This window comes from Triticum urartu, chromosome 2A, assembly GCF_056163025.1.
Source record: "Triticum urartu cultivar PI428250 chromosome 2A, HENAU_Tu73, whole genome shotgun sequence".
Taxonomy (NCBI): Eukaryota; Viridiplantae; Streptophyta; class Magnoliopsida; order Poales; family Poaceae; genus Triticum; species Triticum urartu.
The window spans coordinates 664,357,573-664,427,588 of NC_141874.1; the positions used below are offsets into that span (position 1 = coordinate 664,357,573).

The 70,016-nt window shown below is 44.1% G+C and overlaps 4 protein-coding genes across 4 annotated transcripts; 1 reads left to right on the forward strand and 3 right to left on the reverse strand.

The window, feature by feature from the left end:
* Positions 1-13,078: 13,078 nt before the first annotated feature.
* LOC125533944 (xyloglucan endotransglucosylase protein 7) lies at positions 13,079-14,541 on the reverse strand. Its single transcript, XM_048697267.2, has 3 exons — positions 14,121-14,541; positions 13,805-14,004; positions 13,079-13,703 (listed from the first exon to the last, which is right to left on the reverse strand). Exons 1-3 carry the CDS (start codon positions 14,409-14,411, stop codon positions 13,304-13,306), a joined length of 891 nt encoding a protein of 296 aa, XP_048553224.2. The 5' UTR covers positions 14,412-14,541; the 3' UTR covers positions 13,079-13,303.
* A 21,177-nt stretch (positions 14,542-35,718) lies between these two features.
* LOC125533945 (xyloglucan endotransglucosylase/hydrolase protein 24-like) lies at positions 35,719-36,993 on the forward strand. Its single transcript, XM_048697268.2, has 3 exons — positions 35,719-36,051; positions 36,150-36,349; positions 36,457-36,993. Exons 1-3 carry the CDS (start codon positions 35,767-35,769, stop codon positions 36,812-36,814), a joined length of 843 nt encoding a protein of 280 aa, XP_048553225.1. The 5' UTR covers positions 35,719-35,766; the 3' UTR covers positions 36,815-36,993.
* A 2,393-nt stretch (positions 36,994-39,386) lies between these two features.
* On the reverse strand, positions 39,387-40,311 carry LOC125533947 (vacuolar iron transporter homolog 5-like). The gene has a single exon (XM_048697269.2). The coding sequence runs from the start codon at positions 40,213-40,215 to the stop codon at positions 39,583-39,585; it is 633 nt and encodes a 210-aa protein (XP_048553226.1). The 5' UTR covers positions 40,216-40,311; the 3' UTR covers positions 39,387-39,582.
* A 2,880-nt stretch (positions 40,312-43,191) lies between these two features.
* Positions 43,192-43,926, reverse strand: LOC125533948 (vacuolar iron transporter homolog 5-like). Its single transcript, XM_087540074.1, has one exon. The coding sequence runs from the start codon at positions 43,837-43,839 to the stop codon at positions 43,207-43,209; it is 633 nt and encodes a 210-aa protein (XP_087396200.1). The 5' UTR covers positions 43,840-43,926; the 3' UTR covers positions 43,192-43,206.
* Positions 43,927-70,016: the final 26,090 nt, after the last annotated feature.

A 70,016-nucleotide genomic window follows, 5' to 3' on the forward strand; every position in this document is an offset into this window, starting at 1 on the left:
CTTTCGAGAGAAACTCCTTCTCTATAAAGGATCCATTCTCAGCAATGAATATCTTGCCTTCGGATCTGTGATAGAAGGTGTACCCAACATTTTCTTTTGGGTATCCTATGAAGATTTACTTCTCCGATTTGGGTTTGAGCTTATCATGTTGAAACTTTTTCACATAAGCATCGCAGTCCCAAACTTTAAGAAATGACAGCTTAGGTTTCTCGCCAAACCACAGTTCATACGGTGTCGTCTCAACGGATTTAGATGGTGCCCTATTTAACGTGAATGTAGCTGTCTCTAATGCATAACCCCAAAACGATAGTGGTAAATCGGTAAGAGACATCATAGATTGCACTATATCAAATAAAGTACGGTTATGACGTTCGGACACACCATTACACTGTGGTGTTCCAGGTGGCATGAGTTTGAGAAACTATTCCACATTGTTTTAATTGAAGACCAAACTCGTAACTCAAATATTCGCCTATGCGATCAGATCATAGAAACTTTATTTTCTTGTTACGTTGATTTTCTATTTCACTCTGAAATTCTTTGAACTTTTCAAATGTTTCAGACTTATGTTTCTTTAAGTAGATATACCCATATCTGCTCAAATCATCTGTGAAGGTCAGAAAATAACGATACTTGCCGTGAGCCTTAACACTCATCGGACCGCATACATCAGTATGTATTATTTCCAATAAGTCAGTTGCTTGCTCCATTGTTCCGGAGAACGGAGTCTTAGTCATCTTGCCCATGAGGCATGGTTCGCAAGCATCAACTGATTCATAATCAAGTGATTCCAAAATCCCATCAGCATGGATTTTCTTCATGCGCTTTACACCAATATGACCTAAACGGCAGTGCCACAAATAAGTTGCACTATCATTATTAACTTTGCATCTTTTGGCTTCAATATTATGAATATGTGTATCACTACGATCGAGATCCAATGAACCATTTTCATTGGGTGTGTAACCATATAAGGTTTTATTCATGTAAACAGAACAACAATTATTCTCTGATTTAAATGAATAACCGTATTGCAATAAACGTGATCAAATCATATTCATGCTCAACGCAAACACCAAATAACGCTTATTTAGGTTCAACACTAATCCCAAAAGTATAGGGAGTGTGCGACGATGATCATATCAATCTTGGAACTACTTCCAACACACATCGTCACTTCACCCTTAAACTAGTTTCAGTTCATTCTGCACTCCCGTTTCAAGTTACTACTCTTAGCAACTGAACCAGTATCAAATACCGAGGGGTTGATACGAACACTAGTAATATACACATCAATAATCTGTATATCAAATATACCTTTGTTCACTTTTCCATCCTTCTTATCCGCCAAATACTTGGGGTAGTTCCGCTTCCAGTGACCAGTTCCTTTGCAGTAGAAGCACTTAGTCTCAGGCTTAGGTCCATACTTGGGTTTCTTCACTTGAGCAGCAACTTGTTTGCCGTTCTTCTTGAAGTTCCCCTTCTTCCCTTTGCCCTTTCTCTTGAAACTAGTAGTCTTGTCAACCATCAACACTTGATGTTTTTCTTGATTTCTACCTTCGCCGATTTTTGCATCACGAAGAGCTTGGGAATCGTTTCCATTATCCCTTGCATATTATAGTTCATCACGAAGTTCTACTAACTTGGTGATGGTGACTAGAGAATTCTGTCAATCACTATCTTATCTGAAAGATTAACTCCCACTTGATTCAAGCGATTGTAGTACCCAGACAATCTGAGTAATAGCTCACTGCTTGAGCTATTCTCCTCCATCTTTTAGCTATAGAACTTGTTGGCGACTTCATATCTCTCAACTCGGGTATTTACTTGAAATATTAACTTCAACTCCTGGAACATCTCATATGGTCCATGACGTTCAAAACGTCTTTGAAGTCCCGATTCTAAGCCGTTTAAGCATGGTGCACTTAACTATCAAGTAGTCATCATATTGAGCTAGCCAAACATTCATAACGTCTGCATCTGCTCCTGCAATAGGTCTGTCACCTAGCGGTGCATCAAGGACATAATTCTTCTGTGCAGCAATGAGGATAAACCTTAGATCACGGATCCAATCCGCATCATTGCTACTAACATCTTTCAACACAATTTTCTCTAGGAACATATCAAAATAAACACAGGGAAGCAACAACGCGAGCTATTGATCTATAACATAATTTGCAAAATACTACCATGACTAAGTTCATGATAAATTTAAGTTCAATTAATCATATTACTTAAGAACTCCCACTTAGATAGACATCCCTCTAATCCTCTAAGTGATCACGTGATCCAAATCAACTAAACCATGTCCGATCATCACGTGAGATGGAGTAGTTTCAATGGTGAACATCACTATGTTGATCATATCTACTATATGATTCACGCTCGACCTTTCGGTCTCCGTGTTCCGAGGCCATATCTGTTATATGCTAGGCTCGTCAAGTTTAACCTGAGTATTCCGCGTGTGCAACTGTTTTGCACCCGTTGTATTTGAACGTAGAGCCTATCACACCCGATCATCACGTGGTGTCTCAGCACGAAGAACTTTCGCAACGGTGCATACTCAGGGAGAACACTTATACTTTGATAATTTAGTGAGGGATCATCTTATAATGCTACCATCAATCAAAGCAAGATAAGATGCATAAAAGATAAACATCACATGCAATCAATATAAGTGATATGATATGGCCATCATCATCATGTGCTTGTGATCTCCATCTCCGAAGCACCGTCATGATCACCATCGTCACCGGCGCGACACCTTGATCTCCATCGTAGCATCGTTGTCGTCTCGCCAATCTTATGCTTCCACGACCATCGCTACCACTTAGTGATAAAGTAAAGCATTCCAGGGCGATTGTATTGCATACAATAAAGCGACAACCATATGGCTCCTGCTAGTTGCCGATAACTCGGTTACAAAACATGATCATCTCATACAATATAGCATCACGTCTTGACCATATCACATCACAACATGCCCTGCAAAAACAAGTTAGACGTCCTCTACTTTGTTGTTGCAAGTTTTACGTGGATGCTATGAGCTTAGCAAGAACCGTTATTACCTACGCATCAAAACCACAACGATAGTTTGTCAAGTTGGTGCTGTTTTAACCTTCGCAAGGACCGGGCGTAGCCACACTTGGTTCAACTAAAGTTGGAGAAACTGACACCCGCCAGCCACCTATGTGCAACGCACGTCGGTAGAACCAGTCTCGCGTAAGCGTACGCGTAATGTCGGTCCGGGCCGCTTCATCCAACAATACCGCCGAACCAAAGTATGACATGCTGGTAAGCAGTATGACTTGTATCGCCCACAACTCACTTGTATTCTACTCGTGCATATGACATCTACACATAAAACCAGGCTCTGATGCCACTTTTGGGGAACGTAGTAATTTCAAAAATTTCCTACGCACACACAGGATCATGGTGATGCATAGAAACGAGAGGGGAGAGTGTTGTCCACGTACCCTCGTAGACCGAAAGCAGAAGTGTTAGCACAACGCGGTTGATGTAGTCATACGTCTTCACGATCCGACCGATCAAGTACTGAACGTACGGGACCTCCGAGTTCAGCACACGTTCAGCCCGATGACGTCCCTTAAACTCTGATCCAGCCGAGTGTTGAGGGAGAGTTTCGTGAGCACGACGGCGTGGTGACGATGTTGATGTTCTACCGATGCAGGGCTTCGCCTAAGCACCACTACAGTATTATCGAGGTGGACTATGGTGGAGGGGGGCACCGCACACGGCTAAGAGACGATCAACTTGATCAACTTGTGTGTCTAGAGGTGTCCCCCTGCCCCTGTATATAAAGGAGCAAGGGGGGAGTCGGCCGACCTAGGAGGAGGGCGTGCCAAGGGGGGAGTCCTACTCCCACCGGGAGTAGGACTCCTCCTTTCCTTGTTGGAGTAGGAGTGAAGGAAAGAGGAGGAGAGGGAGAAGGAAAAGGGGGCTGCACCCCTTGTCTAATTCGGACCAGAGGGGGGGCGCAGGCCTCCTTCCTTTTGGCCTATCTCCTCTATTCCCGTATGGCCCAATAAGGCCCATATACTGCCCGGCGAATTCTCGTAACTCTCCGGTATTCCAAAAAATACCCGAATCACTCGGAACCTTTCCGAAGTCCGAATATAGTCGTCCAATATATCGATCTTTACGTCTCGACCATTTCGAGACTCCTCGTCATGTCCCCGATCTCATCCGGGACTCCGAACTCCTTTGGTACATCAAAACATATAAACTCTTAATATAACTGTCATCGTAGCGTTAAGCGTGCGGACCCTACGGATTCGAGAACTATGTAGACATGACCGAGACACGTCTCCGGTCAATAACCAATAGCGGAACCTGGATGCTCATATTGGCTCCTACATATTCTACGAAGATCTTTATCGGTCAGACCGCATAACAACATACGTTGTTCCCTTTATCATCGGTATGTTACTTGCCCGAGATTCGATCGTCGGTATCTCAATACCTAGTTCAATCTCGTTACCGGCAAGTCTCTTTACTCGTTTCGTAATACATCATCCCGCAACTAACTCATTAGTTGCAATTATTGCAAGGCTTAAGTGATGTGCACTACCGAGAGGGCCCAGAGATACCTCTCCGACAATCGGAGTGACAAATCCTAATCTCGAAATACGCCAACCCAACAAGTACCTTCGGAGACACCTGTAGAGCACCTTTATAATCACCTAGTTCCATTATGACGTTTGGTAGCACACAAAGTGTTCCTCCGGTAAACGGGAGTTGCATAATCTCATAGTCATAGGAACATGTATAAGTCTTGAAGAAAGCAATAGCAACAAACTAAACGATCAAGTGCTAAGCTAACGGAACGGGTCAAGTCAATCACATCATTCTCCTAATGATGTGATCCCGTTAATCAAATGACAACTCATGTCTATGGTTAGGAAACATAACCATCTTTGATCAACGAGCTAGCCAAGTAGAGGCATACTAGTAACACTCTGTTTGTCTATGTATTCACACATGTATTATGTTTCCGGTTAATACAATTCTAGTATGAATAATAAATATTTATCATGATATAAGGAAATAAATAATAACTTTATTATTGCCTCTAGGGCATATTTCCTTCAGTATGCATCTTCATAGTGGTCCTGGGCATGTTCATAGTGCGAAAATATTTTGTTTTCTGTTGCATTGCCCTACAAAGCTCTAGACGATGAAGCGCTATCGGATCCTGACGCCCGTATATGTGAAATCCATAGAGAGGTCATTCTTTAGGTATTTGGTTTGAGGGATCATTCGTGAACAGTTCGAGGTACTTCATTAACGATCTACACCATTTCTTATTCCACTACAACTCGTAGTTGGTAACAATCCGATTTTAACCTCTATGCATTTTCATACTGTTCTTAGAGTTTGATCCGTTGGACGATTTTTTTTCTACTACATTTCCCAATAGTGTCATTGTGAGTAGTTCTATGAGTAGATGGATGTTACAATCTAGATCACATGTCATTGTGATGGTATTGCACAAGAGTTTTTAGTAATGTATTGCTAAAAAGAATTAGTAACTAGATGAGTTGTAGAACTTAATATAATTGTGTGACTAGAAGATACGATCCATTGTATTAGATGCAACATTTTACTAAATGTTTTTGCTTGCTTCGCTCGAGTTTTGCTTCGTTTTGTTTCTCAGCGGCATGATGCAACTTTGTTACAAAGTTCTGGGAATTGGCGATTCTGGTTATCAAAGATCTACTAATAGTTCTTTGGGCTACATAATATTCAAGAAAAGTGAATTGTTTCAAACACAAGAGGGCATGTAGATTACGATCTACAAGGGGTTCATGTGTATTGATGAAGTTTAGTTTGGGGCTAGAGATTTTAATTAAGTATCTTCCCTCACACACCTCGCAAAATTAATCTAGCAACAAGAATAATCATACTTGATGGTGGATGTAGGTAGCAATTCTTCTCCGAAACCCTAGAAGCCATGTAAACTAAAATTTTGCTAAATCGATTAGAGAACGTTTAACTTGGTCTTGCAGGGTGCATGTGATTTGATAGCCTTTGTCATGATAATGAGTTTATGTATGAGATGGTTATATATTTTAATATTTAAGTGACCTACGCGTCATAGTACAACATGATGGCTGGAGACATGGGATTGTCACTTTTATGACCTGTGTGTCAACTTCATAGTAATAGTAAGATTACAAGATGCCGATGAAAAGCTTGCATCAGACAACCCCGAGGCGAGGAGGCCGTACCAGGCGCAGGAGGAATAAAAGCTAAAAGTGCTGCCACGGCGGCAATTTTCATAATTGCTGCCACGACAGCATTTTTGGCTGAAATTTTGTAAAGAACATGAAGACTTCACGACGCCCAGGGCTATACCATATCTTACTATTAGAAATTTCCTGAGATGTTTATCCCTTTTTTGCATTCTTTTGATTATGCACTAGTAATTTTTATTAAGGTGATCTCTCACATAAAAATATTTAAGTTGCTAGTGTTCTCCCAAGTGCAGCACCGTCTAAAACATGTAGCTCTTTGGGGTGCGTCATGTCCACATGTGTAGGAACATTAGTGAGGTGTAAGGCGGGTGATGGTCAGACCTCATTGCATGATCACTTGGTTGTCTTAAACGACCAAGCATGATAGTCATGAGCTCGAAACTCATCAATCAAAATTTGAACAAGAGTCGCATGGAGATGTGATCAGCAAGTTGGCCTACCGATTGAAAGCATCATCATCAGTGATGTCCACATAATTTGCATAGAATTGATTTATGGCTTGAATCACTCACTTTAATTATGGGAGACATTAATTTGAGTGCAAGCATACTTTAAATTAAAATTGTTTAAACACTAGTGAAGTTAATTATAAACTATGTCTAAATGAATCTTGATTTTGTCATCGTATATCAATGGCTTGCAACACCACTTTCAATTGATTCCATATTAGAGAGAGAGAGAGAGAAGTTAGCTGCTAATGGTGGAAACTATGGGGAGTAGATCTGTACCCCCAAGGCTTGTTCTCAGGAGTGCTAAGAAAGAGTATGTGCTAGATGCAACTCTTCCAGAATAGTTAGCGTATATTGCGTTGGAGGATGGAAGAAATGTCTGGGCCACTAAGAAAGATGACAGCCTCACTGTTTAATGCCTCATGATAACTTGCATGGATCCTGCACTATAGAAACATTTTGAACGACTCGGTACATTCACTTTTAAACTCTAGAAGTTAACTTGAAATATTATGAGGATGATGTCTACGTGAGCATTCCTTCTTCCTACTTCATCGGTTTGGGTGGAAGAATGGTGTTCAACAGGGAAGGTTTCAGTGATTTTCTTTTTAGCATCATCTCTGGAAGAAAACACCTTGGTGCTCACAACCTTCAAAGAGTGTGATGGATTGCTAGCAGTTAGTTTTAGCCTCGTGCCGAAGTGATGTGACTTATAGTTGTACTCGTAGTTGCATTTAAGCAACTTTGGTGTTTTTTATATAGTACCTGAGATGTTGTTGGCGATGATCAAATAGAGTTGTGATTGATATATGGTTTTCTATGTGTATCTTGTTCTATATTCTTGTTGAAATCCCAGAGTTGTGCTTTTTGTGGCCGCCTCCCCTTATGTAGGGGTATTTGAACATAAAACTCATAAGCACACCTCGACCTCTCTTGCACATAAATTTGTTGTTGTACAAGAGGGAAAGTTGTGCTTCCCTGGTCACTTTCAATTCAGATGCAAGCATGCTCTTCTGTTGCAAATAGAATTGTGACTCAATTAGAGGCATACTTGTGCTTTTGTGCCCCTTGGCTAGCAATATTCGAACAAATATTGTAGACGCACAACTATACCTCTGATATGCATAGAAATGTTCCTGTACGAGAGGCACAATAATGCCTTTGTCCAAATGAATACTAGAAAAAACAAAAATAAAACATAAAAGCATTGCTAGTGCTTTTGCCATGCACAAAATTGTGCCTCAAACATAGACAAAGCAGTGCCTCTATCAGAAGCACTACTAGTGTTTTTGCTACAACAGAACTATGGCTCAACCACACGCACACCTGTGCCTTTGCCTAAATGTATAAAGAAAAGGAAGAACTACTAGTCCTTTTGCTGCACATAGAACTGTGCCGCAGCCGAAGGCATCACGATGCCTTTGTCCAAATAAATCCTCAAGAAGCATACAAAAACCCCAAAAGCAATAGTAATGCTTTTGCCGAACACAGAACTATGCCGCAGTCATTGGCAAAGCAGTGTCTCAACGAGAACTTTGCCTCAACCAGAAGAACTAATAGTGCTTTTGTTGCACATAGAACTGTGCCTCGTGTAGAGGAACAACTCTGATTTCCTCCCAAGAAATAATTTTTTTTATTATCAGTTGTGCTTTTCTTTCAAATATGAATTTTACTATTGTTTTATTTTTAGTATTTTCTTTTTAATTTTTGTTTTTTAACCATGCTATTTTGTTGAATTTTGTTTGTTGTTGGTAGTTACCAGTGTGTCTTTACTTCTCCTCATTCCACGCCCCACAATGATGTGGCACTAACTACATTTTGGGCACTACCTACACTAGCCCACTAATGCCACGTCGCACATGCCACCACCATCCTGCTCGCTCTTTTTTATATTATCGCAACATTGTTTTCCTTCTGTTCCTGTGCTTTTTTCTTCCACCCATCCATATATATAGTTGATAGTTTTATCTCTAAGGGGCTGTTTGGTTGCCACCTTAGCTTGCCATGCCATAGTGTGGCGTTCCACAGCTCCCTTGGCATGTGTTTGCTTCTGTAGTAATGTTTGGCTCGCCACAGCCCATAGGAGCATCCGCAGTAGAAATTTGTGCCTAAGGTGCGGCGTTTGTTTTGAGCGCCACAGTTTCTGTGGCGAGCCACAGTTGTGGGCGTGTGGCTAGTTTAGGCGTGGCAAATCAAGTCTTCAACCAAACAGGCCCTAAGTACTTACGTATTTCTGTCCTTCAAATTTCTACTCTGCGGCATTCCATCCTCAGTCTATTCAACAATTGGCGAGGAGAAGGTACATTTTTGTTAGTTTGTGTTGAGCCATGATCTTTCCCTTCCTTTTTAGTGTTATGGATGTGCATTTGGTTGTGATCTCCTTCTGTTAGTCCCTTGTCTTTTCGGTTGTCGTCACTAGATGATATGAAATATTTTTGTTTTATATCTTCTCATTTTTATAAGATTAGTTTTTTTGTGTTGCAAAATAATTTAATTATAGTTGGTTTAAATTACCCACTTATAATATATAGATGGATAAGAATGGAGCAATTTCACACAAGTGGAAGGCTGTTGACTCTGAATCATCTTCTAGCAAATCCAAGGTTTTGAAGAGGATGGTATTGTATTTTTTTTAATCTAAGGTTTTTATGCAACTTTTGTTTCTGTCAGTAGTATTCTTGTTACGTTTGTTGTTGATCTTCTCGACATGCTTCTCATTTTGGTCCAGTTGTTAACATTTCTTATGTGTCAAGAGCTCTGCTTGATGTGCCTTTGGGTCCTATCGCTAGTATTGTCATAGTTTCAGTCAGTCAAAACACTCACAATACAGGCTTTGTCGTTTCCCACACTATGTTTGATATCGATGGGAACATGACCTTCAGAATTCTTAACCATTTTGTCAAGGATGTTGTGTTTGTCGCCTTTGACAATGCCTTTGATGTTATGCTTGTTGCCGGTCAGCAATATCAATGTGATTCTCTTACTGTCGTTGTTGAAAAGGTTATTTAACTTATTTTTTCTCGAAAAATTGTATTGCTTTTTCATTTTTCGGTCAACTTTTGATTGATCTTGTTTCTGAAGGTGACTAAGCTCATGGAATGTGTTCCTGACTGGGACTCATATCTAAGGACTATCATAGCTCGTCCTGCTCCTGATGATGGTTTTGGTGATGATGATGGAGGTTCTGCTTGTGGTTTTGATGTGATCAGAGGAGATGGTGCATTGTCTGCCTCTCTTGATGGGTCTTAGGTTGCTCAAGTTCCAGTTAATTGCTTCCAATCCAATGCTATAGCCTGATAGTGTGTTCAAATTTCTTCCAAAAGTGTAATACCAATGCAGTAATTCACTGTTACACTCGCATTTTCCATGTAAATCATGTGCAAATTTTGCCATTATTTTTTCATTTATTTCTTCCTAAAGGGTAATACCAATGCCACTAATTCATTAATCCTTAGAAAACATCGTCATTTTGATATTTTTTAAGAGTAATACCAATGCTACTAATTAATTCTTCTTATGAAACATCTTTTTATGAAAAATCTACTATTATATATTTTTCCTTGCATATGGTGAAAATGTGCAATTTTTAAGTAAATTGTTCGCAAATTTTGTCATTATTTATTTTATTCTTCCATATTCTTTCTTCTTAAAGGATAAAACAAATGCCACTAATTAATTTCTCCTTAGAAACTTTATTATTTTATTTTAGTTTATATTTCATTTTATTCTTTTCTTTAAGGATAATTTACAAATGCCACTAATTTATTCCTTTGTCGGAAGCTTCTTATTATCGAAAATTTCACTATTATATGCTTATTCTTGCATATTATGGAAAGGCACAATTTTTATGTAAATTTTGTCATTATTTGTTTCATTCTTTCTTAAAGAGTAATGCCAATATCACTAATTCATTCTCACTTGAATTTTTTTTATTTTAATTCATTTTGTTTTTTTAAAGGTAATACCAATGTCACTAATCTATTTATTTTTAGGAAACATGTTTTTGCAAAAAATTCACTATTATATGCCTATTCTAGCATATTATTTTCTGAAATACCGACGAGTGTGCATATCATCTATTAAATAAGGAGAGGGGAAAGAACCCATCCACAACAAGTTCTACAAGTACATGTCCAACTCCATCTCCACAACCACAAGCACTAGACTAAGTCTACCCTCTCTCGATAGCCTACCTAGTCAACCCGGCAAGGAAGATATCACTCGATTCCTTTAACAAGCTGGCTTTACTCCACGCACGGCCTTTATGATGAATTGTTGTCATCAATTTGCCTATCGATAGTGTGTAACCATGATAAATAACCCCATTCCGGTGTTTCCATATGGTCCACATTGCCAAGGTGAAGATCGCACGGGAGTCTCTTTGCCATTGGCTCCCCTTGCTTGTGTTTGTGCACAACGGGTTTATGATGGAGCCAGGTGGAGGTGCCCACTCCGGATATCCCAAGGCCGTGCAAACGTGAGTTCAAACCTCTCTCGCAAAAAGCAGTCAATCAGGAGGTGGTTTATCGTTTCCTCACGCTGGTCACACATCGTGTAGGAGGCTTGGTGCGGCAGCCCTCGTCCAGCTAACCTGTCCGAGGTCCAACATTTGTCCCGCAGGGCAAGCCAATCAAAGAAACGACATTGAAGCGGTGCTTTGGACTTCGAGGTGAATAAAAGCGCAATTTCTATGTAAATTGAGTGAAAATTTTGTGATTATTTCTTTAAAAATGTTTTTTTTTCTGGAAGAGTAATACTAGTGCCACAAATTCATTCTTCCTTACAGAACTTCACTATTTTATTTTCTATTTAGTTTATATTTTAGTTTCTTCTTCTTTACTGGAGGGGAGCCTTCGCGCAGCGATAAAGATGTTGCCTTGTGACCATGAGGTCATGGGTTCGAGTCCTCAAAATAGTCTCTTGCATTAATGCAGGCAACATCTCCATACTATAGTCCCGAATTGGTCGGACCCTTTTTCGGACCCTGTGCAATCGGGAGCTATGTGCACCGGGCTGCCCTTCTTTAAGAGTAATTCCAATGCCATCAATCTATTCCTTCTTAGAAAATTTATTTCTTGTGCAAATTATACTATTATGTGTTTTTTTTGTGGAAAATCATCTGATCTATTCATCTTCAATCATGGAAGTACAACTATGATCCAAACATTTTTGAATGTGCATCTGGAATGAGGTGCACCGATAGCACCAATTGCCGCGATGCACTAGATACGCCCTCACCATGTAACACTAGCAGCAAGCTGGCCGTGAGTGCGCTCAAAAGTAATGACTAACCCTAAAACTAGTTTAAGCCATCTGGTAATATAGCCACGCTCCAAACATAATCAATGGATGATACTCCCTCCATCTGGATTTATTTGGCCACTCGTATTTTGAGTAAAAGTTTGAGCATATGTAGAAATAAGAAAATATAAATTATATGATCTTCTTGAATTTGTATTGAAAGAGGTTTTTCATATTATAATTTTTATGAAGTTTGCATATTATTAGTTAAATTTATGATCAAACTTTATCCCAAAATAAAAATGGTTCTAATAGATCTGCCCGGAAGTAGTACTATATATCCAACCCGAACAATGAATCGATCGGTTAATTCCCTCACTAACCAAAACAATGGGAAATGTTTTATATCGCTTATTTCGAGCATTAAACTCTCGATCGCCTACAAATCGTCACGCCGACGGGGCCGGCCCACTAATCGCCTGCCAGCACCGCAAGTGAGCTGATTTTGGAAAAGTTCTTGAAGCTTTCGGGACATTTTTCCCCTATGTTTTTGTATCGGTTTTCCTGGTTTTACTTCTGGTTTTCTCATTTGATATTTCATTTCTTCTTCTTTCTTTACTTTTCATTTGTTTTCCTTCCTTCTAAATTCTTTTGTTTATTTTTTCTTTTCTTCCGAAAATCATGATTTTGAAATCTATTTTGGGATTTCAAAAAATGTTCAAGTTTTAAATCTTTGATCATGCTTTTTTTGAAATACGGTTGGAATTTCAAATTTGTGTGTATAAATTCAAACGAAGTTCACGTTCTTTTAACTGTTCAGAATTTTAAAATAATTCTTGAGATGTTCACAAATTTTGAAATATATTCACATTTTAAAAACTTATTCATGATTTTCAAAACAATTTTAATTCATGAACATTTTTTTCTATTCACACGAAACTTGTTTTGAATCTGCCAACATTTCTTGAATTTCATGATTTTTTTGCTTAACGCACATTTTCTGTATTTGTTTGAACATTTTTTGAAGTCATGAACATTTTTTCCACTTCACGAACATTTTTTTAATTCGTTATTTTTCAAAGATACGGATATTTTTCGAATCCGTGAACATCTTCGGAATTCATTATTTTTTTATTAAATTCGGGAACATATTTGATTTTATGAACATTGTATGAAATATTTAGACAACCCACAAAAAAGGAAATATTTAGACAAAAAACTAACCGAAATTTAAAAAAATCTCCGTGAAAAATCCGGACGAATAAACGACCAGCGGGCGTCGCTCGCTTGCTGTCGCTGCGCCGTGTCGGATGCCCCGACGTGTGACAGGAGCGACTACGGGCGGGGCGGGAGCGAGCACTCCTTGGGCCTGGTGGCGTCGGTGTACCGGTCGCTCCGGTCGAGGCAGTAGTCGTAGATGACGTAGTGGTTGTCGCGCACCCACTGCAGGTCGGCCAGCGCCTTGGGGGAGAGGTTGAAGTGCGTGGACTCGGCGGGCTCGGTGCCGCACCACAGCACGCCGGGCGACGGCTGGCACCAGGTGACGTTGTAGTTGCGGTAGTAGGAGACGAACGGCGCCAGCGACCAGTCCGTCTTGACGCGCCCGCCCTGCGTCGCCCAGTCCTCCGCGCTCCACAGGCTCCCGTACACGCGCTGCCGCTGGTACGACGGGAACGGCACGCCCTGGTCCTCGTTGTTGTCGAACGTCCGGACCGTCACGCCGTCCACCTCGATCCTGCGAAAGGTGATCACATCCATACGTTCAGATCGGTATGATCCACAGTAGGTACGTAAGAAAAGAGATCGAGAAATGTGCTAGTCTACTAGCTCGCTTACGTGATGCGCTTGGGGTTCCAGACGATGGAGTAGGTGTGGTAGTCGGAGCTGGGGTCGAACCAGAGCTTGAACTGCTGCTCCCGGCCGCCGACGCCGTTGGCGAAGATGTTGGTGTGGAGGGTGTAAGGCTCGCCGGTGGAGTTGCCCAGGAACTCCAGGTCGATCTCGTCGTGAACCTCCCACGGCCCTTCCGAGATGGTCTGTACGTACGCGTGCATCCAGAATTATATTCACCCGCGTCAGAAGTCAACTTCAGACGTACACATTGGCACTAACGCAATTCTCACGAAAGAAAACGAACTGTAGAGGTACTTACGTAGACGGTGCAGACGGTGCCGGCGGAGTTGCCTTCGATGAGCTTGATGTCGATGTCCACGCGGACGAAATGGTACATTTCCTTGGACTTGAAGGCGGAGCCCCGGTTATAGTCCAGCGAGAGCGCCAGCGCCTCGCTCTCGCCGTCCATGAAGTAGTAGGTATGGTCGGCGCTCCATATGATCTCGAGGTCCTCGTAGATGTCCGCCCTGCCCATATCGACGGCCAGGAGGAAGGCCAAGGCTACGCACAGGAGCCGCAGCTTTGGCCTACAAGGCAATGCTGGCGCCATGGCTAGCTAGCTATCCCTGCCGGCCGCTTTGTGTAGTGCCGAGGAACTATAGCTAGCCTTTATCTTGCTGCTTCCAACGCGGAGAGAGAGAGAGAGAGAGAGAGAGAGAGAGAGAGAGAGAGAGAGAGAGAGACTTCTGTATATATATATTAATTGGAGACGAGAGTGATGAGGAAATGCGTGAGAGATCGAATGCCAGCCTTGCCCAAGGCCGAAGGGAGGGCGAACCTGCTGCTGGTTTGGGAAGGCAAGCTGATGAAGCTTGCTAGGTTTGGAAGCGCTGTTCGGCCGTCCCGTCACATGCAATGCACGAGAGGTCTGTTTGCTAGATGGAGAGCTCTTTGCAAGTTGCAATGGGAGCCGGCTGGCTAGATCTCAGTGAACTGATATCTTATCAGAGGCACGCTGACCTGACCTCAATCATGCACACAGCACACACACTACATGCGCCTCGACTCAGATTCGCTACTTGTCAACCGAATTAAGTGGAATGCTCATAGTTTAGTCTCTGACACTACTACATGCTAAGCCGTGAGCGGGATACGATCGATCTGGGACTGTTTGACTTTTTTACTATGGAGCTCTCGGCGAGGGACAGATTTGGACGGCTGGCTTGAGAATATGTTCAAGCAATGCCCACCGCACGCCAAGCCAAGTTAATTTCCAATTAGGCATTGCCGCATCGGGGAACCGGGAACGCGCAATTACGACTTCCAGAAACACGCTTCGAGCCGGTAGAAACTTGCTTTCTAAATGAACCGGGCCGGAGTTCAGCAAGGAACACTAATGTACTGGTGAGGCTAGTCGGTCGTGTCACACGGTTTCTGAAGATGCCTCTCCATCAAGCGGAGTGCTAAAGACATAGCAAATTAGGCCGCAATCCTGTTTCAAAGATAAAGCACGAACCAAATAGAATAGTTACGATCCATAATAAGTGTCGCAGTAACCTAAAAAAAAATGTCGCAGTTTTAAACCAAGGTTGAGGAAGTACAAAGTCTTGTTTGGGGGACAGCCAAGATTGAGGGAATACATAGGAGCGGACGGACGAGCTCGCCTGCTCACGGAATCGGTGGGCACTCGTTCGCTTCGCGATATGGGCCACCTTCCGTATTTTCTGGTGTATTGGTTGTGTGTAAATCATATTGTTTCGATCGTATACGGCACAGCTGGGCCCACATCTAACTAACGACGTTTCGTGAAAGACGGCGTTGGGGTTCTGCACACACATGTGCCACAGGACGAACCCCTAAAACAAATGTGCCACAGGACGCACAGGCCTACGTTTACACGCGGCGGCAAAGTACCCCACATTGACCGCTCATTCATTTTAGCCAGCCGAATGGATTACTTCTCCAACATTTCTAGCGTGCAATTCCAATCCCGTGTCCATCTTCATCCCCGGGGCCTGAGTACATTTGAATCCACCAAAGTAGGAGTCTGTTACAACCTGTGATAGTAGGTTTGAACATGCACTTAAAAAACAATTCATGTTTGAAAAACTTACTATTTTTGTTCGCCTCTTTCTGTAGCTTTCGCTCGCCTCCCGGTCAAACAGCAATCGCATGTACTGTTGGACAAACAAAACAAATGCATGGGGCAGTTAGCTGGGACATAGCTTTTTATCATATGGTTGGCACGAAAATGTGTCGGAACACGAAACAATTCCGAGTTCCAACACATACACGAGCGAGTGTTTGCGCATATGTATAAGCGCATGCGTTTGCATTGTATTGAAAAAACACATACACTAGTACATTATGATACATTATTCATTTTTTAAATGCAGAATGAATTTTTTTTACCAACGATGTTTTCTAAAGATATGTCATTTTTTAATAAACGGCGAATATTTTTAATTACATGTTGAATAATTTTTAATACAAAATGAACACTTTTCAATATACCATAAGAGGTTTTTAATTACACTATTAATAATTTTGAAAACCACAATGATTTTTTTAGAAAAATACACGAGGCACAATTTTAAAAAAATTCAATGAATATGTTTTAATACGCGATGAACCTTTTCACGCACTTTAAAATACATGATAATTTTTTTAAATGTGCAATGATTTTTTAACATGATGAATATTTTTAACACATGTATAAAAATACTTTTCAAATACGCAGGAACTTTTTGTATATCCGCGAACCTTTCTTTGATGTAAGTAAATATTTTTTATTTTAACCATGTGTGTTTTAGCCAAAAAAAAATTAAATAACATGTAAAGAAACCAGGAAAAGAAAAGAAAAGAAACAATAATATTACGGTGTTCCCTCCACTTTCAATTCAATTCAATATTAGAGCGCTTTTTTAAAGACAATTCAATTCCAAGCAACGGAAAGCTTGAGGGAAACCAATCAAAAAATTCGTAGGGGCACGTATGTGCAGGAGCACCTGCCCAGCTCTACACGGCCACCCGGTTGTCTCGCAATCCGCAAATTTGTTGGATTTCACACGAGGGAACACAAGTTTTAAGTATCTAAAACTTACGTTTAAGACATTCACTGTTTATGAAAACTTGCGATTTTATTGTTCGCTTGCACTAAATTTTAGATTTCGATGTTCGTCTTTCTAAAACCTACAATTTTATCAGTTCACACTAAGGTTCAATGATTAGAACTTAACATTTTTTTGCGAGTAAAAAAATCATCAAAACATATTCAAAATGGATCTTATTTGAAAGCCCTCATCACAAGCAGTACGAATCTGAAAATGAAACTTGATTTCACCTGCAAAATAAACTTGATTTAAATTTTGGTTGAAATTATTTGAAAGTTTTAAATTTGAAAGCCAACAGAATGTGATAGGGGCAGGCATTTGGGGTGTTCAAAGATGAACATAAAAGAGAAATATTCATTTATCCACCAACTCACTGGACAATGTTTTTAAAGACGTGATGCAAAGTGGCTGAGCCGTAAACATGTTATATTATTGCTTGGGTTGTAGTGTTCACTTTAGTTGTGAAACAATCAAAATTGCTAGCTCATAACAGACTTATAGTTACTTATTTTCTTGTACTTCAGCGGCCAGCAACGGGAACCTGTCCAAATTTCAATGCATTGCAAGCTACAAATTTCAATGCACCCGTCCATCCTAACCGGGGGCTCTCCGTTTAGCTGACAAACGCCGTCAGGGCTCTCCCTAACTCTGTCACGTAGAATCTACGGACCCATGCCCATTCGTGCACTGTTCCCTCCGTGTATACTAGTCAGTATTCTTCATTAGCCATAACTGCAGTCCCCCACGTGACCTTGTCCCATTGGCACACATACCAGGAGCGTGCGAGCCCGTCCGCTACATCCCCCCCCCCCCCCCCCCCCCCCCGGGTACAAGACGACTGCCAAAGCTGAGTCAACGAGCCACGACCTACAGCCGATCCATGATGGAGCAACTGTCGTACGTCACGATCCTTATGGCTCACAAGCAACCACCATAGCTGAAGCAAGTGATCTGTATGGTGCATCAGTAGCATGTTGCAACGGTCCGTGCACAATTACAAGTTTGTTCCGTGCTGTCCACAAGTCCCAAGCAAGTGCCGCAAAGCTAGACAAGAGGACGTGTCGCATTCTACTGGCAAGAGATTCAAGTATAGCGATAAACTTGCCCACATCTGCAGGGTTTCAACTATACCCCATGCCCTCACACATGCAACTCCACGAGAATTGCACCACAATGCATGAGAAAAAGATGTGGGTCTTTCTCATCTTCTCCACACAAAGATACAAGTCGTCGCCCGAGCCGGTCAGATTCCTTACTTTCGTGTCTGAAAGGAGCTGACCAAGAAAAAGTTGTCATGGAAAGGTCCGGATCTTAAAGGGGACACACGCACTTCACATCTCCACAATACAACTGGGCCAGGCTGCCCCATGAGTTTCAAGTAGACCGATTTAGAGGATAAAGTGCCTGAAGGTGATAGTCTCCAAGAGATGGTTTTTAGAGGTTGGGAGAGAGGAGGCATGTTTCAAGAGCCGTAAGAGCTTCCTAGGCAACCCATCATCTGCCCCAAACGATCGGAGGAATGAGAGGTTTCAATGGAAATTACTGAGGACCTCCACAAGAGTTGCATCGGGTTCATTACTAACGAAGAACGGGGGTAAGACCAAGTGTCCGACCAAAAAAAGGTCGACTCACTGTCACCGCCTCATTTCGGGCTCCCTCCTAAATGAGATGCTTAACGCCCTGAATAGTTCTCAAGAATAGGGATCCCTCCTTTGTGGAACACGCCATCAAGGACTATCTTGAAGGTGTTTCAAGGGGATGAGGCGCAACCAGAGACCGGCCCTAATAGTGCATGATTTCCTTAACCCATTTTAGGAGCATGGCCACGTTTATCTTGCAGGATACGATGATCCTGACACCGCCATGGTCCCTGAGGAAACAAATATGCTCCCATTTGACCATGTGGTACTTCTGTTTCTCATCCACACCCCATCCCAAAGAGAAGAGGGATATCTATTTCTCCATGTCCCAATGGACCCCCTCTGCAAGCAAGTACAACCCCACCAAGAACATTGGGAAACTAGAGAGACAAGAGATGACGAGGATCTTCTTGGCTCCCTTGGACAAGAACTTACACCATCACTACTCCATACGAAACCCAACCTGATGTACTAGCAGGTACAGGTCCCACATAAGGATCCTAGCGTTGTTCCTAGGAAGCCAAGATTGGTGATGGGGAAGGTTGAAAATGAATTTCATGATGTTCACAATGCGATGTTGCTGCTTCGAAGTATATTCTAAGAATACCACCTCGCTCTCGGTGGAGTTAATCTTCAACCCAGACATCGACTTGAAGCACATGAGGATGAACTTAAGGTTGATGACGTTCAACTCCAACCTCTCAACCATGACCATTGTATCATCTGCATATTGGAGGTGAGTAATCCCTCCTCCTGTCGTGGTAAATTCTAGAGAATACCCATCTGAGGATAGTAAACGCATAAGAGATCTGGATGGTGCACACGAATACGATTTGCCCAGGTTCAGGCCCTCAGATCGAGGTAATGCCCTACTCCATGTTTGTCTGAGAACTGCTCCCTCCATCCCAAAATAAGTGTCTCAATTTTGTACTAACTTTAGTACACAGTTTTACTAAGCTTGAGACACTTATTTTGGGACGGAGGGAGTAGTATTTTGTATTTACAAGGGGGTTGACCGCTAGATCATCTAGGGGCTAAAGCCTCATATTTCCTGCTATAATAATGTGCCTGTCAGGGTGGGTAGGGGTCCCTGCCATGCCTTATATAGGTGCACAAGGCACTACAAGTCCCGAGTCAATCGAGGAGTTGTCCTATGCTACGTTTGGTAGATAACAGACGTCAATTAAATCATGTTGTATATAGACGATTTGTAGCATAATTCAGAAGGGACTATTTGTCTTGTCCACCAAGGTGGTGATGTGCTCCGGATTGCCGGTGGACGTCGAGCTTTGGCTTGGCCGCCCTACTATCATAGGGGCCCTCCTGTCCTCTATAGATATATCCAGAGGGCATGGCACTATCACCGCCCTCGATCAAGTTCCCTACCACACCGTGGATGTACCTCCATCAAGCGGGGTATTGTAGACATTAATTAGCCCTCCTATGCATTATGGACTTTTCAAGAAAATTTACAGGAATTGGAATATTATAATTTAGCAACTTTTCTATGTATGTCTTTCGAACAAAATACTAGGTTCTATGGAGTAATTTCAGTAGGGACCCTCTAACCTTATCCTTTGGTTTGTTTTGGTGGGGACTTATTTGTTCATCGTATTTTCCTAATGGGATTATGTTGATCCTACTTAAATTACTTCATAGAAACCCATTGCATCCTTAAGAATTTCTAACATGAGCATGCACTTCAAGTAATCCCTTTGTTTTGTTTGTATTGACTTCTTGTCTGTTCAAATTTGTAGCATATGTTGTAACATCCAAATGGCAAGCATTGTCCTAAACAATGTCTTGTTATTTATGTATGATTCAACATGTCATGGCATCCACCTATAGTTTATACACCTTGATCCAACTCCACGGGACTCGATCGACATCTTGGCAAGCTCGACATATAGGTTTCAGTTTGAGGGAGCCACAAATCCTTTCGATGAAGCAAAGTTATGGAGGGCAAGTGCATAACAAAAGCACACATGCATGTTTGGCTTCTCTCCTTCATAGGAAGGCACTTACAGTAGACATATAGGCCACAACGGGTGAGAGCACGAGTAGTTTTTAACTTTGTCCGAATGCATGACATGGAAACTTATCCATTGGCGTTTGGGCATCATTTCTTCCATGCCCATGGCTCAAAACATCCGCCTCGACGAATGATGATTTTTCATATTTGTAAAGCACAATAAGATAAGTTTATTGAGGTGTTGATCACAGACCTTTGGAATGTTTGTTCTAGAAAGTAACTGTCGGATTTTGAGTCGCAATCATTTGAGCTTGACGTGCCTTGTAGGACAATTGAAAAACTCCCCAACACGAGGCTAACTTTTAGTGTGATAATGTAGTTTTTAACTTTGTCTTTTCAACCTTTCGATACATAAACTACTCCCTCCCTTCTGATTTAAAGGGCTCATCTCAAAATTCTCAGCAAGCAAGGTACATGGTGAATGGAGGGCACAAGTTTCGTGGGTTCAAAACTGCCAAATTAAATATCCCCATGTTCAACTTTGAAGCTATAAGTGCATCACCCTCCCTCGAATTGGATTTTCATGGTGCATGCAAGATAAGAGTGCATGCATGGCCACTAATTCACTCTCTCTCATCTCCATTGATTAACTATGGCGTGGGACTCAAAGCAGTTTAACTAGATGTGACTCTAAGAGGGACTAATATAATGGAAATATGCAAATATTGAGATAGGCCTTTTAAACTTGGAAGGGAGGGAGTATGTATTTGTTATTCTTTTCGGTTGTCCCTGCTCTATGTTGGCTCGAGGCCGTGGTTTCAAGCACATCTTAGTAAGATAATTTGCTCAATGTGTGTCGTGACACATATACGACGGGGAGCGATGGGATGTAGGCCTCTCATAATGGTGTGGGAATGGTTCATGTAGCATGAGAGAGATGATCAACATCATCATCATGCTTTCAGTGAACTTCTCCTATGATTCCAGCAAAGACGGCTTTGTTTCTCATGGGGTATCGGTTGGCACATTCTTTATCCTATTCACGCATGGAGCCATCTGATGTAGTGTTCTATGTAGGCATGCATATATTGATCGTGTGGTGTATAGGCATCGAAAGATTCATGTGTTTCTTTGGGTGAAAACTTCTCACATATCATTTACTCACGGGACCAGACAATATCAACGTACGTATGTTGTCTCCTTGCTGAAGGTGTTTGCTCAAGTCTGGCTTCAATTGGTTAGACTATACAAAATCAACATATGGATGGTGATCCCCACTTAATGGTGCTATCTTGGAGTTTCATGTTACCAATGGTTCTCACCAGGGGATGCTGGTGATATTCGTCCCCCAAGAAATATTTTTGGATTATGGAGAAGAAGGCGACCACAAGGCTAGTTGGGAGTTCCAAAGGTGATCATGACATGAGAATTTTGTCAAAATTCTCCTTCTTTTTTTGGTAAGCCGATCCATTTGGTTACCATGTTATTTGCTGCAATAAATTTGGTGATGTACATTCGAAAATGCAGAGAGATGGGGCATGCCCTTCCTTGTCCAAACAAAAGTGAGTGATGAAATATAAACTCTATTAATTGATTTCTTGTTTTTGCATTTTAAGATTCATGCATTCTTGTTGGACGCCGACCGTACTGGTGGTGGCTGCGGAAGGGGATGGAGGCTTTATTGGGGTCCGGGTTGGCCATGGTCGGGGTAGGCGGTCCCATTGGTGGGCTAGGTGAGGTAGTGGATCGTTGGTGGCACTAGTTGTTGGCCTGGTATGGGCTCCATGGCGATGCGATGGTGGCGGCAGCGTCCTCTATCCCGCATAGTTCCAGTTCATTGGTACGTCTGTGAGGCTTGTCGGGGTTGAGATTTTCTGCAGTATTGTATGGTGTTGTAGTGACGATGACACGTGGGGTTGGATCCACACGACATCGATCGTACAATACTACAGAGGATCCCAACCGACTCGTATTGCGGGTTCAGCGGCAAAGATCCCCTCATAATGGCTCGCTAGGTGGAGCTCAAGGCACTAGCGGAAACTTGACCTTCGGCGGGGGTTCATGCCGGCGATGATGGCGCTCAATGGTGTCTTTCTCCTCCTCGAAGGTATGTCGAAGAGTGCTTCCTCTTCATTGGTTTGTGACCGTTCAGTTTTGAGGCTATTGTGGGAGCTGTTTGATGTGGTCAGACCCTTGCTCGAGGTTTGGTAGAGCAGACATGGCGGTTCTGGATGAAAGCTTGAGGCTTTCACGGGAGTCAATGCCGCACAGTGCCCATGAGTGTCACTTTTCCTGCATGAAGACATCTCCGAATAATCCGCTTACTACACTGTATTGGGCCAGCATTTTGTAGCCGTTTTATGCTTCTTCTTTTCTTGTTGTTGCGGTTTTCAGCCTAATTTCTCTTATAAACCTAATAACTCTGTTTTATGTCATTTCATATCTATATGAAATTGCAGGCCTTTGATGTGAAAAAAGAATCATGCATTCCAAAAGGCCCTTGATCTAACCACCTCGGGGGAGGAGGCTTTCTCGATTTGCTGGTAAGACTATAGAATACCGTCAGGCGTGCGAGGCATGGGCAGCGCATGTGCAAACATGAAGCCGGCGTGCAGCACCGCAACCGCGGCCGAACAAACGATGCAAACTGGCAGCGACAAAGGCATCCTTCCATGTTTCCAGAGCTACGGTAACGGGCCCGGGTAACATGGGGTCCGGAATGTTAACGCACGCACGTGCTTGTCGCTTAATTACAGCATCAGACACGTAATTATATAAACCTCTACTTATGGAGTAATTTCTCAAGGAATGGGCAGAAGGTTAAAGGCTTGCATATTACTCCTTTGGTTTCAAAAAAATTAGTGTTAAATATATTCATATTTAGACAAAGCTAAAACAAGAATTTTGGACTAAGGTAATATATTGGAGTACTCACGATCTTACTAGTTGCTGTTGAAAAATTTGGGGTCGACGGCTCGGTAAACCAAGGGGCTTGGTATACGTGTGGTAGAGTAAATTGAGCTGCCGCAAGAAAGTATACAGTATGCTTGGTTGTGTTTGTTTGGGCTTCAATTTCAACAGATTCAGCTGTGGACTTGTTGTGCTGGCAAAACTGTTGTGCCGCGGAAACAACTGTAGTACAGGTTAGCTGTTTGGCAACGCAGCTGTGGAAACGACTCTGAGCTAATGAAAAGCCTGAAATGCCCTTAGAATACTGAGATCAGGGTAACTTGTTGATTTAGTGTTAATAGATTGTTTAAATGGTATCTTAACTGACAGGGAATGATTTGTTCTATGGTAATGCATAAAATCTTTTATAAAAATATTTTTCTCACTTTCTTGCTCATATATACATAAAATATCTTGACTGACGCGTGTAGTTCATGTTGCCTTCATCTGAGGAAGTGGGAACGACGTCGGCAAGCAAAGGTGTTGACCGTGAGACTGCAGGCATGTAATTTTCATCCTCATCACATTTATCAAAGTGGGCGTCGGAGGCCGGCGGTGGATGAAGGTGAGTGGAGGCGGTGGAGGGGACCGGCGAGTAGGGATGACGGCGAGTGGAGGCAGCGTCGGCTCCCGCGGCGGATGACGGCGAGTGGAGGCGGTGGATGACGGCGACGGCGAGGGCTCTTGCGGCGGCGGAGAGTGGAGGCTCCGGAGGCTCTTGCGGCAGCGGCGGCAGAACCCTAGGTTCCTCTCCCTCTCGCTACCCTCTGCGTGCGTGTGTTAGCGATGAAGGAGATGAGACGGGGATCGACTGAAACGGGGCATCGGGGGCATTCCTTTCGTAATTGAGCTGAATTAACAAGGGCATCGGTGGGAATTTCACTGAGGCAAAACAGTTTCCGAGTTGAAGCATGGCTCGGCTCGCTTCAACCAGTATCACGTAAATACGACTGAAACTGTTTTGGACTGTGAGCCCAAAGCAGCTCCGTTTTAGCTGTTTGTTACGGCTTCAGCTTATTTCTACCGGAAACTGGTCTCTAAAACCCAAACAAACACAGCCGCTAGCTTGCAAGTGGGAAATTGAAACTGAGTGTTCCTCTCCACTCTTTCTTTTTTGCGCAGAAGAGACGTGTTCTTGTTTAGAAGCTAGCTAGGTCCGTGTTGGTTTGACCTCACTAGCTAGTGGCCCTGTCTCTGTCGAGTACGCTATTTGGCATACGTAGCCAGCACTTGCTGCGAAACTTGTTTTGGTCCGACTTCGTGCCACTAGAGTATGATGAGTGGTAGATAAAGCTGCCCTGTAGTACCATCGAAGTAACTTACGAAGCCGAAGACGATTTGTGGCACGCAAATTTCCGGCCATTCCATTGCTTTCTGATTTGGAAACTGGTTCGGTCTTGGTGTGTGATTTACTTTTAATTATCTCAGATGAGGTTCATGCAAGCAGTTTTTCTTAGTTTTTGCCTGCTCCACCCATGCTACATTCCACAGTTTTTCTTCTGATTTTTGAATTTGAATCTGTTATATCTTCTGAACCACAAGTCAGATTTATAATTCTTATGCACATTCATGCTTTCAAATAAGATTCATTTAAACATGTTTTGATGAGTTTTTAAAATTTTGTTAAGTTTCAAATGTTGAAACTTGGTACTAGCGAACGAAAAAGTTCGCAAGTTTCGGAAGCTGAATAAAATTTGGTGTGCCCTTGTGTGGAATACAATGACTTTGTGGACCACGAGGCAAATCGGGCGGGCCAGCAAGTTTCAACTATTAAAACTTGGGGAATGATGATAAATTTAGCAAGTTTCAAAAACTAAAACTTAAGCCACAAACCCTAAGCCCTAGCCCAGAACCCTAAAACCATAAAAGCATATGGTACTTGGTAAAATTGGATGTTATTACGACTATCATGTTTAAATATTTGAGACTTTTTTAAAAAAAGTTGTCAGAAAATATTCAAGATTTGTATTGCTCAAAAGTTCTCGTCACGATGAACACAAATATGCTAATGAAACTTAATTTAAACTTTTGGTTTATAATATATAGTGGGTGAAAACTAAAACTGAAATGAAATGACATGGGAGGTGGGATAGATGGCATAGATGCAACTCTGGCAAAAGTTGCATAAAGCATGCATGAATAGACCTCGCCCCGCAGTAATCAAAGGCCTAAGACTAATCAAGTTGATGAATATTAAAGCAATTAGATGACCGACACAACTGGACAGGTTTGTGCCCTCGCACCTGTGTGTCCTTGTGAATTTGACCTTATGGAGCATGTTAAAAATTATCCGCCAAACTAAAAGACCAAGCGGTAATATATATAACACAGTATATACTATTTAATAAAAAAGTAAATAATTCATAAATAATGGCATATATACTCTTGAATATAAAAATAACATATATACTCAATCACATTTTTGCAGTATATACTCTCTTGTAAAAGGAAGACATATTTTTTCTCACAGATGATGTATTATGTACTTCTTTTTAAAAAGTAGCGTATACTAGTGTAAAAAATGAAGTATATTACCCACAAGCCATGTAGTATATGATCCCTCATAAAATTGAAAAGTGTACTTCCTCACAAACAATGTGTTGCATACTCTCCCATAAGATATTAAGAATGTATTTCCTAATAAATGAAGCTGTACAAAATCACTGGGTGTAGTATATACTTCCTCACAAAAGATGAGGTCTATACACTTCAATAAAAAAGAAGCATATACTTCTTCAAAAAGAAATGTAGTATATACTATTCCGTAGGAAAATTGAGTATATACCATCTCACGACAGTAGCATACACTCCCATATCTATAAAAATAGAAAAGGTGTAATACTCAATACGATAAGATCAAAGTAGTATAGCCTCGTCCAACAATTAACAACTGGATTAGACAAATAGATTAGCATGCAGTGTTCCTTCTTTCTAGGGAGTAGCTACGCATGCAAAATAAATTAGTTACTCTTTTCTAATAATTAGCACGTCCACACCTTTAAACCTTATCCATTAAGGGTGGGAGTACATACTCTTAGGATATATATATATATATATATATATATATATATATATATATATATATATAGATACACTACTACTACTACTACTACTACTACTACTACATAGTGTACCAGTTTTGAAGTTTTGAATCTCAATGTTAGGAAATAATGTGAACCGTTGATATAGTCCATCGAATGGTCCAAAATGCTGGGATTCGCATCTACAGTACCAGCTACAATGCATCTGCAGTATAGTGAAGATTCTGCTATTTTCCAGAACCATCTACAAACAAGGAAAGTTCACCTGCTTGCTACTGTTGTGCATTTGTGTGTGTAGCAGGCCGAACCGAGCATACAAATAGACAGGCAGTCTGCGGCAGCGTGCACGCTAATCACGTTGGCAAGGAATGAGGTGATGTTTTGGCCTTTTGGGACAGTTCTTAGAGTTGGCTGTACTATAAGATACTGACTGACTTGGGGATGGCGTGAGAAGTATTCAATGGTGGTTAGCACATATGCATATGTGATGGGATGACTAGAGAGTTTTTGGATGGAGAAAAAGAAGCGAGATCGTCTCAACCATGGAACACAGCGATGAACATTTCCTTTCTGAAAAATATTGAAGGGGGCTGGAAATAAAAAAAGAAACTTTTGTTGTACCTCGCAAAAAAACTTTGGTTGTATATGAGAAAATATACTGGAATAAAACAAATATGGAAATTGATCTGTCCAGACTTATTATATGCAGACCCGTTTATGTTTCATTTTTCATTTTTAAATAAAATTTATAGTTTGAGAATTGTTCTTCTCACATTGTAATAACTCATATATATCTCAATGGACGACTTATAGAATTACTTTATTGCTTGCTGTAGGGGGCAAAAAGTAGATAAGTTTTCAACATTGTGATAATCAATAATGAAATTTTGAAATGTCCTGAAATTAACATTTGTATGGAATTAAGTGTAAGCATGCAAAGCATGTGCTACTTACTACTAGTAGTAGTAGTAGTAGTAGTAGAACCCAGACGTGAAATATCTGCTCACAAGCTTGAGTGCTCCCTAATAAACAGTAAAATCAAAAAAATAGTAAACAAAATCGGCAAATTTGTTTTACACGTACAAATATTTGTGACGAAAAAACATTCCTAAATGCTCTGCGCTAAAAATCCAAAATCAATGATCCAAACAGACTATTTTGAGTCTAAATGTTCTGGACTCTAATTTTGCTTCTTTTGTCAAGAGCATTGGAAATGTTCCCTTTTCATGAAATTTACAAGTATGTAAAACATTCAACATTGTTTAGTGCCAAAAAATAGATTTTTTTAATTTTTTTTTACTATTTTTAATTATTTTCTTGTTCACATCCGGTGTGTTTGAGATCTTGAGAAGAAGATTACTTTCAGTAGAATCCCTTTCATTTCCTTGAGTGTTATAGTAATAGTATGTTCTTTTAGAAACAACAATAGTATGTAGATGGTGAAATTATCGATAGATCCGGATACCCATGGGCCATGGATACCTAGCCCATTGAGAATACATTGATTTGGATGATGCTTTGTACCTATGGATTTCAGCGAACGGATGCCCAAGATTTCACTGATTGGTCATGTATTTAGGAATCACCCCATGGTTACCCCTTCTGGCAGGTGGATCCCACATGACAAGCTATATAGTTCCCAAATCCAAGTTCCAAAGCCCAACGAGAATTAAAGAAAAAGGTGATTTCAAAATATATGCCCAAAAGTCCAAAGGTGAAAAACCTAAAACTTGTGTCTAAGAGTGGCTAACCCTAATCAACTAACTCTGTTTCACCTAGACTGTGCAAAATCCATGGATATGGATATAGTACTCGTTGATTTCCTCATAGTAGCTATCTCCAAGTCCTCAAAGAACCGATTGACAAAACGCATGGTCAATAGTGGGATTTGAAATTTGTTATCATGTATGGGATTCCTCCTTGCCCACCAAATAGCCCAGATTGTGATGAGAACCCTTGCAAGATCATGTTGATTCATGGATTCAAAAGCCAGAATAGCCATAAGCATGCAACGTCACTTGGTTAGAGAGCAAACACTTGAGAACCTCCTCATCACCCAAAGCCCAAAGGCATCGTGCCAATCGACATTCGAAGAGAGATTGGTGCCATGTGTCAATAGCTGAATTAAATATGGAGCGGGTCGGTGAAGTTGCCATCATCCTTTCATGGTGAGTTGTCCTCATAGGCAGAGACATATGAGACAATCTCCACACAAAATCCCAAACTTTTGATGGTATCTTGACCTTCCACAAGTGTGTCCAAGATTTTCTCTCCTCAGCTTGGTTCGAGTGTCCCGACCCGTGCTCTAACCAATCCTCTGGTTGATGCTTGATCCCACTGATCATCCTATAGGCTAATCAAACAGATACGATTTCCTTTTTGTCATAATGTGAAGCAAAAAAATCTTGTTGCACACGGGAACTCAATGGGATGTTCATGCTAACATCCACATTCAGAATAATAAAGTATTCCATGAGAGGTTGTTTGTCCCAAGTTCTTGTCACCGGGACAATAAGTTCTGAAACAAACTGAGATGGACTTACTGAAATAGCACAAATTGGTCTCAATTTATAGTCCCACGACAGCCAATTATCTTGCCAAATTTGTGTATTCATACTTGATACAATTCTTTTGATTAGTCCCAAAGCTAGAATGTCTCACAACTCAAGTAGGGAGCGCCAAACCTGGGAAGGGTGGAATCCCTAGGTCGCCTCTAGAAGATCAGCATGAAGGTAGTACCTACCCTTCAGGACTCGGGCACTTAGAGAATTTGGATCTTGTAACAAGCGCCATGCTTGTTTGGCTAGCAAAGCAAGGTTGAAAAGTTTGACATCACTGAAACCCATTCCACCCATGAACTTGGGCTTGCACATTGTTTTCATGACACCCACACATGTTTCCTCTGCCCTTCCTTACTTTCTTACCAAAATTTCCGCAGGAGACCATTGATATGCCCACATAGGTCCCGGGTTAGTTTAAAACAAGCCATGGAATGTGTCGGGATCAATTGTGCAACAGACGTAATTAGAACTTTTTTCCCTCCCGCTGACAGATATTTTTCCATCCACCCTAGATATGCTTCTAGATCCTGTCCTTCAGATACCTGAAACGTCCTTCCTTGGAATTCCCAACATTGGTTAGGAACCCCAAATATTTCTTTGATAACGCCTCATTTTGCACATCAAGAATGTTTTTAATCTCATTCCATACTGGCCCTTGGACCCCTTTGCTGAAGTAAATAGATGATTTATCGTTGTTTATGCGCTGGCCGGAAGCATTACAATACTTATGCATGGAGGTCCCGCACCTTAATTGCACTTCCCCTTGTAGCTTCCAAAAACAAGAGGTTGTCATCGGTGAACAAGAAATGGTTAATAGCTGGTGCCGTGGCCGCCACTGTCAAAACCAGAACACCAACACCTTGGGATTTCAGTATGCAGAATAGACCTTCTGCTACCAACAGAAACTGGTAGGGGAGATAAGGTCCACCTGACGCACTCCCCGCGAAGCCCTGAAATCATCCAAGCTACGACCTTAAAAAATGGAGAAAGAAACTCATGACACGCACCTCATGACAGTCCCGTAAAGTGTGGGCTAATACCCAGTTTGAGCATTACCGCCTTCAAATAAGGTCACCCCCCCCCCCCCTCTAGGCCTTCATCATAACCAGTTATCTTTAACCCTCCTTGTTAACATATAATGTAAGCATTCATATGTTGCTATCAAATTGTCTGAAGTGGGGGCCCAGTGGTGTTAATTTGCGTTTGTTTGTTAGGTTTTTTTACTTTTGTTTATATTTTGGAGTATTGTAAATACATATTCACAAATTTAATTTACTCCAGTTTTAAAATATTGTTCATCGCACATTAAGAAAAATGTTCATGCAGTATAAATACAAATGTTCACACAACTTTTAGGAAATGTTGATACCATTCAAAAATTATTAGTGACATTTTAAAAATGTTCTAGCGTTTCAAGAAATCTTCATGAAATTATGGAAAAAATTATATGGTATAATGTTTTTTTGTAAAATTCAAAAAATATGTGTCTAACATTTCAACAATCTTCATCCTTTCAAAAAAAATCATGAAATTTTTGAAAAAGAATATCCAATATAAAAAATTTCCCACGTAATTTAGCAAAAATCTTTCGTACCACTATAAAAATATAAGTACATCTTTGAAAAATGGTCAGACATTTCAAAAATAGTTTCATGACATTTTAAAAAGTATTTGTAAAAATTTAAGAAAATGTTTCATAGTATTAAAAAATCTTCAACTTCTATTCAAACATATGTTCAAATAGTGTTTTTTTATTTATCGTCTTCTTTTATTAAAAAAATCTAAAATGATAAAAAGCTAAAACAAAATTCTAGTACTAAAACATATTATTGTTTTCAAAAAATCTTCACTTTTTTTAAAAAAATGTTCTAGTTTAAAACAATCAAAATGGGAAAATAATCATATTCTCATGAAATGTTCCACAAATTGAATTTTTTTTTATTTTTCGCGTTTCCAAAAAATAACTGCACATTCGAATTGTATTTTCGTATTTATAAATTTTTCAATTTTTGAAAAAAGAATCCTGTTTGAAAAAATGTTCACCTTCTTCAAAAAATGTTTGCGTCTACAAAAATGTTCCTATTTTCCAAAATATACAAATCCAAAAATATTCATGTTTTAAAGAAAATATTAAAGTTTAAAAAATATTAATGTTTTTTACGAAAATGTATGTCTTTTCAAACAATGTTCAAGTATTTCTTAATATATATTTTCTATGTTCAAAAAATACTATAGAAAAACCAGCCACTACATTAAATCGTGTTGTTACACTGGTGTCTTGTTAGTCGCTAGTTGAGCCAGGCCGAGTAAGAGGGCACTGTCTGAAGCAGCGCCAATTCGATCTAGAGAATGTCATACAGTAGGTCTCATAGAGTGTGATAGTGTTCTCAACCAGATTAAGTCCTTCTGCTATATGTTTTCTTGACCCAATTTGAAGTGCACCAAGGGCAAATTTGTGCTTGTTCACGGTCAGCGCCTTGAGGGATGGGTGCAAATTGTTCGGTCGGTGCCTTGCAGCTAGTCTTCCTAATCGGTGCCTTCAAGAAGCTAAATTGGCGCTCGCGTGGGACGCCAACTGGGGCGCAGCCCAACAACCCCGGCTGCTCGCTCCCTCGGTCGTCTCTAAACCGATTTGACTGTTGGTCAATTAACTGTTGACCATTGATCAGTACAGCTTTGTCTTTGAAAAAAAATCAAGATTTTTCAAAAAAGTTATGTATTTGAAAAAATATTAATTTGAGAGAAGTTCAAGAAGTTTAACAAAAAAACATGAATATGAAAAAATGACAGATTTGAATAAAAATTTGTGAATTTAACACTGTTTGGTAAAAAAACTTCATGGATTTGGAAAAAAAATCATGTATTCGAAAAACTTCACAATTTTGAGAAAGTTCGTGAAATTTAAGAATTTAAAATTTATAATTGTTCGCGAATTTGCAGAAGTTAAAGAATATGAAAAAATCACAGATTAAAAAAATCATGAATTTGAAATAAATTAGGGTCCGTTTGTCAGCTGTTGGAAGCTTAGTGTTTTTTTTCTTTCTTTTTTTGAGGAATGTTGGAAGCTTAGTAAAACCATGCGAGCAGAAGGTAGCCGAATGGGCTGGTCCGCGATCCTCCTAGCGTGGGCGCTCGCTAAACGTGAGTACTATTGGACGCAGTGAGCGTTCAATAAAAGCTGCCGACAATACTAACTGGCGCGTTAAGAGACGAAAAAAGGATTGGCCCTCTCGGTGGTGCAGGGTTTCCTTTTTCGAATCGAAAGAGCTTTATTGATTACTCCATAGGATTACAAATCATGCTGAAGACAATCAGCAAGGAGGAGTGCACAGTTTAGCCCATGGGCGGAGCTACAGTACAGCCGTTGGCTAAATTATACAGTGAATCCATTGGCTAAATTTTTTTGCCTCCGCCCCTGGTTTAGCCTTAAACATCAGAAGGTCATTTTCCTGGTAAAAATTGTCGCCCTACCTACAAGGTTTATGATGTGTTCTAACATCGCGCCAACACACACCACGAAAACCAGTGGCCTCAACAAGCCGTCTGTCGTCTACCTGGGAACACCAACCGGTCTAGCAGACCACCATCGTGCATCGCATATACACGTTGTAGAATCAGTCGTCGCCATCTTTCGTTGTCCCATCTTCAGAAGTAAGCAATGCATTGACCTTGTCAGACCAATCTGTCGTCGACGCCACCACAACGCTAGACGGCGCCACCTTCCTATGTGTGCCCATCAAACAGTATCCAGCGGTGAGACCTCGTTGAACCATGCCTCCAAGACTCGCTGTTGTTGATATCGTAGATGTGACGCCGCTCCACCTTGGTCACCGCACGAGAAACATAAATATTAAACTAATTTTAAAAGTTCTTAATTTTTGTGTAGAAGTTCATAGTAGTGTAACAAGCGGACCTGAGATTTTTCATGTGAAATTGAATAGCAGTGCTTCGTCGGTTAAAAATAATAATTAAATATAACATTTGGAGCTAACATTTGACATTTGACTTGTTTTTTTTCACAGGTCAAAATGGTTAACTTCCCCCCTAAAAATTTGCTGGCAGCATTTGAGTGTGACAATGAACAGATCTATTTTTTCAGATTTTTTTGACATTTGCAAAATACATTTTTGTTGCCTAGGAGCATATGCTCCCTAGAGCCAAACTGGATTTCGGAATCATACATCATTTAAAACCAATGTCACATGTGAGTATACACATATTTGTGAACCATGCAAAATAAATCACGCAGAAATTGTTGCTATGTTCTTGCCCCCTTTTTGGGGAAATTCATATAGTTGACGCCAGTTTTTCGGCCCTACCAGCGAACACACTCCCTGCCATTAGATGCATTGCACATATCTGAGAGCATGTCTAACAGAGCCCTCAAAAACTCAACCTTCAAAACCAGTTTGAGGACTAAGAAAATGTCGTTTTGAAGGCCAAAAATCCCTGGCGCAGATCAGTGCCCTCAAACCAACCCTCAAAACAGAATTCTGTTTTGAGGGTTGGTTTGAGGGCACTGATATGCGCCCCGGCCTTCAAACCTTCAAAACGGGACAACAACTATTTCAACAAAATTCCATACAACAAACATAACAATAATCAACAACAAAAAATTATTCTAGTTATGATTACAACATCAAATAATTGTTTCAAGCTCACAACAATCATTCTACTTAGTACAACAATGTTTGAATCAAATAGTACATAGAAACGTAAAACAAAGATCCCTTACAACAATGTTTGTATCACAAATAGGACATGGAATCAAATAGGACATGTTTGAATCAAATAGGCCATCATTGGCGACGGCCAAGCAGCTGCTAGTGGTGCTCGACCAGATCATTGCGGAGCTGGGTATGAGTGTTGGCATTTTCAATTTCCCGACGTGTTTGAAGGAAAGCTTGAATGCGATCGGGGTTCCTCTCCGGTTGCACTCGGGTACCAACATTGTCATAGAAACATGGCAAGTTTAACCCCCTCTCATCCTCGAGTATCATGTTGTGTAGAATGACACAATACTTCATGATGTTCATAAGGGTTTTCTTGTCCCAAAACGAGCTGGACCCCGAACAATGGCAAATCTTGCTTGCAAAACACCGAAAGCTCTCTCAATGTCTTTGCAGGCTGATTCTTGTGCCATCGTGAAATTAGCTTCTTTTTGGGATAAGGGCATCCCTCTCTTCTCTTTAATGGACTTCACAAGTGTTGCCCATTCAGAATAAATGCCTTCGGTGAGATAGTATCCCATTGTGTACTCATTGTCCATGACCTTGTAATTGCAAGTTGGAGCATCACCTGAAGCTAGTCTTGCAAATAAAGGGGACCTTTGAAGCACATTGATGTCATTGAGTGTTCCCCGCAAACCAAATTATGCATGCCAAATCCATAAGTCTTGCGATGCCACGGCCTCAAGCCCAATGGTAGGATCATAGCTTTTACCGCAATACATTCCATGCCATGCCTTTGGGCAATTTTTCCATTTCCAGTGCATGCAATATATGATAATAGTACCTCACCATATTCAACCTAGAGGTAAATGGAGGATGAATGCATGCTATATTGTCTTGTGACATTCAAGCACAATTATTTATTGTTGAAAAATAAAAATAAAACTACTAATGTGGAGTGTTGTCATGATTTTTGATGATGTGGACATCTTGCAGGTGGTAGAAATTGGAAAGTGAAAAGTTGAATGGTTGCATCAACGCTTGATGATGTGGAGGACGTGTATGTGATGTAAAGTGGGAAGTTAATTATTACACGCGCTTGATGATGCGAATAGCTTGCATGGGCATTTAAATGGATGATGACATGTGTGGGACATATATGATGAGGTGGATAGATTGCATGTTAAGACGAATAAGATAGTGGGGATGAATTTTTTATGTATAATATAGGATACCATAAATTCAAAAAAGAATTATCCCATTTTATTAAACAATCATATCAATTCCAGTTTTAGTAGAAAAAATAATTTCAAAATCAAGTGCCAAATGTTTAACAAAAACCATATCTATTTTCATTACAAACATGAAAACAAACTTCAGTGTCCATCCCATCACAATCAGCACTCAATTATTCATCAACTAATTCATCTTAATGTGTAATATCACCTTTAAGTAATTTCAGCAATCCAACTACAACTCCTTAGTAGAGATCCACTTGAACACATATCCATTCCATTTACTAGATCGCTTGCATTTCAATACCTATTCATTTCAGTCCAACTCTATATTGATTTGCATATCCATTTCAGTTCATATTCATTTCAGCAAAAAAAAGATATATTGAAATGTAGGGAGGGAGGGAACTGTACACGCGGCACAACTCCAGTTCGGGCCCCTCATAAAAAAGAAAGACGTGCGTACGCGGCCACGCGGGCTACGCCCATAGGTGCCCGGCCGACGTCGCACGAGGCGACGACGAGCCTCGCGTGCCCGCTGCCCGGCCGACCTCCGCGGCGTCGCCAGCCCACATGCGCCTCCGCCGTCGCGCGCACGGCGCGCCTGCTGTGTCCGGGCTGTCATTCTCCTCCGCCTCGATCGATTCCTTCCTTCTTCATTCCCCCAACCTCCTCGTGATCAAAATTCTATATAAGCCTCGAAACAGGTGCACACCGACCCATCACTGCACCACCGGCCGTCCCTCCTTTCATTTCATCGCGCGACTCCTTGTACGAGCTAGTGATGGCGGTGAGCTCGAAGCAGGCCTATGCCTGCGTAGTGCTCGTGGTGCTCTGCATTGCCGCGCGGACGGCGGCGGCCTGGGGGAGAATCGATGACCGCCTGGAGGTGAACTGGGGCCATGGCAGCCACGGAACGGTCTCGGCCGACGGCCAGGTCGTCTCGCTGTCGCTCGACCGCAACTCCGGCTCCGGCTTCCGGTCCAAGGATACGTACCTCTACGCGCGCATCGACCTGCAGATCAAGCTCGCCCCCGGCAACTCCGCCGGCACAGTCACCACGTGCTACGTAAGATAGCTGGCCATATCCTTTCTGAGACTGGATCAATGTGCATTTTTTTGTTTGATCGCGAGCTCAGCTCATACATATCAGTGTAAATACTGCAGTTCCTGTCTGAGGGGTCATGGGCGAACCACGACGAGATCGACCTGGAGTTCCTGGGCAACTCCACCGGCGAGCCCTACACGCTCCACACCAACGTCTACATCAACGGCACCGGCAGCAAGGAGCAGCAGTTCCACCTCTGGTTCGACCCCGCCGCCGACTTCCACACCTACTCCATCGTCTGGACTCCCCTGCACATCCTGTGAGCAGACCGAGTACCCATCCCATACAAATCGTGCATTCATCCCATCCATGGGTGACCAAAATTAACTGACAGTCGACGCGAATTGGTCGCTTGATGCTCTGCAGCGTGCTGGTAGACGGCACGCCGATCCGGGAGCTGAGGAACCACGCGGACAAGGGCGTGGCGTACCCGTCGTGGCAGCGGATGCGGCTGTACGGGAGCCTGTGGAACGCCGAGGACTGGGCGACGCAGGGCGGCCGCGTCAAGACGGACTGGTCGCTGGCGCCCTTCGTCGCGCAGTACCGCAACTTCACCGCCACCACCTCGTCGCCGGGCGCCGGCGGCGGGTACTACGACCAGGAGATGGACGCGACGGCGCAGCAGGCCATGAAGTGGGCGCGGGACACGCACATGGTGTACAACTACTGCGCGGACAGCGCGCGGTTCCCCTACGGCTCGCCGCCCGAGTGCTACATGCCGTAGAGATCTGGTGATGCCTCCATCGGTTGTAGTACAACTACTTTGAGTGCAGAGTCGGTTACACTTACACATGCGTACGTAGAGCAGAGTTGACCTCATTTTTTGTCAAGATTTGTTCATTCTTTTTTGTAAAAAATAAAGAAATATTAGCTATATATACATGCGCAGACATGTTCATGCTACTGTCCATCTTATATTTAGGGCATGTTTGGTTGGTGAATACCTTTGTCATATGTTGCCACAGCCTTACCACGTCCTTTTTTTTTTTGAGAAAACCACTCCTGTTTGGAGCGTAGGTTTTTTTTCGGAACGCGGTGACGTAAGCTTACGGGCTGGGATAGGTTAATGGGCTAGAAGTGGCCCAGTTTACAAAATAACTCGGTTTTTTCTTTCGGAGCAGCTGAACCTAACAGTTAGCCCACGCGTGGAAGTGCACACAAATCTAACGGCATAGGACGACCGGGCCAGAAGGTCGAACGGCTAAAAATACACATGACGTCAGAACGCTTGGTTTAGGCTCAGTTTTACTGTCCTAAAAATGATCAATTATACCCCTCGTGATTACGACAATGGCTTCAGTAGTCCTTGATGTGCTTTCATTTCATTTAACTCTTTACACCAGATTTATCTTAAGACAAACTTTATGAACTTTAATCAATTTAATACTAAAAATATCAACATATACAATATCAAATAAATAAAATAAGACAATATATTCCACAATAAATGTAATGATAGTGATTTGGTATGTATTGCGAACGTTCATTCTTTTTCTATAAACTTAGCCAAACCCTACAATATTTAACTTACGATAAGCTAATATGCGAATTAAAAATAAACGAAGAAAGTAAAGTACGAGAGTAAGTTGCAAATTTGTACCACAAAAGCATTAGTGCCGTGCACACCATGTGCAAGTAACGTATCCGACACCCACGTATTCACGCTGCTTTGAGATTCGATTCATATTTTTCTTGGCCTTGTGCATATTGTATTTCTTTGCATTCATTCCTTCTGCATACCTTGTAACTAAATTTTGTGGGAACCACAATTAAAATAATAATTATATTTAAATTCTTGTAAAATTACAAATTTGGTAAAAAAATATAGTTAGAAAGATTTTCAAATGTTTGATTTTAAAACTTCTCAAAGTACATATTTCAATTATTTTTAAGATGTGTTTCTCGGAATAGGCATTTGTTCTATTCTATAAATAAAGCCAAATGATCAAACTGATACAAATTGATGAGCAAATCTTGGTCAAACAAAAAAAAAGATAACCGAGAAAGTAGCAAACACCACCAACTCATAGTCGAGCATGAGTACAGAAGTGGCTACACCCCACCAAGAAGCACCTGAAACTACCGACTAGAAATGAGACAACGCCTCCTGGGAACCACGAGACACCGTTGCACCGCACACACCAATCTATGAGCGAAAAGAAACATATGCCCTCTCGCTTCAGACCGTGGAGCACCGATCTTGCATGCGGACGTCAAGGTGACAACGGGACGTGTAAAAGGTAGGACACAAGCGAGGTCGCCCCATGCCTGAGTCGAAAAGGTTTCGTGTTAGGATCAAAGCTTGCCCGAAGACACTGACGAGCGACCGGAGGTACCAGAGCTCCACGAAGATGCCCTCCCAAGAAGGTGACTTATGCTATGAGTCATCGTTAATAGGATCTTATGGACTAGGGGTTTCACCAAATCCGTGGCATGACGAGGGGGGCCACAATGATGCCTTCATGAGGGATGGGATACCCACAGGCATCATCGTCGCTGGAACGCAGAGCTTTTGCTCGGAGGTTCATCCGCGCCACGCCGAGGTACCAAGGTCGCCACCCCACCCCAAGAGAACAACCGCCTTCGCCAGACCTAAGCCTTCAGATGAAGACTACGGATCTACCACCGCCGAAGCCACGACAACACCAGGACCACCCACCGGACCTCCCCTCGCTATTGATGCACCTGAAGAGAAGGCCACCACCGATGCAACGTTGCTCGCTATAGAGCCAAGTGGGCAACATCATCTTTTGGGGCCATCGCCCCGTCATCCAAGACTGGCTGACCACCCCACTAGGACATAAGATCGCCACCAAGCATGCACCTGGCACAGATAGCGCTTGTCTGGACCAGCACACCGCAATGCAGTAGTTGTCAGGACATGCATCACTATCATCGGTCAACGCACAGAGAAGATTCCGGGCTCCTGGGGCGAGACCCCACTAGATCTCCCCATCAACCCCCGTCTCTCTCGATCTACCAAGCCCCGCAATTTGAAATCCGGTGGCGTGTTAAGATCGAAGCCCAACCTGAACTCTATCAATATAGATCCCTTTTATTTGACGGGACTATCGATCGATCTCCCTTTAGTGTGCTCCGAGTTGTATTGGTATTGGAATCAGTAGTGGCGCGAGGGGGAGAGGTGTGCAGGGTGCGGAGGAGGCGGCGCGGGCTACGGTCTAAAGCAGCGATGAGCCCGACAATGAAAAAAGACAAGCCGTTTTTACTTACCGGTGGCTACGGGGTAAATATCATGAACTCCGAGCCCAATTTGGATGATGGACGACAAAACCGAAGAAATTCAAACGCTTCGGACTTTATTAGCATGCAGGATATATATAGATTGCAAAAACGAAAATAAGTCAGCCGTTGGTACAAGTACGGTGGCTAGTACTGTGTATTTTTTTTATTCCGAGAAGTGCATGGACGATGCCCGTACTCGACGTACGTACGGGAGGACGGCGATGAAGGCATTTGTCAATTTTCAATCTCTCATACGCCGCTGGCTCGGAAGAGCCTCATGAATCCAAAGGTGACGGCCATGGCGGCCAGCCCGCCCACCACCACCCGCGCGCACGACCTCGCCACGGGGGCCCGCCCGAGCACGGCGCCCACGCACCCGAACGCTGCTAGCGCCAACGTCGCCACGACGGCCACCACGGCAACCCGCAGGTTGTAGCCCACGATGAACCCGGCGGCCAGCAGCGGCACTAGCGCCCCAACGGAGAAAGCCAGCGCGGAGGCGGCCGCGGCCTGGGCCGGGCTGGGCAGCGCCTTCTCCTCGTCGCCGCCGCGCTTGCCGTCCAGGTCCAGCTGCGCGATCTCCACGTCGCGCTGGGAGCAGACGGACACGTACTCTCCGATGGCCATGCTGCAGGCCCCGGCCAGTAGTCCCGCGAACCCGGACACGACCATTGCGCGCGCGTCGGGCTTGACGGCGCTGACGCCGAGCATGAGGGACGCCGTGGAGACCAGCCCGTCGTTGGCGCCCAGCACCGCCGCGCGGAGCCAATTGGCGCGCCCAGCCAAGTCGAAGGACGACTCGGAGTGGTCGACGTCGCCGCACAGCACGGCCGGGTTCTCGGCGTCCGCCACGGCGGCCAGCTTGGTGTCGTTCACGGCCATGGCGGCTGGGAGCTTGTGAGATGGATGGAGATGGTTGGGTTCGCGGTGGTAGTAGCCGTATGCAGTGGCAGGCAGCAGCAGCGTGGCGAACACACGCTCCCCTGGCGTGGTTTTATAGTGAATTTGAGGGTCGTGCCTTGTGTTCGTGTGATGCTGTGGGCATTGCCGGTCTTCTTTTTCTCCTCTGGTGTTGGGATTTCCAGCTTTCATGCCGCTATGGCCAGTGCGTACATGCAGCCACACATCCTTTCCCTTCGGTATTGCGCGCCCGTGGCCACCACGAGCACACACCTATATTAATCGATGCATCGTGCTTGCTGAGTGTACATCATATCCAAGGCGTTTACAAATTTTTTTGCGGGTCATATCGAAGGCGTTTACAGTGACTATTTGGTCGCCTGCTTGCTCGTACATAAAAATGGTTTTAAATTTCAGTTTCAGAATATTTTTTTAGCCACACTCGAAATCACTGAATTTCATTGAATTTTAGCGATATTTCATTATCATTTCGGTCATGGGACTAAATTTTCCATTTGAATTTTATTGACACCTAGCCAAATAATTTGTGTGTAGTACTACCGCAATTGCGGAAATATTTTGAGAAACGCAATAATCGTTCAATGAACATTAGTTCATTCAATTAAACTTGCATGAATCTTAACGCAAAGATTGGATGGTTCTTATAACGGAGTCAAAAATATACCCCCTTCGATTCAAAATAAGTGTCGCAGTTTTGAACTAAGGTTGAAGGAGTATTTACTTTTCAGATGCATGAGAAATAGTGAAGCCGTTTCCTAAGAAAACAATTGACATTGTTAAAAAGAAACTCCTTTGGAGAGACTTGGAGATTATGGGACTGTTTGGATTGGATCCCTTGCACGCCCAGCCAATTTTTTGGCCTTGACCGAAGCACTGCAGCTTGTTTGGATGGGATCTGAAATTTTGGCTCGCCAACTCACCCTGCCTTTTCCTCTGTACTTTCATGCCAATTCATTGCCGAAACTGGGGGCGGCCAAATCGGCCACCAATATTTTGGTGCGCCCGCGACGCCCACAATTTGGTGTGGCGCTCCTGGGCAACAACTAAGCAGCCCCTACTTCTTCACATGTAAAATGTGGACTCCAGACTCGCTATATGCTGATCCTTTTCTATGTTTCTTACACATTATAGCCATAAAAAAATGCATGGGAAAGAAGGTTGGATTAACCCAAAAACGTGTTCTAAAAATGATCTGGCCTAAAGTTTCAGGATATGTCCCATGAAATTTTTTATCCACCCAATAGTAAAATCCAGTGATTATATCAAAACCAGCTTTCATCAAAATATGTAATGGAAATGTGCATGTATTGTCCACACTAATGTTGTGGGTGGTTTCTTTCATGAAAATCGATGAGAATGTTCGTTGCTTCAAGAAAATTTACACCGATGGCCAGGATCGAGGCAGGCACACCTATACGGCATCATGAGTAATCCGCAACACTCGACGGCCTTATATACTAAGGCCGCTACGACAACACCACACAAAGGAGGTAGATACAGCCTTCTGCGTCTGAACGAGTAGACACATGCTAGGCATACTACGAAATATGATGCCAATTGGATAATCATTAATGTACTTATGGAAACATGGAGGGCGGGAGCCAAGGAGAGAGGCGCAATGGCGGCGCATGGGCATATACTTGGAGGGATGATAGACCGTGAGGGCGATCGTCAAGATTTGGGCTGATTTTCACTAGTTATACATGTCATCCATTAAAGGTAGTCAAATAAAATCTCCTAGGGCTCGGGGCGGCCTCCCAGATTAGGCCTCGCTATGCAGTAAGAGTAACTCTAGCAGATGCTTCATATGTGGCCGATCGCTATAATAACCGCTAGCATGTCGATCAGCACACAAAATGGCACTCTAGAAAGTCGTCATGTGTGCCGCGATAGCCGTATGTTATGGACCTCACTCCAAAAACGACCACATATCCTCCAAATATGAAGGTTGTGGAAGCCATGTTTGCAGCTCGCTCCAAATCCAACTATCAGCACAGGAGTGAAGTTTCATCTTCCTCCTCCTCACGCTATATGCAGGATTTGAAGCAACATGACCAACGTCCGGGAGAAGGGGGGGGGGGGGGGGCATGACCGTCAACCACATGGCAAAAAAATGATGCGGGTGCTTCCTCAGATTCCAATGGTAGCCCACCACCCATCATCATCATCTCCTAGCTTGTTTGTGAGGCTAGGAGGTGTGTGAGCAGGCCAGCAATCGCATATAAAAGCACCCCTTGATGGCCGCTTACCGCCTTTCCAACTACCCATTTAATGAAGCCCGCGGTGTCCTATACATGTGCCTCTTCTATCTTCCTCATTTGTTCCTCCCTCGAGTGCCTCTCAATCCCATCACGCACGTCTCCAATACACCACTTCATCGTCCACGACGTAGTGGAAGGAGCTCCACGTCATCTTCAATTTCGAGGATGAGAAGGAGAAACAGCCGGACACATCGGTCCCCTTTTAGGACTTGTGCGATGTAGTGGTGGGGGACGGTCGAGGGAGGGGGGGGGGGGGGGGGGGGGGGGGGGAGGGAGCGGCGAATTTAGGACCGCGCGACCGCCCCTGTCGCCGATGCATGGTGGGTGTGGGACGAACACGCCAAGGTCCTTCCGAGCCATCGAGGCCCGCAAATGCCTCCGTCCATGCATGGACGTCCTTGGTCTTTCCCACAGAAATGTTGTGTCGCATCTTTTCAAACAATAGGGCATGCATGCACGGAGAAGAATTAAAATCACTTGGTACTACAGTATATAGTAGCAATACGGTGCAAGAGTTTAAACGTTTTCATTTGCCGTTTGATTACAATTACAAGGAAGAAAATTAGTGAGCCCAGGTACAAGTACGGTGGCTAGTACTGTGTATTTTATTCCGAGAAGAATATGGACGATGGCCGTACACGACGTACGTGCGCGAGGACGGCGATGAAGGCCTTGACGCCTTGTCAGTCTCTCATACGCCCCTGGCTCGGAAGAGCCTCATGAACCCAAAGGTGACGGCCATGGCGGCCAGCCCGCCCACCACCACCCGCGCGCACGACCTCGCCACGGGGGCCCGCCCCAGCACGGCGCCCACGCATCCGAACGCGGCCAGCGCCAACGTCGCGACGACCACCACCACGGCGACCCGCAGGTTGTAGCCCACGATGAACCCGGCGGCCAGCAGCGGTAGGAGCGCCCCGACGGAGAAAGCCAGCGCTGAGGCCGCAGCGGCATGTGCTGGGCTTGGCAGCGCCTTCTCGTCGTCGCCGCCTCGCTTTCCGGCCTGGTCCAGCTCCGCGATCTCCACGTCGCGCTGGGAGCAGACGGACACGTACTCTCCGATGGCCATGCTGCATGCCCCGGCCAGTAGTCCCGCGAACCCGGACACGACCATGGCCCGCGTGTCGGGCTTGACGGCGCTGACGCCGAGCATGAGGGAGGCCGTGGAGACAAGCCCGTCGTTGGCGCCCAGCACCGCCGCGCGCAGCCAGTTGGCGCGCCCGGCAAAGTCGATGGACGACTCGGAGTTGTCGACGTAGCCGCACATCACGGCCGGGTTCTCGGCGTCGACCACGGCGGCCAGCTTGGCGTTGTTCACGGCCATGGCGACTGGGAGCTAGCGAGATGGATGGAGATGGTTGGGTTCGGGGTGGTAGTAGTAGTGGTAGCGGTAGTGTGGCGAACACACGCTCCCCTGGCGTGGTTTTATAGTGAATTTGAGGAGCCATGAGGGTCGTGCCTTGTGTTCGTGTGTTGCTGTGGGCATTGCCGGTCTTCTTTTTGACCTTTCATGCCGCTATGGCTAGTGCATACACGCCGCCACATCTTTTTCCTCTGGTATTGCGCGCCCGTGGCCACCACGAGCACACACCTACATAAATCGATGCATTGTGCTTGCTGAGTGTACATCATATGCAAGGCGTTTACAATGACTAGCGATAATTTGGTCATTGGTTCCTTATAGTCATTAACTCGCATGTGATATAGACCACGAAAAATCAGCTAAAATAGAAAGGAACGGAAAATATCCATATTAAGAAAAAGTAAGCATATACATATAACAATAATAATTACAAGAATTCAAATAATAGAAATTATGAAAAGAAAATGAAACATTTCATCCGTAGACAGAGATGGAATCCGAGCAGTTTGGGGGTTTAGGGTACTCTCCGCGAAATTGGCTCCGACACTTTTGTCAAAAGTGAAAGGACTACTTGTTGGGGAACGTTGCAGAAAACAGAAATTTTCCTACGGTTTCACCAAGATCCATCTATGAGTTCATCTAGCAACGAGTGATCGGATGCATCTACATACCTTTGTAGATCGCGAGCGGAAGCGTTCAAAGAACGGGGATGAGGGAGTCGTACTCGACGTGATCCAAATCACCGGAGATCCTAGCGCCGAACGGACGGCACCTCCGCGTTCAACACACGTACGGTCAGCGTGACGTCTCCTCCTTCTTGATCCAGCAAGGGGGAAGGAGAGGTTGATGAAGATCCAGCAGCACGACGGCGTGGTGGTGGATGCAGGGCGTCACAGTAGCAGGGCTTCGCCGTATACTACGCGAGAGAGAGAGGTGCAGCAGGGGAGAGGGAGGCGCCAAAGGCTCAAGGTGTGGCTGCCCCCTCCCTCCCCCCCTTTTATATAGGCTCCCCTAGGGGGGGCGCCGGCCCTAGGAGATGGGATCTCCAAGGGGGGGCGGCGGCCAGGGCTGGAGTAGCCCCCAAGGCAAGGTGGGGCGCCCCCCACCCCTAGGGTTCCAACCCTAGGCGCATGGGGTGGGCCTAGGGGGGCGCACCAGCCCACTATGGGCTGGTTCCCCTCCCCACTTTGGCCCATGGGGCCCTCCGGGATGGGTGGCCCCACCCGGTGGACCCCCGGGACCCTTCCGGCGGTCCCGGTACAATACCGGTAACCCCGAAACTTGTCCCGATGGCCGAAACAGCACTTCCTATATATAATTCTTTACCTCCGGACCATTCCGAAACTCCTCGTGACGTCCGGGATCTCATCCGGGACTCCGAACAACATTCGGGTTACTGCATATACATATCTTTACTACCCTAGCGCCACCGAACCTTAAGTGTGTAGACCCTACGGGTTCGGGAGACATGTAGACATGACCGAGACGACTCTCCGGTCAATAACCAACAGCGGGATCTGGATACCCATGTTGGCTCCCACATGCTCCTCGATGATCTCATCGGATGAACCACGATGTCGAGGATTCAAGCAACCCCGTATTCAATTCCCTTTGTCAATCGGTATGTTACTTGCCCGAGATTTGATTGTCGGTATCCCAATACCTTGTTCAATCTCGTTACCGGCAAGTCACTTTACTCGTACCGTAATGCATGATCCCGTGACCAGACACTTGGTCACTTTGAGCTCATAATGATGATGCATTACCGAGTGGGCCCAGTGATACCTCTCCGTCATACGGAGTGACAAATCCCAGTCTTGATCCGTGTCAACCCAACAGACACTTTCGGAGATACCCGTAGTCTACCTTTATAGTCAGCCAGTTACGTTGTGACGTTTGGTATACCCAGAGCACTCCTACGGTATCCGGGAGTTACATGATCTCATGGTCTAAGGAAATGATACTTGACATTGGAAAACTCTAGCAAACGAACTATACGATCTTAATGCTATGTTTAGGATTGGGTCTTGTCCATCACATCATTCTCCTAATGATGTGATCTCGTTATCAATGACATCCAATGTCCATAGTCAGGAAACCATGACTATCTATTGATCAACGAGCTAGTCAACTAGAGGCTTACTAGGGACATGTTGGTGTCTATTATTCACACATGTATTACGATTTCCGGATAACACAATTATAGCATGAATAAAGACAATTATCATGAACAAGGAAATATAATAATAATGCTTTTATTATTGCCTCTAGGGCATATTTCCAACAGTCTCCCACTTGCACTAGAGTCAATAATCTAGTTACATTGTGATGAATCGAACACCCATGGAATTCTGGTGTTGATCATGTTTTGCTCTAGGGAGAGGTTTAGTCAACGGATCTGCTACATTCAGGTCCGTATGTACTTTACAAATATCTATGTCTCCATCTTGAACATTTTCACGAATGGAGTTGAAGCGACGCTTGATGTGCCTGGTCTTCTTGTGAAACCTGGGCTCCTTAGCAAGTGCAATAACTCCAGTGTTGTCACAGAAGCGTTTGATTGGCCCTGACGCATTGGGTATGACTCCTAGGTCGGTGATGAACTCCTTCACCCAAATTGCTTCATGCGCTGCCTCCGAGGCTGCCATGTACTTCGCTTCACATGTAGATCCCGCCACGACGCTCTGCTTGCAACTGCACCAGCTTACTGCCCCACCATTCAAAATATACACGTATCCGGTTTGTGACTTAGAGTCATCCAGATCTGTGTCGAAGCTAGCGTCGACGTAACTCTTTACGACGAGCTCTTCGTCACCTCCATAAACGAGAAACATTTCCTTAGTCCTTTTCAGGTACTTCAGGATATTCTTGACCGCTGTCTAGTGTTCCTTCCCGGGATTACTTTGGTACCTTCCTACCAAACTTACGGCAAGGTTTACATCAGGTCTGGTACACAGCATGGCATACATAATAGAACCTATGGCTGAGGCATAGGGGATGACACTCATCTCTTCTATATCTTCTGCCGTGGTCGGACATTGAGCTGAGGTCAATTTCACACCTTGTAACACAGGTAAGAACCCCTTCTTAGACTGATCCATATTGAACTTCTTCAATATCTTATCAAGGTATGTGCTTTGTGAAAGACCTATGAGGCGTCTCGATTTATCTCTATGGATCTTGATGCCTAATATATAAGCAGCTTCTCCAAGGTCCTTCATTGAAAAACTCTTATTCAAGTAGGCCTTAATGCTGTCCAAGAGTTCTATATCATTTCCCATCAAAAGTATGTCATCTACATATAGTATGAGAAATGCTACAGAGCTCCCACTCACTTTCTTGTAAACACAGGCTTCTCCATAAGTCTGCGTAAACCCAAACGCTTTGATCATCTCATCAAAGCGAATGTTCCAACTCCGAGATGTTTGCACCAGCCCATAAATCGAGCGTCGGAGCTTGCACACCTTGTCAGCATTCTTAGGATCGACAAAACCTTCCGGTTGCATCATATACAATTCTTCCTTAAGGAAACCATTAAGGAATGCCGTTTTGACGTCCATTTGCCATATCTCATAATCATAGTATGCGGCAATTGCTAACATAATTCGGACGGACTTCAGCTTCGCTACTGGTGAGAAAGTCTCATCGTAGTCAACCCCTTGAACTTGTCGATAACCCTTAGCGACAAGCCGAGCTTTATGGATGGTCACATTACCATCCGCGTCTGTCTTCTTCTTAAAGATTCATTTATTTTCTATGGCTCGCCGATCATCGGGCAAGTCAGTCAAAGTCCATACTTTGTTTTCATACATGGATCCTATCTCGAATTTCATGGCTTCTAGCCATTTGTCGGAATCCGGGCCCGCCATCGCTTCTTCATAGTTCGAAGGTTCACCGTTGTCTAACAACATGATTTCCAAGACAGGGTTGCCGTACCACTCTGGTGCGGAACGTGTCCTTGTGGACCTACGAAGTTCAGTAGCAACTTGATCTGAAGTTTCATGATCATCATCATTAACTTCCTCTCTAGTCGGTGCAGGCACCTCAGGAACATTTTCTTGAGTTGCGCCATTTTCCGGTTCAAGAGGTAATACTTCATCAAGTTCTACTTTCCTCCCACTTACTTCTTTCGAGAGAAACTCCTTCTCTAGAAAGGATCCATTCTTGGCAACAAAGATCTTGCCTTCGGATCTGAGGTAGAAGGTATACCCAATAGTTTCTTTAGGGTATCCTATGAAGACGCATTTTTCCGAATTGGGTTCGAGCTTTTTAGGTTGAAGTTTCTTGACATAAGCATCGCATCCCCAAACTTTTAGAAATGACAGCTTAGGTTTCTTCCCAAACCATAATTCATACGGTGTCGTCTCAACGGATTTCGACGGAGCCCTATTTAAAGTGAATGCGGCAGTCTCTCAAGCATAGCCCCAAAAAGATAGCGGTAAATCGGTAAGAGACATCATAGATCGCACCATATCTAATAGAGTGCGATTACGACGTTCGGACACACCATTACACTGAGGTGTTCCAGGCGGCGTGAGTTGTGAAACTATTCCACATTTTCTTAAGTGTGTGCCAAATTCGTGACTCAAGTATTCTCCTCCACGATCTGATCGTAGAAACTTGATTTTTCTGTCACGTTGATTTTCAACTTCACTCTGAAATTCCTTGAACTTTTCAAAGGTCTCAGACTTGTGTTTCATTAAGTAGATATACCCATATCTACTCAAGTCATCAGTGAGGGTGAGAACATAACGATAGCCACCGCGAGCCTCAACACTCATTGGACCGCACACATCAGTATGTATGATTTCCAATAAGTTCGTTGCTCGCTCCATTGTTCCTGAGAACGGAGTCTTGGTCATTTTACCCATGAGGCATGGTTCGCACATGTCAAATGATTCATAATCAAGAGACTCTAAAAGTCCATCTGCATGGAGCTTCTTCATGCGTTTGACACCTATGTGACCAAGGCGGCAGTGCCACAAGTATGTGGGACTATCATTATCAACCTTACATCTTTTGGTATTCACACTATGAACATGTGTAGCATTACGCTCGAGATTCATTAAGAATAAACCATTCACCATCGGAGCATGACCATAAAACATATCTCTCATATAAATAGAACAACCATTATTCTCGGATTTAAATGAGTAGCCATCTCGAATTAAACGAGATCCCGATACAATGTTCATGCTCAATGCTGGCACTAAATAACAATTATTGAGGTTTAAAACTAATCCCGTAGGTAAATGTAGAGGTAGTGTGCCGACGGTGATCACATTGACCTTGGAACCATTCCCGACGCGCATCGTCACCTCGTCCTTCGCTAGTCTCCGCTTATTCCGCAGCTCCTACTTTGAGTTACAAATGTGAGCAACTGCACCGGTATCAAATACCCAGGAGCTACTACGAGTACTGGTAAGGTACACATCAATTACATGTATATCACATATACCTTTTGTTTTGCCGGCCTTCTTGTCCGCTAAGTATTTGGGGCAGTTCCGCTTCCAGTGACCACTTCCCTTGCAATAAAAGCACTCAGTCTCGGGCTTGGGTCCATTCTTTGGCTTCTTCCCGGCAGCTTGCTTGCCGGGCGCGGCAACTTCCTTGCCGTCCTTCTTGAAGTTCTTTTTACCCTTGCCCTTCTTGAACTTAGTGGTTTTATCAACACTTGATGTTCCTTCTTGACTTCTACCTCTGCTAATTTCAGCATTGAAAATAACTCAGGAATGGTCTTTTCCATCCCCTGCATATTGAAGTTCATCACAAAGCTCTTGTAGCTTGGTGGAAGCGACTGGAGGATTCTGTCAATGACCGCATCATCCGGGAGATTAACTCCCAGCTGAGTCAAGCGGTTATGTAACCCAGACATAGTGAGTATGTGCTCACTGACAGAACTATTTTCCTCCATCTTACAGCTGAAGTATTTATCGGAGACTTCATATCTCTCGACCCGTGCATGAGCTTGAAAAACCATTTTCAGCTCTTCGAACATCTCATATGCTCCATGTCTCTCAAAACACTTTTGGAGCCCCGGCTCTAAGCTGTAAAGCATGCCGCACTGAACGAGGGAGTAGTCATCAGCACGTGTCTGCCAAGCGTTCATAACGTCTTGGTTCTGTGGGACGGGTGCGTCACCTAGCAGTGCTAGTAGGACATATTCTTTCTTGGCAGCTATGAGGATGATCCTCAGGTTCCGGACCCAGTCCGTATAGTTGCTACCATCGTCTTTCAGCTTGGTTTTCTCTAGGAACGCGTTGAAGTTGAGGACAACGTTGGCCATTTGATCTACAAGACATATTGCAAAGATTTTAGACTAAGTTCATGATAATTAAGTTCATCTAATCAAATTATTCAATGAACTCCCACTTAGATAGACATCCCTCTTCTAGTCATCTAAGTATAACATGATCCGAGTCAACTAGGCCGTGTCCGATCATCACGTGAGACGGACTAATCAACGTCGGTGAACATCTTCATGTTGATCGTATCTTCTATACGACTCATGCTCGACCTTTCGGTCTTCTGTGTTCCGAGGCCATGTCTGTACATGCTAGACTCGTCAAGTCAACCTAAGTGTTTGCATGTGTAAATCTGTCTTACACCCGTTGTATGTGAACGTTAGAATCTATCACACCCGATCATCACGTGGTGCTTCGAAACAATGAACTGTCGCAATGGTGCACAGTTAGGGGGAACACTTTCTTGAAATTATTATGAGGGATCATCTTATTTACTACCATCGTTCTAAGTAAACAAGATGCAAAACATGATAAACATCACATGCAATCAAATAATAATAGTGACATGATATGGCCAATATCACATAGCTCCTTTGATCTCCATCTTGGGGCTCCATGATCATCCTGTCACCGGCTTGACACCATGATCTCCATCATCATGATCTCCATCATCGTGTCTCCATGAAGTTGCTCGCCAACTATTACCTCTACTACTATGGCTAACGCGTTCAGCAATAAAGTAAAGTAATTTACATGGCGTTTCTCAATGACACGCAGGTCATACAAAAAATAAAGACAACTCCTATGGCTCCTGCCGGTTGTCATACTCATCGACATGCAAGTCGTGATTCCTATTACAATAGCATGAACATCTCATACATCACATATATATCATTCATCATTCATCACAACTTTGGCCATATCATATCACAAAGCACTTGCTGCAAAAACAAGTTAGACGTCCTCTAATTGTTGTTGCAAGTTTTACGTGGCTGAAATAGGGTTCTAGCAAGAACGTTTTCTTACCTACGTGAAAGCCACAACGTGATTTGTCAACTTCTATTTACCCTTCATAAGGACCCTTTTCATGGAATCCGCTCCAACTAAAGTGGGAGAGACAGACACCCGCCAGCCACCTTATGCAACTAGTGCATGTCAGTCGGTGGAACCGGTCTCACGTAAGCGTACGTGTAAGGTTGGTCCGGGCCGCTTCATCCCACAATACCGTTGAAGCAAGATAAGACTAGTAGCGGCAAGAAAGTTGACAACATCTACGCCCACAACAAATTGTGTTCTACTCGCGCAAGAAGAACTACGCATAGACCTAGCTCATGATGCCACTGTTGGGGAACGTTGCAGAAAACAAAAATTTTCCTAAGGTTTCACCAAGATCCATCTATGAGTTCATCTAGCAACGAGTGATCGGATGCATCTACATACCTTTGTAGATCGCGAGCGGAAGCGTTCAAAGAACGGGGATGAGGGAGTCGTACTCGACGTGATCCAAATCACCGGAGATCCTAGCGCCGAACGGACGACACCTCCGCGTTCAACACACGTACGGTCAGCGTGACGTCTCCTCCTTATTGATCCAGCAAGGGGGAAGGAGAGGTTGATGAAGATCCAGCAGCACGACGGCGTGGTGGTGGATGCAGGGCGTCACAGTAGCAGGGCTTCGCCGTATACTACGCGAGAGAGAGGTGCAGCATGGGAGAGGGAGGCGCCAAAGGCTCAAGGTGTGGCTGCCCCCTCCCTCCCCCCTTTTATATAGGCTCCCCTAGGGGGGGGGGCGCCGGCCCTAGGAGATGGGATCTCCTAGGGGAGGCGGCGGCCAGGGCTGGAGTAGCCCCCAAGGCAAGGTGGGGCGCCCCCCCACCCCTAGGGTTCCAACCCTAGGCGCATGGGGTGGGCCTAGGGGGGCGCACCAGCCCACTATGGGCTAGTTCCCCTCCCCACTTTGGCCCATGGGGCCCTCCGGGATGGATGGCCCCACCCGGTGGACCCCCGGACCCTTCCGGCGGTCCCGGTACAATACCGGTAACCCCGAAACTTGTCCCGATGGCCGAAACAACACTTCCTATATATAATTCTTTACCTCCGGACCATTCCGAAACTCCTCGTGACGTCCGGGATCTCATCCGGGACTCCGAACAACATTCGGGTTACTGCATATACATATCTTTACAACCCTAGCGTCACCGAACCTTAAGTGTGTAGACCCTACGGGTTCGGGAGACATGTAGACATGATCGAGACGACTCTCCGGTCAATAACCAACAGCGGGATCTGGATACCCATGTTGGCTCCGACATGCTCCTCGATGATCTCATCGGATGAACCACGATGTCGAGGATTCAAGCAACCCCGTATTCAATTCCCTTTGTCAATCGGTATGTTACTTGCCCGAGATTCGATCGTCGGTATCCCAATACATTGTTCAATCTCGTTACCGGCAAGTCACTTTACTTGTACCGTAATGCATGATCCCGTGACCAGACACTTGGTCACTTTGAGCTCATAATGATGATGCATTACCGAGTGGGCCCAGTGATACCTCTCCGTCATACGGAGTGACAAATCCCAGTCTTGATCCGTGTCAACCCAACAGACACTTTCGGAGATACCCGTAGTCTACCTTTATAGTCACCCAGTTACGTTGTGATGTTTGGTATACCCAAAGCACTCCTACGGTATCCGGGAGTTACATGATCTCATGGTCTAAGGAAAGGATACTTGACATTGGAAAACTCTAGCAAACGAACTATACGATCTTAATGCTATGTTTAGGATTGGGTCTTGTCCATCACATCATTCTCCTAATGATGTGATCTCGTTATCAATGACATCCAATGTCCATAGTCAGGAAACCATGACTATCTATTGATCAACGAGCTAGTCAACTAGAGGCTTACTAGGGACATGTTGGTGTCTATTATTCACACATGTATTACGATTTCCGGATAACACAATTATAGCATGAATAAAAGACAATTATCATGAACAAGGAAATATAATAATAATGCTTTTATTATTGCCTCTAGGGCATATTTCCAACAGTCTCCCACTTGCACTAGAGTCAATAATCTAGTTACATTGTGATGAATCGAACACCCATGGAATTCTGGTGTTGATCATGTTTTGCTCTAGGGAGAGGTTTAGTTAACGGATCTGCTACATTCAGGTCTGTATGTACTTTACAAATATCTATGTCTCCATCTTGAACATTTTCACGAATGGAGTTGAAGCGACGCTTGATGTGCCTGGTCTTCTTGTGAAACCTGGGCTCCTTAGCAAGTGCAATAGCTCCAGTGTTGTCACAGAAGAGTTTGATTGGCCCCGACGCATTGGGTATGACTCCTAGGTCGGTGATGAACTCCTTCACCCAAATTGCTTCATGCGCTGCCTCCGAGGCTGCCATGTACTCCGCTTCACATGTAGATCCCACCACGACGCTCTGCTTGCAACTGCACCAGCTTACTCGGCTGCGATCATAAATGAAGAACACGCACACTCTGATCATCGACCCCTCATACTAGATACATATTACTTTGATGTGAATATGTTCAATCGCCCAAGGGGTCGAGCAAAACAATTTGAAGCTCGATGGCTCAAAGAAGAGACAGTTGTAGAAATTGTACGTACAGCATGGGATAAAGCAAAGATGCTGGGCATTGGGCCATCTCTCGCTGAGCGTACACGAGCGGTGCAGGCGGATCTGCATATTTGGGACCGCGATATTCTGAAGGGACCGAAAAAAAGAATTAACAAACTAAAAAAAGAACTAGAAAGGCTACGGAGGGGACCCATGTGTGCGGAGTCTCAAGCGTGACAAAAGGAGATTCTTGTCCTCATTGAAAATCTGTCAGAACAAGAGGAGATCTACTGGCTACAACGTGGTCGCGCAAACTGGCTTTTGCATGGGGACCGTAACACCTCCTTTTTTCATAATGCGGCAATGGCTAGAAAGAAAAGAAATTAGATTAAAAAATTGCTTGATGATAATGGTGTTTGGGTGCATGGTACAGAGATGAAGAATCATATTATGGGGTATTTCTCAAACCTTTTCACATGAGAAGTTTCCCATCCTATCCTGGAGGTTCTATCTCTTGTTCAATGAAAAGTGACCGATGAAATGAATGATGCTCTTCTCGCCCCCTATACGGCCGAGGAGGTTAGAAAGGCCCTTTTTGATATTGGTGATTTAAAAGCGCCAGGTCCTGACGGTCTCCATGCTATTTTTTACAAAAGATTTTGGTCTATGTTGGGAGATGACCTGACCGAAGAGGTTCTCCAAGCGGTAAATACCTGTTCTATACCAACTGGATGGAATGATACTGCAATTGTAATGATCCCAAAGATTAACTCTCCTGAAAAGGTAACCCAATTTAGACCAATTAGCTTGTGCACTGTGGTGTATAAGGTTATTTCAAAAATGGTTGCTGCTCGTCTAAAGATATTCCTATCAGATATTATTAGCCCAACTCAGAGTGCCTTTGTGTCCGGAAGATTGATTACAGACAATATCTTGGTGGCATATGAATGTTTCCATACAATTAAAAAGAAAAGGGCGGGTGAAGAGGGTTTGTGTGCCATCAAATTAGATATGCACAAAGCATACGACCGAGTGGAGTGGTGTTTCTTAAAGGAAATTATGCTAAAATTGGGTTTTAAAGAGAGTTGGGTGAATTTAATTATGAAATGTGTATCCTCTATGGAGTACCGGGTCCGTATTAATGACGATGAGACGGAGAGCTTTAAACCAACTAGAGGATTGAGGCAGGGAGATCCCCTTTCTCCCTACTTATTCTTGTTATGTACAGAGGGTTTGACTGCCCTTTTAGCTAATGCGGAGGAGAATGGAAACATTTCCGGTATAAAGGTTTCCAGAGATGCCCTATCAATTTCTAATCTCCTTTTTGCTGATGACTCTTTGATCCTTATGCGAGCCAATCCAAGGAGTGCGGAGGCGCTGAAATCACTTTTGGATTTGTATTGTGCCGCCTCGGGGCAAATGGTTAGTGCTAAAAAATCTAGTATATTCTTTAGTCCCAATACTAAAGTGGAAGACAAGGCACAAATATGTACAATTTTAAATATTATGACTGAAGCCCTCAATAACAAATACCTGGGTTTGCCGGCAAATGTGGGCATGGACAAAAGTGATTGTTTCCAGTTCCTGATCGATCGAATCATTATGAAAATTAGTGGATGGAAGGAAAAATTGTTATCTTCTGGAGGGAAGGAAATTCTGCTCAAATCTGTTGTACAAGCCATCCCCACCTATGCCATGTCCGTCTTTAAAATTCCTAAAATTTTTTGCAAAGGAATTATTGACGCGATGTCGCAGTTTTGGTGGGGTGACGAGGACAATCAGAAGAGGATGCATTGGATGGCATGGTGGAAAATGTGTGTTCCAAAAGATCAAGGAGGTATGGGCTTCCGAGATATACACTGTTTCAACCTGGCGCTTTTAGCTAAACAAGCGTGGCGTCTTCTCGAGAATCCGGAATCTTTATGTGCAACCATCTTGATAGCTAAATATTTCCCTGAGGGAGATTTGATGAACGCAAGTTTAAAGAAGGGATCCTCTTTTACTTGGCAAAGCATTATGGCGGGAGTGAACTCTTTGAGAAATGGTTATATCCGGCGAGTTGGAAATGGACAAAACATCGATATTTGGAGAGATGCGTGGATTCCGAATTGTGCGAATAGGAAAATTATTACTCCTAGAGGTGGGCAACTTCTGTCAAAGGTGGCTGATCTTATTGATCCAATCACGAATTTCTGGGATGAAGATTTGGTGAGACAAACTTTGTGGCCAATTGATGTGAAAAGGGTCCTCGCGATTCCCCTCCCTATGCAGAATATGTCGGATTTCATCGCCTGGAGCTATACAAAAAATGGTGTATTCACTGTTCGATCAGCTTATTTGGAGGAATGGAACCAACAACACGGGAGGAAATTGCAATATACTAATGGTATGGGTCGTACCAATGTCAATCCTATTTGGGGTAAGATTTGGAAATTATCGTGTCCGGCAAAGGTAAAGATATTTATTTGACGAACGTTGCATGGAACTCTACCGTGTCATGTTACACTTTCCAATAGACATATGAAAGTTTCGCCCCTTTTCCCATCTTGCTCGAATGGGCAAGAAGATAAAAAGCACATCTTATTTCTGTGTCAGAAGGCAAAAGAGGTTTGGGAAAAGCTGGGGATGTACGAGGTAATTAAGAAAGCTTGTATTATTGATCGTGCGGGTGAGGCTGTTCTTGAATTTTTACTTCTTATGCCACACCAAGAACTATCTATATTAGGTTTCCAAAATACAAGTGAATTAATCGCGATAACCGCCTGGTATTTATGGTGGGAGAGACACATGTTGGTTCATGAAGGGAAATCTCAAGAAGTGAATCAGATTTCGATGGGGATTCGTGCTATAACTGCAAACTATGTGAATGCCCACTCCCCTAGTGCGACTAGTAGAAAATAAGGATGGAGCCGACTGTTGGAAATATGCCCTAGAGGCAATAATAAATTAGTTATTATTATATTTCCTTGTTCATGATAATTGTTTATTATCCATGCTAGAATTGTATTGATAGGAAACTCAGATACATGTGTGGATACATAGACAACACCATGTCCCTAGTAAGCCTCTAGTTGACTAGCTCGTTGATCAATAGATGGTTACGGTTTCCTGACCATGGACATTGGATGTCATTGATAACGGTATCACATCATTAGGAGAATGATGTGATGGACAAGACCCAATCCTAAGCATAGCACTAGATCGTGTAGTTCGTATGCTAAAGCTTTTCTAATGTCAAGTATCATTTCCTTAGACCATGAGATTGTGCAACTCCCGGATACCGTAGGAGTGCTTTGGGTGTGCCAAACGTCACAACGTAACTGGGTGGCTATAAAGGTACACTACGGGTATCTCCGAAAGTGTCTGTTGGGTTGGCACGAATCGAGACTGGGATTTGTCACTCCGTGTGACGGAGAGGTATCTCTGGGCCCACTCGGTAGGACATCATCATAATGTGCACAATGTGACCAAGGAGTTGATCACGGGATGATGTGTTACGGAACGAGTAAAGAGACTTGCCGGTAACGAGATTGAACAAGGTATCGGGATACCGACGATCGAATCTCGGGCAAGTATCGTACCGCTAGACGAAGGGAATTGTATACGGGATTGATTAAGTCCTTGACATCGTGGTTCATCCGATGAGATCATCGTGGAACATGTGGGAGCCAACATGGGTATCCAGATCCCGCTGTTGGTTATTGACCGGAGATCGTCTCGGTCATGTCTGCATGTCTCCCGAACCCGTAGGGTCTACACACTTAAGGTTCGATGACGCTAGGGTTATAAAGGAAGTTTGTATGTGGTAACCGAATGTTGTTCGGAGTCCCGGATGAGATCCCGGACGTCACGAGGAGTTCCGGAATGGTCCGGAGGTAAAGATTTATATATGGGAAGTCCTGTTTTGGTCACTGGAAGAGTTTCGGGGTTTATCGGTAACGTACCGGGACCACCGGGAGGGTCCCGGGGGTCCACCAAGTGGGGCCACCAGCCCCGGGGGGCCACATGGGCTGTAGGGAGTGTTCCTTGGCCTACATGGGCCAAGGACACCAGCCCCACTAAGGCCCATGCGCCTAAGAGATGGAGAGGGGGCAAACCCTAATGGGATATGGGCCTTAGGGCCCATATTGGTGCGCCTCCCTCTCCCATCCCCTCTTGGCCGCCACCCTTGTTCCCCATCTAGGGCTGCCGCCCCCCTAGGGGTGGGAACCCTAGAGGGGGCGCACCCTCCTCCCTCTCCCCTATATATAGTGAGGCATGGGGCTGCCCATAACACACGTGATTCGATCTCTCGTTGGTGCAGCCCTGCATCTCTCTCTCCCTCCTCTTCTGTGGTGCTTGGCGAAGCCCTGCAGGATTGCCACGCTCCTCCATCACCACCACGCCATTGTGCTGCTGCTGGATGGAGTCTTCCTCAACCTCTCCCTCTCTCCTTGCTGGATCAAGGCGTGGGAGACGTCACCGGGATGCACATGTGTTGAACGCGGAGGTGCCGTGCGTTCGGCACTTGGTCATCGGTGATTTGAATCACGACGAGTACGACTCCATCAACCCCGTTCACTTGAACGCTTCCGCTTAGCGATCTACAAGGGTATGTAGATGCACTCTCCTTCCCCTCGTTGTTGGTCTCTCCATAGATAGATCTTGGTGACACGTAGGAAAATTTTGAATTTCTGCTACGTTCCCCAACAGTGGCATCATGAGCTAGGTCTATGCGTAGTTTCTATGCACGAGTAGAACACAAAATAGTTGTGGGCGTTGATTTTGTTCAATATGCTTGCCGTTACTAGTCTTATCTTGATTCGGCGGCATCGTGGGATGAAGCGGCCCGGACCGACCTTACACGTACTCTTATGTGAGACAGGTTCTACCGACTGACATGCACTAGTTGCATAAGGTGGCTAGCGGGTGTCTGTCTCTCCTACTTTAGTCGGATCGGATTCGATGAAAAGGGTCCTTATGAAGGGTAAATAGCAATTGGCATATCACGTTGTGGTCTTTGCGTAGGTAAGAAACGTTCTTGCTAGAAACCCATAGCAGCCACGTAAAACATGCAAACAACAATTAGAGGACGTCTAACTTGTTTTTGCAGGGTATGCTATGTGATGTGATATGGCCAAAGGATGTGATGAATGATATATGTGATGTATGAGATTGATCATGTTCTTGTAATAGGAATCACGACTTGCATGTCGATGAGTATGACAACCGGCAGGAGCCATAGGAGTTGTCTTAATTTATTTATGACCTGTGTGTCAACTTAAACGTCATGTAATTACTTTACTTTATTGCTAAAGCATTAGCCATAGTAGTAGAAGTAATAGATGACGTGACAACTTCATGGAGACACGATGATGGAGATCATGATGATGGAGATCATGGTGTCATGCCGGTGACAAGATGATCATGGAGCCCCAAGATGGAGATCAAAGGAGCTATATGATATTGGCCATATCATGTCACTATTATTTGATTGCATGTGATGTTTATCATGTTTATACATCTTATTTGCTTAGAACGACGGTAGTAAATAAGATGATCCCTCATTAAAATTTCAAGAAGTGTTCTCCCCTAACTGTGCACCGTTGCTACAGTTCGTCGTTTCTAAGCACGCCGTGATGATCGGGTGTGATGGATCCTTACGTTCACATACAACGGGTGTAAGATAGTTTTACACATGCAAAACACTTAGGGTTAACTTGACGAGCCTAGCATGTGTATAGACATGGCCTCGGAACACAGAAGACCGAAAGGTCGAGCATGAGTCGTATAGAAGATACGATCAACATGAAGATGTTCACCGACGTTGACTAGTCCGTCTCACGTGATGATCGGACACGGCCTAGTTGACTCGGATCATGTAATCACTTAGATGACTAGAGGGATGTCTATCTGAGTGGGAGTTCATAAGATGAACTTAATTATCCTGAACATAGTCAAAAGGATTTTGCAAATTATGTCGTAGCTCGCGCTTTAGTTCTACTGTTTAGATATGATCCTAGAGAAAAATTAGTTGAAAGTTGATAGCAGCTATTATGCGGACTAGGTCCGTAAACTGAGGATTGTCCTCATTGCTTCATAGAAGGCTTATGTCCTTAATGCACCGCTCAGTGTGCTGAACCTCGAACGTCGTCTGTGGATGTTGCGAACATCTGACATACGCATTTGATAACTACGTGATAGTTCAGTTAAACGGTTTAGAGTTGAGGCACCGAAGATGTTTTGGAACGTCGCGAAACATATGAGATGTTTCGAGGGCTGAAATTGGGATTTCAGGCTCGTGCCCACGTCAAGAGGTATAAGACCTCCGACGATTTTCTTAGCCTGCAAACTAGGGAGAAAAGCTCAATTGTTGAGCTTGTGCTCAGATTGTCTGAGTACAACAATCATTTGAATCGAGTGGGAGTTAATCTTCCAGATGAGATAGTGATGTTTCTCCGAAGTCATTACCACCGAGCTGCTAGAGCTTCGTGATGAACTATAATATATCAGGAACATATATGATGATCCTTGAGATATTCGCGATGTTTGACACCACAAAAGTAGAAATCAAGAAGGAGCATCAATTGTTGATGGTTGGTGAAACCACTAGTTTCAAGAAGGGCAAGGGCACGAAGGGATACTTCATGAAACGGCAATTCAGCTGCTGCTCTAGTGAAGAAACCCAAGGTTGAACCCAAACCCGAGACTAAGTGCTTCTGTAATAAGGGGAACAGCCACTGGAGCAGAATTACCCTAGATACTTGGTAGATGAGAAGGCTGGCAAGGTCGATAGAAGTATATTGGATATACGTTGTGTTGATGTGTACTTTACTAGTACTCCTAGTAGCACCAGGGTATTAGATACCGGTTCAGTTGCTAAGTGTTAGTAACTCGAAATAAAAGCTACGGAATAAACGGAGACTAGCTAAAGGTGAGCTGACGATATGTGTTGGAAGTGTTTCCAGTGTTGATATGATCAAGCATCGCACGTTCCCTCTACCATCAAGATTGGTGTTAAACCTAAATAATTGTTATTTGGTGTTTGTGTTGAGCATAGACATGATTGGATTATGTCTATCGCAATACGGTTATTCATTTAAGGAGAATAATCGTTACTCTATTTATTTGAATAATACCTTCAATGGTCTTACACCTGAAATGAATGGTTTATTGAATCTCGATCGTAGTGATACACATGTTCATGCCAAAAGATAGTAATGATAGTACCACCTACTTGTGGCACTGCCACGTAAGTCATATCGGTATAAAACGCATGAAGAAGCTCCATGTTGATGGATCTTTGGGCTCACTCGTTTTTGAAAGGATTGAGACATGCGAACCATGTTTGTTGGTAGATATGCATGAAGAAACTCTATACAGATGGATCGTTTGGCTCACTTGATTTTGAATCACTTGAGACATGCAAATCATACCACATGGGCAAGATGACTGAAAGCCTCGTTTTCAGTAAAATGGAAATAGAAAGCAACTTGTTGGAAGTAATACATTTTGATGTGTGCAGTCCAATGAGTGCTGAGGCGTGTAGTGGATATCGTTATGTTCTTACTTCACAGATGATTTGAGTAGATGTTGAGTATATTTACTTGATGAATCACGAGTCTGAATTATTGAAAGGTTCAAGTAATTTCAGTGTGAAGTTGAAAGATCGTCGTGACAAGAGGATAAAGGTCTATGATATGATCATAGAGATGAATATCTGAATTACGAGTTTGGCACAAAATTAAGACATTGTGGAAATCGTTTCACAACTGATACAGCCTGGAACACCATAGTGTGATGGTGTGTCCGAACATCATAACTGCACCCTATTGGATATGATGCATACCATGATGTCTCTTATCAAATTACCACAATAGTTTATGGGTTAGGCATTAGAGACAACCACATTCACTTTAAATAGGGCACCACGTAATTCCGATGAGATGACACCGTATGAACTATGGTTTAGAGAAACCTAAGCTGTCATTTATTAAAAGTTTGGGGCTGCGACGCTTATGTGAAAAAGTTTCAGGCTGATAAGCTCGAACCCAAAGCGGATAAATGCATCTTCATAGGACACCCAAAACAGTTGGGTATACCTCCTGTCTCAGATCCGAAAGCAATAAGGGATTGTTTCTAGAATCGGGTCCTTTCTCGAGGAAAAGTTTCTCTCGAAAGAATTGAGTGGGAGGATGGTGGAGACTTGATGAGGTTATTGAACCATCTCTTCAACTAGTGTGTGGCAGGGCACAGGAAGTTGTTCCTGTGGCACCTACACCAATTGAAGTGGAAGCTTATGATAGTGATCATGAAACTTCAGATCAAGTCACTACCAAACCTCGTGGGATGACAAGGGTGCGTACTACTTCAGAGTGGTACGTAATCCTGTCTTGGAAGTCATCTTGCTAGACAACAATGAATCTACGAGCTATGGAGAAGCGATGGTGGGCCTGGATTCCGATAAATGGCTCGAGGCCATAAAATCCAAGAGAGGATCCATGTATGAAAACAAAGTGTAGACTTTGGAAGAACTACTTGATGGTCGTAAGGCTGTTGAGTGTAGATGGATTTTTAAAGGAAGACGGACAATGATGGTAAATGTCACCATTAAGAAAGTTCGACTTGTCGTTAAGATGTTTTCTGACAAGTTCAAGGAGTTGACTACGGTGAGATTTTCTCACTCGTAGCGATGCTAAGAGTCTGTTGGAATTATATTAGCAGTCACTGCATTATTTATGAAATCTTGCAGATAGGATGTCAAAACATTGTTTCCTCGACGATTTTCCTGAGGAAAGGTTGTATGTGATACAACCGAAAGGTTTTGTCAATCCTGAAAAGATGCTAATAAGGATGCAAAGCTCCAGCAATCCTTCTGAGGACTGGAGTAAGAATCTCGGAGTTGGAATGTACACTTTGATGAGATGATCAAAGATTTTGGGTTTATACAAAGTTTATGAGAAACTTGTATTTCCGAAGAAGTGAGTGGGAGCACTATAGAATTTCTGATGAGTATATGTTTTAACATATTGTTGATCAGAAATGACGTAGAATTTCTGGAAAGCATATAGGGTTATTTGGAAAGTGTTTTTCAATGGAAAACCTGGATTAAGCTACTTGAGCATTGAGCATCAAGATCTATAAGGATAGATCAAAACGCTTAATGGTACTTTCAAATGAGCACATACCTTGATATGATCATGAAGGTGTTCAAGATGGATCAGTCAAAGAAGGAGTTCTTGCCTGAGTTGTAAGGTATGAAGTTAAGACTTAAATCTCGACCACGGCAGAATAGAGAGAAAGGACGAAGGTCGTCCCCTATGCTTAAGACGTAGGCTCTACAGTATGCTATGCTGTGTACCGCACCTGAAGTGTGCCTTGCCATGAGTCAGTCAAGGGGTACAAGAGTGATCCAAGAATGGATCACAGGACAGCGGTCAAAGTTATCCTTAGTAACTAGTGGACTAAGGAATTTTCTCGATTATGGAGGTGGTAAAAGAGTTCGTCGTAAAGGGTTACGTCGATGCAAGCTTAACACCTATCCGGATAGCTCTTAGTAGAGATACCGGATACGTATAATGGAGCAACAATTTAGAATAGCTCCAAGTAGAACAGTTATTTGGAATAGCTCCAAATAGAATGTGGTAGCTACATCTAGGAGATGACATAGAGATTTGTAAAGCACACACGGATCTGAAAGGTTCAGACCCGTTGACTAAAACCTCTCTCACAAGAAACATGATCAAACCCAGAACTCATTGAGTGTTAATCACATAGTGATGTTAACTAGATTATTGACTCTAGTAAACTCTTTGGATGTTGGTCACATGGCGATGTGACCTGTGAGTGTTAATCACATGGCGATGTGAACTAGATTATTGACTCTAGTGCAAGTGGGAGACTGTTGGAAATATGCCCTAGAGGCAATAATAAATTAGTTATTATATATTTCCTTGTTCATGATAATTGTTTATTATCCATGCTAGAATTGTATTGATAGGAAACTCAGATACATGTGTGGATACATAGACAACACCATGTCCCTAGTAAGCCTCTAGTTGACTAGCTCGTTGATCAATAGATGGTTACGGTTTCCTGACCATGGACATTGGATGTCATTGATAACGGGATCACATCATTAGGAGAATGATGTGATGGACAAGAGCCAATCCTAAGCATAGCACTAGATCGTGTAGTTCGTATGCTAAAGCTTTTCTAATGTCAAGTATCATTTCCTTAGACCATGAGATTGTGCAACTCCCGGATACCGTAGGAGTGCTTTGGGTGTGCCAAACGTCACAACTTAACTGGGTGGCTATAAAGGTACACTACGGGTATCTCCGAAAGTGTCTGTTGGGTTGGCACGAATCGAGACTGGGATTTGTCACTCCGTGTGACGGAGAGGTATCTCTGGGCCCACTCGGTAGGACATCATCATAATGTGCACAATGTGACCAAGGAGTTGATCACGGGATGATGTGTTACGGAACGAGTAAAGAGACTTGCCGGTAACGAGATTGAACAAGGTATCGGGATACCGACGATCGAATCTCGGGCAAGTGTACCGCTAGACGAAGGGAATTGTATACGGGATTGATTAAGTCCTTGACATCGTGGTTCATCCGATGAGATCATCGTGGAACATGTGGGAGCCAACATGGGTATCCAGATCCCGCTGTTAGTTATTGACCGGAGATCGTCTCGGTCATGTCTGCATGTCTCCCGAACCCGTAGGGTCTACACACTTAAGGTTCGATGACGCTAGGGTTATAAAGGAAGTTTGTATGTGGTAACCGAATGTTGTTCGGAGTCCCGGATGAGATCCCGGACGTCACGAGGAGTTCCGGAATGGTCCGGAGGTAAAGATTTATATATGGGAAGTCCTGTTTTGGTCACCGGAAGAGTTTCGGGGTTTATCGGTAACGTACCGGGACCACCGGGAGGGTCCCGGGGGTCCACCAAGTGGGGCCACCAGCCCCGGGGGGGCCACATGGGCTGTAGGGAGTGTTCCTTGGCCTACATGGGCCAAGGACACCAGCCCCACTAAGGCCCATGCGCCTAAGAGATGGAGAGGGGGCAAACCCTAATGGGATATGGGCCTTAGGGCCCATATTGGTGCGCCTCCCTCTCCCATCCCCTCTTGGACGCCACCCTTGTTCCCCATCTAGGGCTGCCGCCCCCCCTAGGGGTGGGAACCCTAGAGGGGGCGCACCCTCCTCCCTCTCCCCTATATATAGTGAGGCATGGGGCTGCCCATAACACACGTGATTCGATCTCTCGTTGGTGCAGCCCTGCATCTCTCTCTCCCTCCTCTTCTGTGGTGCTTGGCGAAGCCCTGCAGGATTGCCACGCTCCTCCATCACCACCACACTGTTGTGCTGCTGCTGGATGGAGTCTTCCTCAACCTCTCCCTCTCTCCTTGCTGGATCAAGGCGTGGGAGACGTCACCGGGCTGCACGTGTGTTGAACGCGGAGGTGTCGTGCGTTCGGCACTTGGTCATCGGTGATTTGAATCACGACGAGTACGACTCCATCAACCCCGTTCACTTGAACGCTTCCGCTTAGCGATCTACAAGGGTATGTAGATGCACTCTCCTTCCCCTCGTTACTGGTCTCTCCATAGATAGATCTTGGTGACACGTAGGAAAATTTTGAATTTCTGCTACGTTCCCCAACACCGACCTCCTATGGGTTTTGTTAAACTAAATGTTGATGCTTCTTTTGACCATGATATGCTCAGGGGCACGGTAGGTGCGGTGCTCAGAGATGACAGAGGAAACTTCATTGCTGGCAGAAATTGGAAGATCAATTGGTGTGCTGATGTACTGTAACACCCCGGATGTAATTTACCTTATATGTATCCCAACTCTTGCCGTTTCCGGCGCTAAGTTATTTTATTTCCTCGGGTTCGGGTTTTTGTCTTCGTGTGTTGTTGCCTTTGTCATGCATCTCATATCATGTCATCATGTGCATTGCATTTGCATACGTGTTCGTCTCATGCATCCGAGCATTTTCCCCGTTTTCCGTTTTGCATTCCGGCGCTCCTATCTCCTCCGGTGGTCCTTTCTACCTCTTTTCGTGTGTGGGGGTTAAACATTTCCGGATTGGACCGAGACTTGCCATGGGGCCTTGGTTTACTACTGGTAGACCGCCTGTCAAGTTTCGTGCCATTTGGACTTCGTTTGATACTCCTGTGGTTAACCGAGGAACCGAAAAGGCCTCGTGTGTGTTGCAGCCCAACACCTCTCCAAAGTGGCCGAAAACCCACCTAAACCCTCTTCATAGTCTCGGTCGTTCGATCACGATCGCGTGGCCGCAAACCGTGCTCAATTTGGAGCCTCCTAGCTCCTCCTATGTATAAATAGGTCCTCCCACTCCAAATCCCGAGTCATTTCAACCCTAAACCTAGTCTCCTTCCACCTCCAGCCGCCGGACGCGTCCGACCAGGCCGGACACGTCCGCCCCGCTTCCCCCGTCCAACCACCGCTCTCCACGTGTCCCGCGGGAGCCCCACATCGCCGCCCGACCGCGCCGGCCCGCCAGGCCCAGCGCCGGCCCCCGCAGCCCGCTTCGCGCCTGCCGCCGCCCGCTTCCCCGGCTCGCCCGCGCGCCGCCCAGCCGACTCCGCCCCGTCGCCGCACTGTTCACCGCGCCGCCTCGCTCCGCCTCGACGACGGCGGCTGCCGACTCGCCGTACCGCCGACTGTCGCGCGCCGCCCGGAGTTCCCCTCGTCGCCCCGCCGCCTCCTCTCGCCGGCGCCGCCCGGATCCGGCCGGCTTCGCCCACCCCGGCCTCCTCTGGTCACTTCTCCGGCGGAGATCCGGCGAGACCCGCCGCCGCCTCGAAGTCCGTGCCCGATCTGGATCCGGTGCTACAGTAAACCCTAGGGTTGACTTTTGCCTCTCTGTAAGTCCCCAGTTTTTCCATATTTTTAGCATTGTTCATCGCATCGTAACTCCGCATCCGTAGCTCCGATTTGCGCGCGTAGCATATCAAAATGTTCGTCTCAGAGAGTATATCATTTCATCTCATTGCATCATTTTCATTTGAGCTCATCTTGTTTCCCGAAATGCTATTGTAAGAGGGCTATGTGATATATTTGTCAGCTCTGTTTCATCAAATAGCTATTTGTCATTTTTGCCATGATTAATATGTGCATGATATGCTCCTGAGCTCTACATGAGTTTTGTTACATGGCATGCCATCTTTACAGAGGTTCTTACCATGTATTTTTGTGATATGTGTGGTGACTAGCACAAGCTTGCAAAGTAGTGCATTCGTTAATGCTGATTTCAGGGACTTAGAATTTCACCAAGTCCTTGTCCTGATTTTGTCATTATGCCATATGTTCATGTTGTTTCCTAGTGATCCGTGCCTCTTTTCAGGATGATCAGTAAGGATGATTTGTTAACATTGTGGTGCTCTATCCATCCATGCCTTTGTTTGCATTTATGGAGCACCCTAGCTTGAGTCAATCGAGCTCTACTTTTGCTATTTCGTGAATCCTGGTAGATTGTTGACTTGTTAGCGATTTTGCCGAGGATGTTGTTATTGATCCGCGCATGATATGTTGTTGTTCTTGCTATGTCTGGCTTCTATGATATGTATTCTTGATGGGCGTATGCTTAGTTTGTCATGCCATGCTCTGTAGTGAGTGCATCGAGCTCGTAAACATGCCTACTCGTTAACAGATTTGCATGCTCCAGTTTTTCACTAAGTCTGTAATCTGATTATGTTTTTGCCATGTTCACATGCTTGCAATTGTATTTTCTGATCCCTTTTGGCTCAAGGTCACTAAGGGACTTTTGTTAAGTGCTTTGAGTAGCTTCATGCCATGCCTTGATTTGCCATGTAAAGTTCCTGTAGCATATAGTTTTCATGCTCCAAAGTGTGCTACCTGATGTTAAATTCCAGACTTGTGTTAATTTCACTAAGTCTGAAACCTGTTATCGTTTGCACTTTTGCCATGCTTGTTTGAACCTGTTAATGGATGAATTGGCCGTAGCTCAGTGTTCATCTTTTGTCAAGCATCATGAGTGGATCCCTGCCCTGTATTTTGTTGTCATGTTTGAGTGCTGTAGCATAATTGTCTTGATGCATTTAGATGGCTACTTGCTGATTATCGTAGATCGGTGCCATATTTGTTTTGCTTGCCATTTCCAAACCGTGCATCTGATTCCGGTGATCTTTATATCGTTTTCAACCGAAATCACATCACCTTTCCAGTGGCACTCTTGGCTTTCCAAGTTGAGGCCAGGTTCAATCATTCCTTGTCAAATCTTGCATATGCATCACATACCGCATCCCGCATAGCATACCATGTTTGCATCATGTTGTTCGAGCTTTGCACGTGGTTGATTGTGCTCCTTTTGCTTGTTTGTCTTGTTTGGGTAGAGCCGGGAGACGAGTTCGCTAACGAGGAGCCCGTTGAGTTTGCTTACGAGGACCAAGTCAACTCTGACAACTTTGCAGGCAAGATGATCATACCTTCGAAATCACTTCTATCTTTGCTTGCTAGATGCTCGCTCTTTTGCTATGCCTATGCTACGATGCCTACCACTTGCTTATCATGCCTCCCAAATTGCCATGTCAAACCTCTAACCCACCATGTCCTAGCAAACCGTTGATTGGCTATGTTACCGCTTTGCTCAGCCCCTCTTATAGCGTTGCTAGTTGCAGGTGAAGTTTGGAGATCGTTCCTTGTTGGAACATTGTTTATTGTTGGGATGTCACTATATTATCTTGTTATCTTAATGCACCTATATACTTGGTAAAGGGTGGAAGGCTCGGCCTTTTGCCTAGTGTTTTGTTCCACTCTTGCCGTCCTAGTTTCCGTCATATCGGTGTTATGTTCCCGGATTTTGCGTTCCTTGCGCGGTTGGGTTATAATGGGAACCCCTTGACAGTTCACCTTGAATAAAACTCTTCCAGCAATGCCCAACATTGGTTTTACCATTTGCCACCTAGCCTTTTCCCCTTGGGTTTTGCAGACTCAAGGGTCATCTTTATTTTAACCCCCCCGGGCCAGTGCTTCTCTAAGTGTTGGTCCAACTGAGCGATGTCCGGGGCTACCAGGGGCAACTCTGGGCTGGCCTACCCGACATCTGGCTCATCTAAGTGTGCCCTGAGAACGAGATATGTGCAGTTCCTATCGGGATTTGTCGGCACATTCGGGCGGTGTTGCTGGACTTGTTTTACCTTTGTCGAGGATGTCTTGTAGAACCGGGATACCAAGTCTGATCGGAATGTCTCTGGAGAAGGAATATCCTTCGTTGACCGTGAGAGCTTGTGATGGGCTAAGTTGGGACTCCCCTGCAGGGATTTGAACTTTCGAAAGCCGTGCCCGCGGTTATGGGCAGATGGGAATTTGTTAATGTCCGGTTGTAGATAACTTGAAACTTAACTTAATTAAAATGAATCAACCGCGTGTGTAACCGTGATGGTCTCTTCTCGGCGGAGTCCGGGGAGTGAACACGATGTTGGAGTAATGTTTGACGTAGGTTGTTCTAGGATCACTTCTTGATCATAGTTCTTCGTTCGTGCTTTGCCTTCTCTTCTCGCTCTCTTTTGCGAACAGGTTAGCCACCATATATGCTAGTCGCTTGCTGCAGCTCCACATATTACCTTGCCTTACCTATAAGCGTAAATAGTCTTGATCGCGAGGGTGCGAGATTCTTGAGTCCCCGTGACTCACAGATTACTTCCAAACCAGATGCAGGGACCGATGATTCCGTTCCAGATGATGCGCTTGAGCTCAAGTGGGAGTTCGACGAAGACTCTCGCCGTTACTATGTGTCTTTCCCTAATGATCAGTAGTGGTGCCCAGTTGGGGCGATCGGGACCGTGTCACATGTTGGGGTTGATCTTTTATTTTGGTACCGTAGTGGACCATGAGTGTATTGGATGATTGTAATGTTATTCATGTATTTGTGTGACGTGGCGAGTGTAAGCTGTTGGGGAACGTTGCAGAAAACAAAAATTTTCCTACGGTTTCACCAAGATCCATCTATGAGTTCATCTAGCAACGAGTGATCGGATTGCATCTACATACCTTTGTAGATCATGCGCGGAAGCGTTCAAAGAACGAGGATGAGGAAGTCGTACTTGACGTGATCCAAATCACCGGAGATCCTAGCGCCGAACGGACGGCACCTCCGCGTTCAACACACGTACGGTCAGCGTGACGTCTCCTCCTTCTTGATCCAGCAAGGGGGGGGGAGAGGTTGATGAAGATCCAGCAGCACGACGGCGTGGTGGTGGATGCAGGGGTCACCGCAGCAGGGCTTCACCGTTCTACTGCGAGAGGGAGAGGTGTAGCAGG

What these genes read in the sequence shown, in the direction of transcription:
- LOC125533944 (XM_048697267.2), bottom strand. Translation starts at nt 14,411, where the DNA reads ATGGCGCCAGCATTGCCTTGTAGGCCAAAGCTGCGGCTCCTGTGCGTA. An exon ending in GCACCGTCTGCACCGTCTAC is followed by an intron (nt 14,005 to 14,120) that starts GTAAGTACCTCT and finishes GCGTACGTACAG; the next exon opens with ACCATCTCGGAAGGGCCGTG. An exon ending in TGGAACCCCAAGCGCATCAC is followed by an intron (nt 13,704 to 13,804) that starts GTAAGCGAGCTA and finishes CACCTTTCGCAG; the next exon opens with GATCGAGGTGGACGGCGTGA.
- LOC125533945 (XM_048697268.2), top strand. Translation starts at nt 35,767, where the DNA reads ATGGCGGTGAGCTCGAAGCAGGCCTATGCCTGCGTAGTGCTCGTGGTG. An exon ending in GCACAGTCACCACGTGCTAC is followed by an intron (nt 36,052 to 36,149) that starts GTAAGATAGCTG and finishes TAAATACTGCAG; the next exon opens with TTCCTGTCTGAGGGGTCATG. An exon ending in TGGACTCCCCTGCACATCCT is followed by an intron (nt 36,350 to 36,456) that starts GTGAGCAGACCG and finishes GATGCTCTGCAG; the next exon opens with CGTGCTGGTAGACGGCACGC.
- LOC125533947 (XM_048697269.2), bottom strand. Translation starts at nt 40,215, where the DNA reads ATGGCCGTGAACGACACCAAGCTGGCCGCCGTGGCGGACGCCGAGAAC.
- LOC125533948 (XM_087540074.1), bottom strand. Translation starts at nt 43,839, where the DNA reads ATGGCCGTGAACAACGCCAAGCTGGCCGCCGTGGTCGACGCCGAGAAC.